The following is a 59,941-nucleotide window of genomic DNA, read 5'->3' as shown; positions in this document are numbered from 1 at the left end:
GGGGGGGGGGGAGGAGCAGTTCCAGCGGCTGTCAAAGAGGCTGGAGGGCCATCTAAGTAAATGGGGATGCTTTGATTAAGAGTTCCTCCTCCTCCTCCCGGCTTGGCAGCGATCGCCGCCGTTCCAACGGCCTCCTCCTCCTCCTCCCGGCTTGAGAGGCAGCCTAGGCTGGCTCCCAAGCTGGGAGGAGGAGGAGGAGGCTGCTGGAACCGCGATTCCAGCGGCCCCCGCGCCTCTTCCCTGCCTGGGATGCAGCCAGGGATGCCTCTCAAGCCGGGAGGAGGAGGAGGAGGCCGCTGGAAACCCCCCCCCCCCGCTTCCCTGGAACCGGCAAGAGGAAAGACCCACCGGAAGTAAAAATTGGAATCTGGGGGTCTTGCGATGGAATTCAGGACTGGGTAGTCACACCAGACCCATTCGCACTGAGATCGAACAGAGCCCCAATCCAGGATATCGCCAATCCCCTTATCAGCGCACTGGCCAACACGCTCCAAAAAGAGGAGCCAGTACGCATTCAGTTCGGCAGCTCGCGCATTCACGTGAGTGCGGATTGGGCCATTCGAATGTTGGTATGATGGTATTGTGCGAAATAACGCGAATTCGAACCACCCAGTGTGCAAAACCCCCAGTTCCACACTCATCTGATAAGGGCCATAGTGGTGTCATGAACCTCCTAAAGAATTTGATGATCACTACAGACATCCTGCCAGAAAAGTACAATTTTTATTCCAAGATAATTGGGGGGGGGGGGGGGGGTTGAAGGAGAAAAATTTAAAAAGCTAGATTGAATTAATATTTCTGTCTTAGGTCCCTTAGGACTGGTTGATTATACACAGGTAACTAGACAGGGGGAGTGTGTCTCTGTTGGTTCTGGACCTCAATGACTTTCTGTAGCATTGACCATGGTATCCTTCTGGGTCTCCTCTCTGGGAAGGGCTCAGGGGCACTGTTTTACAGTGGCCCTGGTCTTTATTAGAAAGACAGACACAAAAGGTGATGCTATGGGATGCCTGTTCGAAACCTTAGCCACTACCCTTTGGTATTCCTCAGGACTCAGTTCTATTCCCCATGCTGTTTAATATCAACATGAAACCACTGGCAGAGATCATCAAGAGTCTTGGAGTTCATTTTAACCAGTACACTGATGTCAACTCTGTCTCTCCATTCCATTCACTTCCAAGGAAACTGTTTCTGCATTCAACCAGTGTCTGCTGTCAGTAATGGACTGGATTAGGGTGAACAAATTGAAACGTTATCCAGACAAGGCAGAGGTGCTCCTGGTCAGTCAGAAGACAGATCTGGGAAGAGAGATTAAGTTTATACTGGATGGGGTTACACTCCCCCCTGAAATCTCAGGTTTGCTTGTGTGTACTCCTTGACTTGGATCTCAGTCTAGATGCCCTAGTTTTGGCTGTGGCCAAGAGTGCATTTGTTACACTATTGGTGTACAGCTGGTGCACAATTAAAACTAGATGAAACTTGGGAAATTAGATCCAGCTATGGTGACACATACCTTGAATATATCCTCTTTGCACTAATGTAACACGCTGTACAGAGAGCCAGAATGGCATAGTGGTTTGAGTGTTGAATTGCAACTCTGGAGACCATGGTGCAGTTCCCACCTCAACCATGAAACCCAGTGGATGACCTTGGGCAAGCCACATGCTTTTAGCCTCAGGGAAGGTCAATGGCAAACCTCCTCTGAACTACTCTTGCCAAGGAAACCCTATGATAGGTTTGCCTTGGGATAGCCATAAGTCCAGAACTACTTGAAGGCTCACAACAACAAACATCAAAACACGAGACTGCATTTAAAACTGTTAGGAAACTTCAGCAGACATTTAATCCAAAATGTTGTCATATACCCTGCAGCTTCTCAGACCTTAATGCATTGTACTTGAAGTTCTGTATCTGGTTTTGTAACCACAATTCACTGAAAGGGATTACAGAATTACTGTGTCTGGAACTCTGATAAGGCTGGACACAGTAACAGCCCCTATAAAGACCTTCATACTCAGTGCACTAAAGCACGAGAAAGCTATCAGACACACACCAATTGTTGATGGCAGGGCTTACATTCTGCTTACATCCCTACCCCCAGTTTAGCCCTATATGCAAGTAGGTAAATGCTTCAGAAAATACAGTTTCTAAAAACCAATTACACCACGTAATAAATGCAGTATGTGATACAAAAAATAATTATCAGTGACCAACACCAAGTCCTAACAAAAAATGGAAAATTTATAAGTAAAATGGCAACAGCGGCTCTCAGGGAGGACAAACTGATTCATGTACTCTGGCTCCCATTAAATTAGACAACAAACCAGTGACAGACTGTAATGTTGGCAGGCAAAAACTAAATTCTGCTTTGAATTTGGCCACAATTTTCATTTTTCTCATGGAGGTGAGGTAGGAGGGGAGACAGAAATGTGTGACAGATCAAAGTGTCTTGTGCATATTCCTTACTTGGAGATTTTATCAGTACTGAATATCCTGAGGGGATTCTCTCAATGCATGGAAAGGTCACACACCACCCAGTCTGAAACAGCTCTCACTTGGCAAACTATTTTTGTGATAACAAACACACCAGGGGTGTGTGTTTGTAAGGACAAGTAGTTCTGAGAAACAGGAAACCTGAGAAGATGATAGAGAGTTGTCCTGTCAGCTGGTGGTCGTGCAAAGGTTTTACAGTAAAAGGGGAAAGTGCATTTAGGAAATATGACATTACAGAAACCTTAACAGATGTCTCCTATACTTAAAATTAATCTAAAAATAAAGAGTGAAGGGCAGTGGTTTTACTTTGGAAAAATACAAGCTCAGACATTTTTCAGTTTTCAAGCTAGGATGCATTAGGTACTGCCGGCAGAGAGAGATTAAACCCCCAGGCTTTATGCCAATAGAAAATTGGAGACAAGGCAGCAGTACAGCCAGAGCCAGACATCAGGATGTCAGCTGCTTCTGCTGCCCAGTGTTGAAGAAGCACTTAGATTACCGCTCAAGGGAATGAGGCTGAATGAAAAACAACTCCACTAAAATGGCCAAGATACCCTAATTATTGCTAAGGTAGATATCTGTACTTTCTGCTCAGAGTAATACTCTCAAAGGGAGTAATCTCAAAGATCAGGTTACCACAAAATATAAAACTGGAGGTGGCAATAGGTTGTGTGCCTTCAAGTCATTTCTGCCTTATGGCGACCCTAAGGCAAGTCCATCATGGGGTTTTCTTGGCAAGTTTCTTCAGAGGGATTTTGCCATTGCCATTCGCTGAGGCTGAGACAGTGTGACTGTATTCTCTATTACAGTGTATGGATGTGAGAGCTGGACAGTCAAAAAAGAAGAGAGGAAGAAAATCAATTCATTATAGATATGGTGCTGGAGAAGAGTGCTGAGGATCCCAAGGATGGCCAAAGGATGGGTCTTAGAGCAGATCAAGCCAGAAATCTCCCTGGAAGCCAGGGTGACAAAACATAGGACCTTATTGCATTACCATTTAACCCAGCAGCAGCCTAATGGGTTGCAGCCGGGACGCTGCATGGAGGCAGGGATTATCGCATTGTAAATCACCGCCAAATCGCCAGGTGCCAGCATCCCATGTCCCAGCCATGCTCAGCTGGCTCCTTTTTGAAAATGAAAGTTCCCCAAGTTTTAAAACGGACCGGCTGAACATGACTGGGACATGGAACGCTGGTGCCCGGCAATTCAGCAGCAATTTACAATACGATAAGTGCCTCCATGCCTCATCCTGGCTGCAGCCTGTTAGACTGCTGCTAGGTTAAAAGGTAATGCAGTAAGGTCCTTAGGCTGATGTACTTTGGACACATCATAGGAAGACATGAATCATTGGAAAAAACAATAATGCTAGGAAAGGTGGAGGGAAGTAGAAAGAGAGGAAGGCTGCATGCTAGATGGATGGACTCTATTAAAGAGAACATGAGTATGAGTTTGCAGGAGTTGGGCAGAGCAGTGGAGAACGGAGGGTCTTGGAGATGTCTCATCAGCAGGATTGCCATGGGTCGAGATGGATGCAAAGGCAGTTAACATCAACAACAACAAGCACTGCAAGTAAAATATACACAGGCTTTTAAAGCTGCAATCCTGTCCATCCTTCTCTGGGAGTAAGTCTTGTTTAATTCAGTAGAATTTATTTCTGAGTAGCTGTGGTATTTGACCATATATCTATTTACCTCTCTGAGACCTAGGGTGCATCTGCACTGAACAAATAATGCAGAGTGACACCACTTTAAGTGCTCAGCTCCATTCTATGGAATGCTGGGAATTGTAGTTTTACAAGGTCTTTAGGCTTCATTGTCAAAGAGTGCTGGTGCTTCACAAAACTACAAATCCCAGGATTCTGTAGGAAGTATCCATGGCAGTTAAAGTGCATTATTTCCACAGTGTAGATGCACCCCTAGTGGAATGTAAGTACATCATGTAACCACATGAGGAAGTCAGAAGACTTGCATTGAAATCTTTAGTTACAGTGCCACCTCTAGGTTGAGGTGAGCTCTTGGTCAAGATGTGTTCAATGTCCACCCTCTTCCCTCAATGATTCTATTCTGTCTCTGTTCACCAACATCTCCCCTTCTTCCTCCTCTTTCTCTTACTTTTATTTTATTTTATTTTGTAATTGCTATGAACAGCTTATTTGCTATGCAGAGTAAACAAGTCAGGCAGTGGCATTTATGGCAGCATTCTCACTGCAGAAATAATCTGGGTTGACACTGCTTTAACTGCCCTGGCACAATGCTATGAAATTCTGGGAACTGTAGTTTGTAGTAGCCCCAGAGTGGAGCACAGAAAGTGTCAGAATTTAAAGTAACAATGTGGAAAAAATCAATCCAAGCACCCTTGGCAAGTCTGTGCTTTATCTGACAATTTTAACTATTTGCCTTGGTCAAGTTGCACTTTCTTCTAATGTACATAAGCAGTATGTTACTCCCTGCTTATCTCACAGGGCGTGAAATTTAGTATTTGCTTAAGCCATTGTTTGAAAACTCCACTCTGAGCCATGACAGGATATGCTGACACTCCCAAGGGCCTGGCCTTTGTGGCGGTAGCATAGGTCTCGGATCTGGTGGGCATGGTTTCCTGTGCTGCGGATCACGGGATCGGGAGTCCACCAGGGACCCGGAGGTGCTGAGGCTGAGCGATGTCGCCAATGCGGGGGCGACATTGATTCAGCGTTCCCCGGTGACAAGGGTGGAAAATGCGCACAAGCACATAGCCGGATGGGTGTGACATCACACACCTGGTCGGTTACCCCTCTGTCATCCTAAAGCCTGGCCATATTCGGTTCATTGACCAACACGGGTTGGTGGATGACAGATGCGGACCTTATGCTTTTCGGGCCAACCCTCCTTTCAGTTATGTTATAGTTAATAAAGTTGTGGCCATTTTCTGCCAATTGGTTGTCTAAGTCTTTGTGGTTATTATTTCCTTCAACCCCTCCCAACTCCACAACAAGAGGTAAATGTGGGACCACTGTACCTTGAGGCAAAATACAAACTGAATCAGGTTATATTTGCTCTGCTCACTATTGCTTACTGAGCTTGCTAAAACTGGCCTGGGGTACTCCACACATTTGACCTTAACAAAAATACAAAGTAAATTCAGAGGTGATCTAGAAGCTTGACAAAGCTTGACAATTTCCAAACAAGCTAGCAATATTTCTGTTAAATGACACCTCATCTTTCTTCTATCCTCCTCTTTTTCTCCTCTTTCTGTTGTCTCCATGTCCAAGTATTGAGATCTTTTCCAGTAGTGTCACAAATTGTCTACCAGTGCTGCTAAAGAACAACAGTGGTAGAGATAATACTGTACAGTTTAGGGCTCCTCAGTGAAATGGGGAAGTGCTCATATATATTACAATAGAGATCAAAATATGTTCTACTGTTATAACCACTGGATAGTCTATCTTTTTATTTTTATTATTTTTTCCTGAAAGGAGATTGCAGTTAAGAAATAAGAATACTAAGAAAGGGAAGGGCAGCTATGGAAGAACTAGACAAGATCCTAAAATGTGAAGTCATACAACTGAGTGCTATCATTGTACCCCAGAGGACAGCATGAAAATTTGAAATGACCTTAATAGATTGGAAAGCTGGGCCAAGGCTAACAAAATGAATTTCAATGTGAAGTTGAAGGCTTTCATGGCTGGCATCCATAGTTTTTTGTGGGTTTTTTGGGCTATGTTGCCATGCTCTAATAGAACATGACCACATAGCCCGAAAAACCCACAAAAAATATAAAAATGAATTTCAACACAGAGAAGTGTAATGCACTTAAGGCAAAAAAATGAAATGCATAGATAAAGGATGGGGGACACCTGGCTTAATGAGACTACGTGTGAAAAAGATCTAGGAGTCCTCATAGAGTACAAGTTGAACATGAGTCAACAGTGTGATGTGGCAGCTAAAAAGGCCAATATGATTTTAGGATGCAACCACAGAAGTATAGTGTCTACATCAAGGGAAGTAATAGTGCCACTTTATTCTGCTTTGGTCAGGCCTCGCCTGGAATACTGCGTCCAGTTCTGGGCACCACAATTCAAAAAGGATGTTGAGAAACTGGAGGTTGACAAAAATGGTGAAAGATCTGGAAAGCATGCCTTATGAGGAAAGACTTGGGGAGCTCGGTATGTTTAGCCTGGAGAAGAGATGGTTAAGAAGTGATATGATAGCCCTGTTTAGGTATTTTAAGGGGTGTTCATATTGAGGATGGAGCAAGCTTGTTTTCTGCTGCTGCTGAAATAGGACACAGAGCAATGGATACAAACTGCAGGAAAAGAGATTCCACCTAAACATTAGGAGAAAGTTCCTGACAGTGAGAGCCGTTTGACAGTGGAACACATTTCCTTGGAGTGTGGTGAAGTCTCCTTCTTTGAGGGTTTTTAGAGTCTGGATGGCCATCTGCCGGGGACACTTTGATTTTGACTTCCTGCATGGCAGGGGTGGACTGGATGGCCATTGTGGTCTCTTCCAACTCTATGGTTCTGTGATTCTATAATTCTAAGAAAGTTAGAATTGTCCAAGCCATACAACTGAATGCTAAAGTTAGAATCGTCCCCATCACGATGTATGGATGTGAAAGCTGGACAGTGATGAAAGCAGGTAAGAAGAAAATAAACTCATCTGGCATGTCGTGCTCGAGACAAGTGCTGAGGATACCATGATCAACCAAAAAGACAAACAAATGGGTCCTTGATCAGATCAAGCCTGGAAGCTAAGATAATCAGACTGAGGCTGTCATACTTTAGCCACATCATGAGAAAGCAGAACTTATTAGAAAAGACAATAATACCAGGAAAGGTAGAGGGAAGTATAAAGAGAAAAAAGACTGCACACTAGATGGATACTCAATCAGGGAGGTCATATGTCTGAATTTACAAGACCTAAGTAAAGCAGTGGAAGACAGGGGGTCTTGGAGGTGTCTCATCCACAGGGCCGCCATGAGTCAGGGACGACTGGAAGGCAGTTAACAAAGATGAATATCTCAGCTGTGTGAGGGATGTATGCACATGCATGCACACCTCTATCTTTAAGGCACTTTTAAATGTAACCCTGCCCTATGAGTACTGTGTCACTTCTGAATAGTACTAATACTGTGAAGATGGTAGATGTGAATCATTTTTATAACAAGGATACAGGCTAGCTGCTTGAATGGGTTCCTTTCTCCACTGAATTTGTGAAGTAATAGCTGCAACACTCAGTTTTAACAGATTTAGCGAATCAAATGCTAGGATGCTACCAAGCAACCACTATCAGGAAACAAAATGTACTAGAAGGATGCAAAAGATGTATTTGTGCACTAGCACCCCCTAGTGATTCGAAGAAAGCAGTAGATGGATAATTACTGTTTTCAATAATATAATAAGACACAAGTTAGATAAGCTGGAAAAAATATAAGTTTGGTTTTTAGGTTGGGAAATCAATGCACTTAGTATTCAAAAGGGCCAGGCCTAGAAATGTGCATCATACCATAACATTTTCATCCAGACTCCTTATAGCTAAAGATAAATACATGCACTTGGAAATGGGTTTCTGCAACTGCAAGCTTTTTGCGCTTCCAAATAAATGCATTCTGAATTATATGTTGAGTGATATATTTATAAAATTCGCAGGGTCAAAGCATTATGCCCTGCAAATAGAAAGCAAATGTATCAGGATTAGGAAGAAAGTCAAGCACATGCCTCAGACTTTCTTCCTTTTTGTTGTAAGAATATTATATCACCTGAATAATTCAAGCACAGTATATTGAGATTTGGAAAATGCTGTGTTTCTTCCACACATGTGGCTGCTGTGTAGAGTGTGACTGAACAAGTGTTACAAATGTGGCACAAATGTTTTTATTCAATACTAATTCTATTTCTATTAGTGACAATTAGTACAATTCCTGAATGGGTGCTTAGATTCTTTTTAAGTCAATAGTCTTGAGAATTCCTCCTATCTTCCACCATAATATAACCTATACCTCAGTTAATGAAGTAGATGTGTTCCTGAGCATTATTTCTGCAACAGAAAATTTGCTATCAGAGTCAGAAGGCATACAGAAAGAATAGGGACACCATCCCAAAAAGAAGAGCAGTTCAACATGTTTCAGCAGACTTTATATCCAAAACTAATACCATACATATGTGAAATTACACAAACAGTTCAGGCAAGCCTTGTATAAATAAACAAAACATTTTGAGCCTTCTAGAGATCACTTGAAAACTTATTTGCAAGGCTATTCTCAATCCATATCCTTACCACTGTTGCAGAGAAGCGTATGTTTATCCAGATAACCTGGCTATCCTATTCTCTGCTTTCATCCACAAATTATTATATAGGAGAAAGCAGTGCATGATTTGCACTTACTGCATTCTTAAATAGTGGGTAAATTAGTGCCTGTGATATACTTTTGGCACTGTGCAAAAAAGCCCAGGACCAGCTTTCCCCAACTTAATTTCTTCCAAACATGATGGACTACAAATCTAATAACCCACTCAGCCTGCGAACAGTAGGAAAACAGGGTCTTTTTCATATTACACAACACTTTGGTATCATCAACTACTAAAAACTCTGCTATAGTTTTCTAGCAGAGAATTCTAAATCCCACACAAAAAAGTGTGAAAGAGCCCCCCAGGTTGGTGAAGGTTGCCCCAAGATAAACCTTCATAATGGCTTCCTGGTTCCTGTGAGCAAACTTGAGTTTCTGGCTATGCCAGCTGCTCTATATTATTTTATTTTTTCTTTTCTATTTCTGGACAAGCCACTTACTTTGTATTCTGAAGAACCGTTGTCTGTTCCATCAAGCTGCTTTTCTGCGGCCATACTTGGAGTACCTCTTGCTTTGTTACATTATACAGTAATTCCAAAGGCTGTAAAAGGCAAGCACAACACATATTTATTCACCATCAATATTAATTATAGATATGGTAGCTTAATGCTCACCTATTCTGTATCTTCCAAATTATATAGCATATAACAAATGAAAGCTGCAAAAAGAAAATCTTGCTGTGCAGTCTTCGTTTAATGTTTCAGTCACATCACATCTTCCTCCAGAGCATTCCATTCAGCACTCCCACATACCCATATACACTTTGTTTTTTCTGTTTCCTCCTCCAAACATTAGTCAGCATGTTGTGGCCGCTGACTATGATCTTGTTTGTCCTTCCTGACCCATTAGGACCTTTTCCACCACATGGAGGAATCTATGAGACTTGGAGCTCTGTTGAGGCTATAGAGCGTGCATTTTCTACACTGTAGAAACAATGCAGTTTGACATTGCTTTAACTGCCATGCATCCATCCTGCACATCCTGGGATCTGTAGTTTTATAAGACACCAGTATTCTTTGGCAGCATAGGTAAAGAACTTTTAAAACTACAAACCCCATCATTCCATAATGGAGCTACAGCACTTAAAGTGGTGTCAAACTGCATTATTTCTACAGTGTAGGTGCACTCTGAGAGACAGATTGCAGCATACATTTTTATAGATTCTGTTGACCTCATCTTTCTCTCAGGAGTTTATCACACAGGACGGGAGGCTCTCAATTTCAAAAGAGAAGATAGCGAGGTCAATTTGAAAATTCACGCAATTACGTGATTACTTATCACACCTTAAATTCGCTGTAATGGCGTCCCTGAACGCAACCCAGATTCTGTGCAAAGTAAGCCATCACATCGGTGAGTTCTTAATTGCGAATTGGCACCCTTGCGCATGCTCAGGGAGACTCCAGATGACTGGAGCATAGCATATTTAGGTGAGTGAGAGAGAGGAACCAAGGAACCCCACAATTTACAGTAGAGGTTGGAGGGGGGTGGGAAGAATGGTTGAAAGAACAAACTCTATTCATGTTAAAACAAGCCTATATTCGCTCTTGTCATGTTAAAATGTGAATATAATGGTTATCCAATCACTCCCAGTTCATGCCTTTTAATTAGCAGGCAGCAGGCCCCCTTCAGCAACGCTGAAGGACAAGCGGAAGCAAAATTGAAGCGGAATTGCAGCGTGGCTTCATGGGAAACCCCCCTTCCAGATTGGGGGAGGGAACCAGGACCAAAGGAGACATGCACATCACACCAAACAACTGCTCACTGAGTGCGAAGTTGCCTAGGAATAGGGTTTGTGACTTCGCTAGTTCACCAAATTTACTTAACTGTGGATTGACGCGTGATTGCATTCAGAGTGTGTTCGGACTGCCAGCGATCGCATGTGGTAACCTTTCACGCAATAACATGAATACGCATGATTGCATTCAGGATGACACTGGATTATACTTCCAATTTCAGTCATCCGATATCCTCCTCAGTCTCAAAGCCTCTACAAGATCCCTTTGTATACTAATACAGATTATGTCTCTAGATAGTTTAGTTTTAGTACCATTTCTACTAGACTTCTGTAGAGTATTAATAGTTCAATTCACTATCTTCTTCATTAAAACTTTCAGTCACAACAACAGAAGCATTGACAACAAAGGTATAAGGATCTTTGTTCCTCAGATGTTTTTTGTGTACAAGTCTTGGAAGTGTCACTTAATGTGGTCAGTAAGGGGGGGAAACTGTGGAACTTTTTGGTCAAAATATCTGAGAAGCCAAAGCAGAAAAAGTGGTTTTGTGGCCATTGGCCCTGTGGCTGGGTGATTAAGGAAGCTGCAGTACAAAATGGGTCATTTCCCTAACTCTTTCCCAAAGTCACTCCTGACTTACATACTACATATAAATAAGTGCACACAAGTGTCACTAATTACATGTGTATTTCACAAAAAAGTTTACAAGAGAATTTTTTTAAAATATTAGCATAATAATATTCATTTGACTTGAATGCCTGCTCATCTGATCTCGATGGCTAGCACAGTGAAGATATTAACTTTCCTACCATCTACCAATTCCTGTTCAAAAAGTAAAATCACTGCTATAAAACAAATTTGTACAACACAAAGATAAGTACCTGCTTTTACTGCATGTCATTGGTTATTCTCCTGAAGGATCCATGGGAAAGGCCCAGTCTCACCAATTTGGGATTTTGGTTTATCTGCAAGGGAAGCAAATCAAGCCAGTGTAGTAAACTGAAAGCAAATTTTCTCAAAGGATGCTGGGCTTAAGTAGTCCTCACTGTGGCCCTGCACTCAAAATGTTGTGGTGTCCAGTTCTTAGTATTTAATATGTAGCCTTGGCTGGGCAAAAAATCCAGCTACAGATTTCTCTAGCTTCTCTGTCCAAGCATGCCCCAGTGAAAATGCTTTGTTGGATAAATTTGTCAGATAAAAAATGTTACTTACTGCACACTCCATCTGCTTCGCTGAATTAAAACCTCTTTGTCTGAAAACAAATTCTTCTTAATCATTCGGGGACCGAAAAAAACCATACATAATAATTGTGAATTATGTTCTACAACAATGTGACATTGCTGTAATGAATGAAGGCTTTGCTATTGCTCTAATCATGATAACATAGCAGCTGCTTTTAGAGTCAATTCCTTTTTTGTACAAAATTTAATGACCGTGCAATTATTTAAATTTCAGACTAACTGCCTGGGCTTTAGAGACACAATGCTGCTCTGAAAATAACACACTTGAAAGCAACAGAAAAGTTCCTGAAATGTCAGTAGTAAATAAACTTGATATAAATATATTGTGTTCCTCCAAACTTGAAATGTTTCATTTGGAAAGTTAAACAGCACTGCCTACAGATGTTAAGTCTTTCCATAAATTGAAGCTTGAAGCAATTTTCATCACAACAGTTCTCATGCAGCAACTTACTGCATGGAAGAAGTTTCATCAAATCATATGTTGGAAAGGCATATCCTAGGAAGCAACATCTTGTCCACTAAGAGAACTCTGGTTTCCAGATATTAAGGCCTGTCTTAATCTGTTGTCACATGCAACTATATGAGTGTTTACTGACTTCTCCTAAGGCATGCTCAACTGTGATGAATAGTACTGGATCTCTTATACCTTAACCTTCTTTCCCTAACCTTTCTCTTCCATCTATGGGCTTTATCATATGGGGGGAAATCAGAAATTTAACAAGGCATTTTGCTGGGACCATCACCCAATCATGGCAAAGATTTCCCCACACATCATACTTAGAGAGGTTTTATCCTGGGAAGAACCAGGAATGCTCCAGCAGCAAATCATTCATAGGATTTCCCCATGAATGATTTGTTGCTGAAGCATTCCTGGTTCTTCCCGGGATAAGTCCTCTCCAATCGTGAAATCATGGGAAAATCTTTGCCACGATTGTGTGTCTGTCCCAGGAAAATGCCTTGTTAAATTTCTAATTTTCCCAAATGATAAAGTCCCTATTCTTTCTCTATTTCCAACATCTTCTTATATGGATAATATATAACCTTTAATCTTAAGCATAAATATTATATATAGATGAAACTGGATTGAAATGCAGACATTGAAATCGTTTGATAAGTTGATGGGTTATTCATAATGATAAATTAATAAAAGTATTATTAACTCTCAATAATCAACAATTGACTCTACTCAGTTGTTGATTACTGAGAGTCAACACTTATGCAAATTCCATTGATTCAGTTAGTTTACTCTAGTTGGGCTTTTCAATGGTGTTCAGGCTATATTGTTTAAAAACAAGACCTGTGCGTTTCCCCTAACTCTTCCTTAACCTATCTGCTTCCTTAACCTGAGGCCTATTGGTAGGCTGACCACAGTAAACCCTGTGAATCAATTGCTGAATGGTAAATCAGCACTTATATAAAACCCATTGATTCAATCATACCCTCCAACTATCCCAATTTGTAAGGGACAGTCCCAATTAATCCTCTGTTATGCTGCTTTTTCAGCTGCTTCCAGTTTCTCTCTCCGTCTCCCACTTTCCCCCCTTTCTCTTCTGCTTGCTTCCATTGCTGCAAACTGGGTTCATAGTGCAAAAATAGTTTGCACATAATTAGCTCAGCAGGGAAAGGAGAGAAAGAAAAGGTGGAATCTTGCCATTCCCTGTAGATTCAGGCAAAAGCAAACTACTGCAGCCTCTACTAGTTTGTGGGTTCCTCCTCATTAATAACACATGCCGATGTTGCTTGGTCCCACATCTCCCATTTCTCATCTGAGAAACATTAATCAGAGGGTTTAATTCAATAGGGGTGCAAGTGGATTTAGTCCTTAATTTCCTACAACAGATATGGGTAGATGGCAAATTGGGATTCATAGATAGATAGATAGATAGATAGATAGATAGATAGATAGATAGATTTCTGGGTGATTGGAAGTAGTTCAGCAAGTATTTCTGATTCCTAATTGTTTAACCAGAGCAAAAATTGTAGTGTTCTTTTTAGCAATGCAAATTATACTGCTAAAAAGAACACTAGAAGGAAAGCCAGGAATTCTGCTTGAAAGTATTTCTGAACCTAAATCTGATATTGGACTGATCACTGGACTGAATCCGTGCTCGGAGACCCTCCTTGATTCTTAATACATGTCCACCCAGTGAGTCACTGTTCTGCCTGTACTGGTGCGACTGGTGCATTTTAGCATTCTAATAAAAAACAATATATTCCAGAATACTGCCCACTCCTCTTTTATAGATCTCATTGTGTCAAGGCTCCCTTACTAGCCCACCTGCCATGGCTATGTAAGTTCTCCCTATCCTGGTTTTACTATGCAGTTTTGCCTCTCCAAACTAACGTTTGCCTTCCTCCATGGCAGGGTGACCAGGACATGTCCTACATTTCAACCTTCTGTCCAGGAGGAATTCCAAGATGCTCTTCATTTTGAGAATGACTAAGAAGCCCATTGAGTAACATCGTGTTTGCTGTTCCCCTTTGAGAAATGCATCTATATAGCAGCCTGTTCTCGCTGCAAATAGGTGGATAGGATGGAGCCTTCTAAAGTTCTTTTTTCTTAGGAGGAGCAGCAGCAGACAAGCCTTGCCCCCAGAACTCAGGCACATTGGTTTTGGCAAAAGTACCAAGCAATGGGCTGCTTGAAGACACAATGCCAATGCTGAAAGGTTTTTTTCCCTTAACTTCAGCATGATGGATAAATGAAAGGGATAATTTGAATGTAGATTCAGTCAAGGGTTTGTTGCTAGTAAAGTGTCATTTTATGCATTTGCCTTGCTCAGAGTTCTGAAAGTATCTTGCAAGCCAAGAAGGCATTTTAACAAAGACAAGTTCATCTGAAAAATATGGCTGAGTACATAATAAAATACAACATATGTAATATAGCTGTAAGTGAACTATATGAAATGAATTTATATTTATAATAGAGTTTTAGCTTCTATTTTCTAATGTGCTACATTTTTCTTGAATGTCCTACATTTTGCAGTGCCTTGTGCTTCTTTGAGGTTATGATATATGGTCACCCTGTTCCATGGCCACCTTTAAATTGAATTATTTTTAATAGCCTGAACGAATGAACATGGCATCACTAAAGCTCAGATAGCAGGCTGTGGAGTACCAGGACTTAGTTTTTCATCTTCAGAGATTTCTTATGTGTAATGAGATTTATACATTGCACAGAATTAGGTGTGCAGAAGGGATTTAAAGGTGATTTCAGCTTCTTGTAAGAAAGCTATTTTTTTACACTGATACCACTTGATCCAGAGCAGTAACAGGGATGATTAAGACTATTTGTCAAAAGGCCCAGGATTTATATTATGCCAGATTTTTCTTCTTTCTTTCTGTTTTTTAAATCTAGAACCCCCTCATAACAAGCAGATATGCAAGCTACTGTATATACTCATGTGTAAGTCTAGAAATTTTAGTAAAAAAATTGACCCCAAAAACCTAGGTCAACTTATCTGCAAGTCAATGTAAATACTATACTTTAAGTCTATTAAGAAGAGAACGATCCCTGGTAAAAGGCAAGAGTGCAATCTGTGTTGGAAGCACTGACCTCTCTCTGCTGTCCCTTCCATCCATCCTTTAGTTTGAGCCACAACCATTATGTCTACCAGAAGTTTATAGGTTCTTTGGCATTGTTTTCTTTTGCCTCATCATTTAGATCCTTTGTGGCATGACCCTGAGTTTACCCTCGACTTATCTAAGGGTTATATCAAAATCCACAATATTGCCCCCAAAATCTGCCCATGTATGAGGTCGATTTATAGTCAAGTATATACGGTACTCTCCCAGTGTTTCCAATCCCATTCCTAAATGGGGCAGATGTCACTTTATAATGGTGTTCAGGAATGGGGCACTCCAAGGCAACAAAGCCCTTAGAAGTGACTAGGGGTGATATAACATCACTTGTGGCTACCCCAAATAGAGATAAATAAAAGTGCAGCCCTCTGCAGTTTCTAAAAAGCCCAAAATTGTGTAGCTGACCTGACTTGTACAAAAATCAAATGTTGGATAGCTGAAACTTTCAGTTTGTACACCTGGTCTCATATCCTGTATCACCTTTTACTTAACATAATTTACGTGTATTTAGCTAAGCAGAGACACTAAGAAAAATTGTGAACTGCAAAGATATGTATCAGGAAAACAGCAAGTGTGCCTGATGCGCATTGGTGCCTGATGCACATCAATCACATTGTGTATCAGTATCACTGTGCAATATTTACTTTGCCAGCTCTGCTCTGTAATGTTAACAGACATCACAAAACTGCCCAATTCTAATTCCTCCATAGCTAAGTCTACTTACAAAGACATAACTTCCATACAGGATTCTCTCCATTGACAATCATGTCCATCATTTGGATGCAACACTCCTATAAAATATGCTGAGTTGTTCAGCATGCAGCAGTAGATGTCAAGCAAGAATTAAATTTCTTGGACTTACCGTTCAACTGTTCCAAACAGGACCCCAATCTCCACCTGGGTGACAGTATGTGTGTTTTAAAAACAAACAAAACACACTTTCCCTTGGGACTGTATGCTGCCTTATCACACCAAAAACTTCACAGCCTGAGAAAATATGTATATTTGCTGGTGCTGTTTATTTGTGAGCACCTTTGTGATCCTAGACATGTGGTGGTGATTTGTGCAACACGTTTTTAAGTGTGGCCCAGACAGCCAGCTGCTACAACATGGCATGATGTGCCAGGCCCACTCATTGTTCTAAGACAGTGCTTTGGCATGCAGTTGCGAGGCTGGTTACCATACAGCAGGAATTGCAAACGTCAGTCTGAAAACACAAGTGAGGAGTCAACTTAAAGGGGAATGGCTGAGTTTAAAATTAGCTTTAATAACTTATACAATGATTGAAAGAAAGTTTGGATAATCTAATTTGCTTTCTTTTAAATGAAGAAATAATGGCTTGTTGTCATTTGATGTTTCCCCAGTTCTGCAATGTGTGGCAGCTTCCTTACTCTGCCTAAGGGGAATTTGCAGGAGAACCCTCGGAGTATATTGTGTCCTGTGCTACTGATCTTCAAACAGTGAACCTCTGAAAGGCTGGTGATCTCTTTTCAACTTCTGAAGTATTGTCAGAAACTGCCACCATAAACTCAAATGTTTAATTGAAAGAAACGTGACTTGAGTTGGTTGCTTGGTTTTGAAATCTCACAACACTGTCTTCTCTGCCAGGTACCATATGCTGTGATTTGGGAGCAATTCCATGTACATGCAGAATTCAAATGGGCCTTGACAACATGATCTGAAGGCCAGTCATTGTTATATACTGGCATAGATACACATTCAAATCTCTTTCCTGGAGAATATAGGAACTCTAGGGCAGATTTGAGGAATATGTAGCCCTTCAGATGTTCTTGAACTTCAAATCACATCAAGTCCGGGATAGCATAAGCCAAATGTAAGGGAAGATGAAATTAAAAACTTGACAACACCTGCAGGCCCACATTTCCCCCTAAACCTTGTATTTGGAATTTGTTTTATAGGTAGATAATGTATAGCTGTCTCAAATGTTTTCAGCTTACACTTTTTAAATGTTACTGTTATAAAAAGAGGATTTCTGTTCTTTCAGCATGTATACATGGTATTGCAACTTTGCAACAGTCTGTTCATGCTTTGCATTGACATAATGTGAAACTATGTACTGCATCATTAGCCAAGGACAGAGAAGGGTAAGCCAGTCCTAAAATTTGATAAGCTTTTTTGCAAAATAGCTGTGCAGTTCATCTACAGGCACAAAGACTAATTCCTTTCCAGTTCAAAATTTGATTCAGCTCTTAAATCATTCCATGATACCTCAGTTCTTTAGCTCAGGGGTGAAAATCATAAGGCCCACCAAATGTTACTGGACTGCACCTCCCAGCATTTATTAATAGTGGCCATGCTAGCTAGGATTGCTGGGGCTTGCAGTCCAACAACATTTGTGAGGTTACTGTATTCCCAATCTTGATTTAGCTGGTCAAAACTGTGGGGCTATTTTAATTCACAGAATTCTTCTCTCCCTCATAGGGACCAAAATTATGATGGCCATAATAGAAAAAGGAGAAGATCCTGTCTCCCATTGCAGCATTATGCTTGTACCATTGTCCGTTGTGCCAGTGATTTCAAAATTTGGTGGACTCATGACTCTCTGCACAACGATTTTGCACAGAGAGATTTATGAGAAGCAAGCAGGCATTTCCAGCAAGCCAGACACTGGGATCCCACCATGTTGCATGAAGAGACCACCTTTTCTCTCTGACTCTATACAGATCGCAGTAAATAGGAAGCATGGACCTCAGAACAGGTGACAGTGGGCTTGAGCCCTCAGGAAAATGAACTCCCCTGAAGTGATCTTGCAAAATTGGAGCTCCAAAACTTCTATGTAAGTGAGTTCTTCTGGAATAATCTATCAGAGGTGTACTAAATGATTAAGTTCTAAGAAATATTAACACAGCTATTGTGGTACCCACAATCTATCTTAGGCACTCTAGAGAGTAAGCTATACTAAACACATAAATATATACTGTGCTTACATCTGTCTTCCTATTTAAGGATGTTTCTATCATAATGGATTATTGGATGTGGAAAGCAATCCCACCCACCCCCCACCCTGCAGATACCTACAAATAGGCAAAATTAATAATCCACCTACCAATGTTGTTCCAGGATCCTTGGGGCGAAGCTGAGATTGTCAAACCATTGCCAGAAAAAAAGGCCATACAATTCTTAATCCTGCCTTAGTGTTACTGATTCTTTTTTCAAGAGACAAAGTGCAGCGACATACTTTAGAAGTATGGATTAATTTTGAACTAGAGAAGTTACTTTTGAGGGACATTTCCTCAACTTCATCACCTAAAATTGCTGATGTCTGGCAGCAGTTCTCCAAGATTTCAGGCAAAATAATTGCTTAGCACTATTTGGGAATATCAGGGATTGAATTTGCAACCTTCAGAGTCAAGGCATATCCTTTACCACTGAGCTACCACCCTTCCCAAACACACAGCATCAAATAAATTTGGGTGGGTGTGTGGAACTAAAGACACTAAAGGCAAAGTTTTGTTGGAAAAAAACATTGATTTATTATATGTTCGGTATCAGCCTTTTGCTTTCTTAAGAAAAACAATTACAATTTTTTTAAAAAGTGCATTGATTCTTTGCACTTTGCTCTTTGCACTCATCTAACCTGTACAGGAGTATTAGACCTACGTCCACCACAATATAGGAATGCCATGTCTACATCCACATTACAATTTATCCAGTCTGAAGGATGTTTTAAATGAATAAGAAAGTATTAAACAGGAGTGCAGCAGGGACAGATTGTATAAATACATTTTTTTAAAAACTGATTTTAAAAACAACAATAGTTAATGCTAAGTGACCTGGCCGTTTCATGTTATGAACAGCATGAGGCACAGTGCAGACATATCAAGTATATAATTTTACATAAGGCAACTTAGGCCAGCCTATGTTCAGAGGAAAAGAAAAATAACCTGCCTCTGTTTTGGCAAGAGCTAGCAAAAACCATCAGACTGTGGAAGTGAGTGCCCTTTCTGAACAGCTATCTCAGACCAGTTTTACAAGACCTTTCACAATACATTGCTATTTCACACACATGCCAACATGTATGTCGGATCAAGTTAGTTTTCAGCACCTGTATGCATTCTTTTCGCAACTGCAGTAATCAAGGCAGCTCCCTTTCCACTCCCATCTTCAGACAGCATGAATGTCACATCACACTGAGGGGCCAGCTCCTTCACTGTTTCTTGCAAGATCCTAGAAAAGCTAAATATGCAGGGAGGAGGGGCAGACATAAAGGATTACAAGAATGTAATATTTTAAATACTGCTTCTATCATTCCCATCCTTATGCTAGGTAAAAGGTATTTCAGGGGTGGGAAACCTGTGGAAGAATTACTGCTCCCATTGTCTCCCCTATTTGTTATTTTAGGTCAGATTGATGATACTTGGAATCCAAGAACAGCATGGACTACAGGAATGAGGGAGATGGATCCTCACTTAGTACTCTCTACACATAAAGACACATTGAATTCGGTAAAAGACAGTCAGACAGGCTGTTCAACAGCTTCCCCCAGCATCACCCACATTTATTGGACTATAACTCCTACTATGCCAGCCACTACGCTGGCAGGGAATGCTAGGGGTTGTAGTCCAGTGCATCTGATAGGTGGATGGGCTGCAACAGGATGTTTTACTGTGCCAGGGATAGGAAGGCAGGTATTGCTCTCACCTCAGTGGGATGTCTAAATGCAGCACCTAACCCTTGTTACCCAAAAAGATAGGTGGGGATACTTGGTGTCCCCACTAACTGTGTCAGTGTCTCCTTAAATGCTGGTGGAATTATTTAGCTCGGAAGCCTGCAAGAGGTTACTAACCAAAGGAATCATTTCACCTGTGTATACCAATACTGTGGGAGGGCTCCAAGTTTGGTGACTAAAGGTTTTATTTAGAAATATTCAAGAGAGCACACAGATACACAGTAATAATTCAGTCTGAGACACCATATATGGCAAACCAAAATGGAAATAGGAAAATGGATAGCAGAGGCTTAGAGCTATAGAGCAATCTTGTAAAGCAATCCACAGAAAATAGGTCATGGCTCAGGTAGTGTCTGAGGGCGATATGCGAAGAGAAGGCTCTGGATGTTGGACAGAGCTCCAGTGGTCACTCACCACTCTCACAAACTAGATATATGCAAGGTGAATGTTTATATCCTTTTCAGTGCCCTCAAGGAGTACTTTTTTCCCGTATGAAATACAAAGAGTATGATCACTTTGTCATGGAACTGACAAAGGGGGCAATTCCAGTTGATTGTCTTAACTCTCTATTGACAAAACAGTGATTGGATCTGAGGGAAACCCAAGACAGCTGGATGGGAAGGGCGTCTGGGAATACGGAATGGGGTAGGTGAGATATATGGTTTCACTTGCCTAAACTGTATTGGGTACGCTAACACCCTTTTCCAAAATCTTAATCTAAATAAGCATAATGGGTTAACTAGGACAGTACGCTCGCAATTTTTTGCTTTCCATACTTTTTATTCCTACCAATGAAGGCAAAAATATTTAATTAACATGCCTGTTTAGTCAGGTCTACTGTGGTGTGTTACAGACCTCCTGAAAGCGGTGGTCTGCCGGCACTGCCGGTTGCCATGTCCGGGAACCGCAGTGGCCAAACCGCATGGTTCCTGGACGTGGCAAAAAGCCCGAAAATGGTGCTTCTTTCTGTGCCCTGGAAGTGGCGCCGCGAGGCACTAGTCGCGCACTCGCGGAGTCACTTCCGGGACGCAACGTGTGGACGCTATGCGTCCGCTACGTCAAGATGGTGGCGTCCGTGTGGAAGGGCGACGCCATTTTGTATGCACCCAATACGTACTAGGGTTAGGGGCATCAGGAAGTGTCACCCCTTCCTAACCCTAGTACGTCCTGGGGACGTACTATAGGCATGTCTGTAACGCGCCTAAGTAAAAAAAAGTGATGACAAGTACTTACTGGGGATGCAGTTTGTATAAGGTGCCATCCACACCAACAGTGGTTTTTAGGTACTCGAGGTTTTTGTTAGTGCGTATCTTCTCCACTATAGCAGCCAATCCAGCTCCACATAGTTGGGCTGCTCTCTTGGAAACAGAGCCACACACTTCCTTCACAATGATACTGTCATCACAAGTGCTGTCAAGCCCAAGCTGTTGCAGGATTCGTCTCACTTGAAGCAGGGCAAGCCGGTCACTGTATTTGACCGAAACACAAAAGAGCAGTCAGAGTGTAGCTCTTGGAGGAAAGAACTGGAAGGCAGCACTAATATAAATATAAATAAAGAACAATATTGTCAGAGATACCCTCTGTGTCAGAGCTTGGGGAACAGTTGTTTCTCATCTGAGTACTCACACCAGCTTTCACAAAACCTTTACTCATCCAACCAAAATGCGCAGAATACATAATGCAAGCTAGCGAAGCTCCACTAGCTTTTTCATCAGGCAAAGGTGTTAAAAAACATACAGGAGGAAAAACAATGAAAATCATGATGTTAGTCACAGGCCTGCATTTTGTCAAGGTGTTGTCAGTGTGTTGCTCTGTGCTGAGATAATACGAAGGCATATCTATGTAGTCCGACTAACCCTGAATACACATCAGCTTTTCTGCTACATATTTCAACTACAAATGGCATGGGACAATGTTTTCCCTGATATAATACCCTGTGTGGGACAAAAAGAAGTACACCAATGACAAAATACAATTTTTATCCTGACTGTTTTTGCAATTTTTTGACAGTACACAGCAGATGGTGGGGTTATTTAAAATCCTTGTGGTGACAATGCTGCAAAGTTAATTAATTAATTAATTAATTTCTATGCTGACTTTCTCCCGGAAAGGGACCCAAGGCAGCTCACAAATGAAATGCTTATCTTCTGGGGTTAGCACTGTTAATTCTCAAACAAAATGTCACTCAGGGGTATTTTAGGGTATATTTAGTAGGGTGAAGATTTTAGAAAGAAGGTTTTGTAATAAAGAAAATAATTCTGGGTATATGAATATTATCTTTCCCTTATCATTGGAAATCCACACTGCCACACACAGAGACATAAGAAACAGGACAAGTGTCTAGGGCAGCCAGAAGGTCTCCCATATTTTTTCCCCCTCATCACATAAAGTGCATTCAATAAACTTCAACTGTTCATCCTCTCAACAGCTTTATGAGAAAGACAAATGGGTAGAAGTAGTTTAGTGCATGATTTTACCTTTCAATTTGAGACAGGAATTTAGTTTCAAATATTCCTCTTCGTCTCAGTGATTCTGAAATCTGGCCTCTGAAGAGAAGTCCTCGCTTAGTCAAGTCTATCAAGATCTGTCTCACTATTTCTCCCAAATACATGCCACTCGTCATTTTTTCATACCTTTTACACAAAAGAAAAACATTTAGTGTATTTTCAAGTATGTATTGCAGTAGCCCTACTGTTATGCTGATGACACACAACTCTACTTCTTTCCATCTAATTCCAAGGAAGCTGTTTCAGCATTAAACCGATATCTGTACTCATTAATATCCTAGATGAGGATAAACAAATAAAAGCTTAATCCCAAGAAGACAGAGGTACTTTTGATCAGCCAAAAGGCAGAAAAGTGTTTTAAGGATGAAGTTACACACCCTTGGAAATCTCAAGTTCATAGTTTGAGTGTACTGGATTTAGCCTTGAGCTTGGTGTCCCAGTTTTGGTGGCCCCAAGTGTGTTTGCACAATAAAAGTGAGTGTGTCTCACTTTTCCATTTCCGGAAATATCAGATCTGGCCAGAGTAACACATGCCTTCATTACATCCCATTTGGATTGTGTGTTGTTGACTTATGGTGACCTTATTAATTGCATAGTGTTTTCTTAGGCAAGGAATACTCAGAGGTGGTTTTTCCAGTTCCTTCCTCTAAAACATAGCCTACAGCACCTGATATTCATTGGCAGTCTCCCACCCAAATACTAGCCAGGGCTGACCTTGCTTAGACAGGATCTGGTGCCTTTAGGCTGTAATGCATTCTACATGGGGCTGCAGAAAAATCAGCAAGCCCAACATACTGCAGTCAGAGTGCTGACCAGGGCTGGTTACAGGGAAAACATAACTCCCTTGAAACAGTTCCACTGACTTCTGGCCCCTTGCTAGTCAGAATTAAAAATGCTAATTATAGCCTGTAAAACCCTAAAAAGACAATTTGAAATACTGTAAAGATTATCTCATGGGAAAACAGGCACCAGTTACATGCAGTTTGTATCTGTCTCTGACAGATCTTACTGCACTGCCCTGTGCCCAGGCAATAGGCAGCCCATATGCAACCCAGCAGCTTTTCAAGAATATGCAGTAAGATCTGTCAGAGACAGGCACAAACTGCATGTAACCCGTGCCTGTCTTCCTGTGCGATAATCTCCATTATCTCCATATATGAGCCTGTTCAAGTATTAAGATCCTCGGTGGATGGCTTTCTCTTGGTCTCTCTACTATGGAGGTCCATCAGGTAAGGACACACGAAAGGACCTTCTTGGTGGCTGCTCCCAAATTGTGGAATTCTTTTCCACAGAAAGCTAAGGCTAGCCCCCTATCTTCTCTTTTCTCACTAGCAGACAAAGAACTTTCATTTAAACAAGATCCTGAGGGATAGCTGATTGTGCAAGAAGGGTCCTTTAACTAGGGAGCTACTGTACTTTTATTCTTATGGTTATTTGTTTTTAAGCACTTTAACACTATTTTAAATTAGTACATTTTAATAATATGGTTTATTTGTTTGTGTAACTTTTTAATCAACAGGTTTTCAGCTGTACTTTATTTCAATCTATGCTGTAAGCTGCCTTGGATATCTTGTCAGGAAAAATATAGGATATAAATAAAACAATTTAATTAAATTATACCCTTAAATAAGCCTAGGGCCTAGTCTGCTGTCCAGCAGCCATTATTCTAGACTGATGAACCCCAAAATGTTAAAACTTGTGCCGAAGTTTTCTTGTGTTTATTTTCTTTCCCCCTCCCTGTCTCATTTTTTCATTGTGTCTTTTATGGGTTGAATGCCTAATGACAAGCAGTATATTGATATCAACATTATCACCAGCCTGGAAGCCATTCTGAGACCCTTTATATAAGTGCCATAAAGAAATAAATAGTCCATAGTACAATATGGCAACAACAGACCTTATTGTCGTAAATACCGGCAAAGTGAGACAGTAGAGGTGACTTCCAGAGAAAAAGATACATCAAAAAGTCATATACTGGTCACAAAACATTACAACAGTAGCAATAAAACACTCATTCTTGCCTCTGTTTCCCAGGATTCAGTGAGCCCTCATCCACTTCTTTATCGTATATTGTTCTGAGTTCATCTATGCAACCATTGTCGCCAAATCCTCCCCATTCTGTATTGATGCACATCCTGCCCTCTTCTCCTTCTACTATTTCTATATTCTTCATCTCTTCCATGTAGCAAACATTACTGCCTGTCCCTGGAACAAAAGAAGAGTTGTGTGCATTTATTCTGATTAAATTGTATTTAAAAAGCAGAGAGGCATAAAACCTAAGAAAGGAAGAGTGCTTCCTTAAAATACATTTACAATTTTCCTGATGAGTGTTAACATCAAGAAGCTGAAAATGTAAGGCTGCAGTCCAGGAAAAAAACCCAAATGCAAGCAAGGCTATTCAAATGTCAGAGTGGAAAGTGACCATTCCTCATAAGTACATTTTCCAGCCAGTGTTATTTTTACCTGCAATGAGGCCAATTTCACAGTTTGGATCTTCATAACCACAGGTCATCATTGTCCCAACAGTATCATTCACCACAGCTACGATATCCAAATCAAATTCCTGTGACAGAAAGCTCCTTCAGTTAAACAGCAAGAAAATGCTGTAATGTATTATGTACTAGAAGTTAGATGTATTTAAGAAGGGAAAGGTTGTTTGTGCAGTAATTCAAATACCGAAATCACATTTCAGACCATTCTACAATATTTTTATTGTGAAAATGGTAGATTTAGCTATGCATACAGCAGACAAATTGCTTAAAAATGCACTAAGCAATTATAAAGTTAACAAAGAATATTGGTGAAGCCATAAAACTGGGTTTCTTTTTAATTTATTTCCTTCCTCTTCCTCCTCTTCTTTCTTCTCTATTTTTACTACTATTACTTCTACTACTGCTATTTTATTTATCTGATGCAATCATCAACATACAAGGCACTTTGAAGAATAACAGGAAAATGACACATCCCAGTCTGAGAGTGCAGAATTAAAGCGGTTTGACACCACTTTAACTGCCATGGCTTTATCCTACAGAACTGTGGGATTTGTAGTTTGATGAGGTATTCAACCTGATCTGTCAGAGAACTCTGGTGCCAGAGTGAGGATGCTCTACAACCAAAAAGGAAACACATTATATGACCAAGTACAAAAGATAAAGAAAGAAAAAAAGAAAAAAAGACAATAAAAATAATACACTGAAGAACTATATGAAAGACATGAAAGGATAGCAGATTCATTCCAGGAAGAAGTGAAGTGAAAGCTGCATTCAGAGCACTTGGGAGAAAGAAAGAAATTACCAAGAACTGATGGCATACCAATGCAGCTAGTGGACGCTACAGAGACAGAATGTACTTAGGTCCAACTAAAATCTGTCAGCAGATGTGGGGGGAAAACAGCAGCTCAGAGATTAGAAATTCTCAATATACATTCCAATCCCTAAGAAAGGGAACATCAGGGATTGCTGTAATCGCAGGACCATTGCATCAATTTCCGGTCCAAGCAAAGTGATGCTCAAACCTCTATAACAAAGATTTTTGCCATGTATGGAGCAAGAAATGCTAGATGCCTAAGGTGGATTCAGGAAAGGAAAAGACACTAGGGATCTTAATGTAAACATATGTTGGCTGATGGAGCACACCAAAAACTTTCAGAAGAAAATCAGCCTGTGCTTCACAGATCACAGCAAGGTCTTTCATTGTGTAGATCATGAAAAACTATGGCTTGCTCTTAAAGAAATGGGTGTGCCACAATAGTTTCCAATTGGCAAGTCCAACAAGGGTGTATTCTATCATCCTATCCGTTTAACTTGTACACTGAACATATCACACATGCAGCACATTGGAGGAAAGAGGCATGGAAATTGGAAGAGGAAACATCAACAATTTAAATTATGTCAATAACACCTTACTACTACCAGAAAATAGCAAAGAATTGAAACAATTACTGAAGAAAGTCAAGGAAGAAAGTGCAAAGGCAGGTGTACAGTTGAACATTAAAAAAACAAAAAGAATGGCCACAGATGATTTAAATAACTTTAAAGGAGACAATGAAGACATTGAAATACTTCAAAACATATATCTGAGGAAGTAGGCTCGAGTCTACAAAAGCTCATGCTAGCAACGTTTTTTCAGTTAGTCTCCAAGGTGCTACTAGATCCCTTTGCATACCTTTGTTCAGTCATTAATCAGAAGGGAGACAGCAGTCAAGAAATAAGAAGAAGACTAGGACTTGGAAGGGCTGCTATGAAGGAACTAGAATAGATCCTGAAGTGTAAAGTTATCTAAATGAGTACTAAAGATAGGACATTCATGCTATCATATTTCCTGTTTTTATGTATGATTGTGAAAGCTAGACAATGAAGAAAGTTGATAGGAAGAATATTAACATAGAGTTTTACAGATACCATGGACCGCTAAAAAGACCAGTAAATAGGCCCTAGAGCAAATCAAGCTTGAATTCTCTCTAGAAGCCAAGATGGCTAAACTGAGGACTTTATCGCACACGCGTTTGTAAACGATCCGAGGTCTGTACGGTAACGGAACGGATTTTATCGTACAGCCTCGTTACCAACACGTTTACAGTGCGTACCCGTTCCGTTCCGTTCGCGTAAAATGTCCCCAACGATTTGTTTCCGTCCTCCCTCTCCAGTAAACGTTATGAGAACGGAAAATCCCCCGTGTGCGATATCCTACGTGTTCCAATTCCATCCCCGTCCAGTCCGTCCAGTCCTTACAGTAACGATGGTCCATCATGACATCTTTCCTATACCTGGTCCCCTTGCAAGATGTTTTAACAACTTTCATCAGTGAAAATTATAGAACATGTAGACATGTTTGTATATGAAAAAAAACAGGAAACTGTGTTTGATACCAGGTAATGATCTCGGGTAGGTATGTTAGGTTTTGAATAATTGTCCCGCTGCAACAAGACAACTGAAGACCTAAAGTAAGCCATGACTTTAGGACCTAAAATGTCCAACATTTTGTGCTTTAGTTTGGTGCTGCATTTGTCCTACTGTTTGTTCTACATTTTGTCCTACATTTATTCCCTGGCAATAGTGGACTATAATGGCAACATAATGGTAGCTTTGCCTGAAATATCCAATTAATTCAGGGACAAATGAAAGAACAAAGCTATGGAGAAAATCTACCTTGTTCTTATAACATTTAAAAAAAATTTTCCTGAACTGCGCATGCGCAAAGGCATGGGGTGTTCGGGGCGTCATCGGGATGCGACCCGGCTGTGCGGTGAAATCCATTCACAGCAAGGTCCACAAACGACAACAGGTCGTTCTATCGAAAAGCGGAGTGCGATAGCGATCGTTCTTGTTGCGATCGCATAACGCTGACAACACTTAATGCGATAGCGTTCGTCGTCAGCCCGTTTCCTGATCTGTCCGGCTTGTAGACATGAACGGAACGGGAAAACTGTAAGTGCGATAAGGTCCTGAGTCTGTTGTACTTTGGACGTATCATGAAAAGACATGACTCACAAGAAAAGACAATAACACTTTTAAGGTAGAAGTTCCCATATTACAGATGGATAGACTCAATCAAGGAGGCCATAGCCCATGCACCAGCTATTGGTACTGGCAATATACTGGCCACTTTTCACACTCAAAAGAAGATGACTCACAGACATAGTTGATTCATCCAAAGTTCTGGAAGCTTTATCTTCAGTTGCAATGTTTACAATATGATACAATATTTATACACACCGATTATCCAACAGCTTCCAATCAACTAACCCAACTAGTCCAAACCAACTCAACTAACCCACAAGTACCACTTATATAGGAGGTTGGCTCACAGTCATTGTTCAGTGCCAGATAGCATAATATAGTAACTTGGAGTTCTCTCATTTATAGAGTCACTGTAAGTTGAAGTCAACTTAATGGCAGTTAACAAGAACAACAAGAAGTATCCAATTCTAGGCCAGACCTTTTTAAAAAAGAAGTAAAGTGAACAATTTAATGTAAGAGTGAAACAAACGGGTGGAATGAAGTGGCTTCCGGCCACTTTGGAAACATGTCTATTAGATGATGCATGCCTCCAAAGTGGCCAGAAGCCATGGTAAAGCCATGCTCCCACTCTTTGGACCAGAGCAAAAAGAAGCTCAGATAATCTGACTCCTGTCAACCCCTTGGGAGAAAGGCATGTGATCAGCTGAGTGTTGTTTAGCTCTGGGACAGGAAATTGTGTGATTACATAATATCCTGAATTATCTGAATATCATGGAACAAAACCAATCCATTTGAAATTACAGTGTACATTAGGCTACGTGGATACAGTCAGACCTACATTTTGATAACTGAGACTCACGCAATGGGATTTCTGCCATACTTACATTTCTTCGTTTAATAGCTTCCCTCAACATATCAACAACATCTTCTCCTTCACAGTCAGTTGCCTTGAAACCTTTGGTCCACCCGACAAGAGTTCCCTAAGTGGGAGAGTGGTTAAAAGGTGATAAATAAAATATATTCACCAAGATGAGATAAATCGGGTGAAACATGTAAAGATGGATTATCCTTTCAAAAGAAGATTGTTTCTGCTTATTATATTTTAGAATAAGTTTATATGATCACTTTTTACCTCTTCACAGGGGATGATGCTTCCTGGGGCTAGCAATAGGCAGACTGAGGTGCCTACCTAAAACTTTTAGAAAAAAAATAGCATGCCAAAATCTCAGCTTCACCCATGCCACTCCTTACCTTATCAATTTTTGCTTGTCTACAGGGGAAGGAAAATGTGAAGCCAAGAGGGAGCCGTGCACCCTTTATGCCCATGTACTCCAGAAAGTCTGCAATGCATTGGACAATGTGATCAAACAGCTAGAAAACAGAGAAAAGGAAGGAATAAATAAATAATAAATAAAAGTTTTATTTTTATACCGCCCTTCCAAAGATCAGGGTGGTTAACAGCATAATAAAAACACAAAATAACATATACATCGAAATTAAAAACAGCATAAAACCCCCGTTAGCCAATCCTCTTTGCCACAGAAGAGGAAGGGAGGCCCACTGGACTTTAGTCGGGGAATGCAACCTGAAATAGAAAGGTTTTTAAGTCCTTTCTAAATTGGGCCAGGGAGGTGACCGAGCGGAGCTCTGTGGGCAGCATGTTCCAAAGGGCCGGGGCGGCGATGGAAAATGTCCTCCTTGTAGTGGAGGACAGTCTAGCCCCTGGCACCCTAAGTAGTTGCTGCCCCGATGTTCTGAGGGTGCGGGATGGAATGTACGGGGAGAGGCGGTCCTTCAGGTATCCTGGGCCCAAGCCATTTAGGGCTTTATAGGTCATCACCAACACCTTATATTGTGCCCGGAAGCGAATAGGCAGCCAATGCAGATCTCTGAGCACCGGTGTAATATGGCTGGCCCTGGAAGTTCCAGTGACCAGCCTGGCTGCCATATTCTGTACCATTTGTAGCTTCCGGGTTTGGTATAAGGGTTGCCCCATGTAGAGTGCGTTGCAGAAATCCAATTTCGAGGTTACCAGAGCGTGTACTACCGTTTCAAGGTCCCTCTGGGCCAGGTATGGGCGCAGCTGGCGAATAAGCCGAAGCTGATAACAGGTGTTCTTGACCGTCGCATTCACCTGAGCAGTCAGGTGAAGCGACGAGTCAAGAAGCACCTCCAGACTGCGCACAGAGTCCTTCACAGGGAGCGTGACCCCGTTCAGGACAGGTGGAACCACCGCCATTCCTGGACCAGGGGAACCTATCACAAGTACCTCCATTTTCTCTGGATTCAGTTTGAGTCGGTTTTCCCTCATCCAGACCATTACTGACTCCAGGCACGCCACGAGAGGAGAGACCCCATCCTCAGTCACTGCATCAGTCGGAGACATAGAGAAAATTATTTGGATGTCATCAGCGTACTGATAACCCCGCGCCCCATGTCTCCGGATGATCTCTCCCAGCGGTTTCATGTAAATGTTAAATAGCATGGGAGACAGAATGGCTCCTTGAGGGACCCCAGTTTTAAGGGCCCTCTCATCGGAGCACACGTCTCCCAGCTGCACCATCTGGGACCTCCCAGAGAGGTAGGAACGGAACCACTGGAGCGCAGTGCCCCCGATTCCCACCTCTGCCAGGCGCCCCAGAAGGATACCATGGTCTATGGTATCGAAAGCCGTTGAGATGTCCAAGAGCACCAACAGGGACATGCTTCCCCTGTCGATGCCCAGATGGAGATCATCGACCAAGGCGACCATGGCCGTCTCAACCCCGTAACCCGCCCGGAAGCCAGTTTGAAATGGGTCCAGATAATCCGTTTCATCCAAGACCGCCTGAAGCTGGATTGCAACCGCCCTCTCGATCACCTTCCCCAAAAATGGCAGCAGCGAAACTGGCCGATAATTATTATGTACCAGGGGGTCGAGGGAGGGCTTTTTTAATAGAGGTTTTACAATGGCCAATTTTAGTTCAGATGGAAATTGCCCTTCCCTCAAGGATGTATTAATAATCCGGCGTAACAATAAAGTTACCGCCGGTCCCCCCTGGGCTGCTAGCCATGAGGGACAGGGATCGAGAGAGCAAGTTGTCTTCCAAACACTTCCGAGGATCTTGTCCACATCATCGGTACTTACCAACTCAAACCGATCCAGTTTAATGGAGTCCACGGAGGCTCTGGACGCCTCTACCCTAGGTTCTGCTTGAATGTCGGCGTTAAGACCTTCGCTTATCCGAGAGGTTTTATCCGCGAAGAAGTTATTAAATTGGTCACAGCAGGCCTTAGAAGGTTCAAGGATCTGGTTCGGGGCGGGAGGGAGCTGGGTCAGCTCCCTGACCACCCTGAACAACTCTGCTGGACGCGACTCCACGGACGTGACACGAGCACCATAGAACGAATTCTTAGCTGCTCGTATCGCCTCTCCGTAGTCCTCTAACAGTTGGTCTAGGAGAGCCTTGTCGTCTAAGCGAAGGTGTTTCCACCAACGGCACTCTAGCCGTCGCAGTTCCCGCTTCCTTGCCCGGAGATCTTCCGTATACCAGGGCTTACGCTTGGAAGCGGGCCTGAGAGGGCGCTTGGGAGCGATACTGTGTATAGCCCTAGAGAGACCGGTATTCCAGATACCAGTCAGGGCATCAACAGAGTCGCCGTCACTTCCAACCATATACCCCTCTAAAGCTTCCTGGAACCTTTTGGGTTCCATCAGCCTTTGAGGGTGGACCATCCTAACGGGTCCACCACCCCCGGGGAGGATCTGGGTAGAGACCTTGATTTTTGCCTCCACCAAGAAATGATCCGTCCATGACAGGGGGGAAATGTTAGTTATTTCCGCCCACGGATTTTCCGCATCCGAACAGAAGACCAAATCAAGAGTATTACCCGCACAATGCGTAGGACCCACAACCAGCTGGGACAAGCCCATGGCCGCCATGGTATCCATGAATTCCCGAGCCGCACCGGATGGAACATAGCTGGCCATGAAGGAGATGTTGAAGTCACCCAGGACAAGCAGCCTGGGTGTCTCCAGCATCAGTTCAGCGACCAGCTGTGTCAGCTCGTTAAGGGAGTCCGTTAGCGCACGGGGTGGCCGATACACCAACAGAATCCCTAGACTGTCCCTCGCCTTTAGGGTCAGGTAAATACACTCGATATAGGACGTCTGTCGGATGTGGTTCCTGGTGAGGGACAAGGTGTTCCTATGTATCAAGGCCACACACACACCCCGCCCACCTAACCTGGGCTGGTCCTTCACCGAGAACCCAGCAGGCAGGGCCTGAGCCCACACAGCATCTCCTTCAGGCCCAAGCCAGGTCTTGGTAATGCAAGCCAGGTCGCAGTTACTGTCCTCCAACAGATCGTGAAGGATGTGGGACTTGTTGTTGATCGACCTGGCATTGCACAGGAGCAGCGACAGGGTTTGTGGCACGGTTGGAGTGACCCTCAGGTCCCGTTGGTTGGGAGGGGGACAGGAAGGGGAGATAGATATGATGCATCAATCTCGCCTTCCCCTGGAACGCAAGTCCCTTCTCCCACCGCCATACCTCCCCCTGCCCCACACTACCTCAATGGGAGCTCCGCTCGTGACGATGTTATCCCCTTCCTCCCCAGCCCATGCATCCCCCACATCCATAACCTCCCCCCACCCCTCTCCAGCAATTAGAAGAGCAGAGGTTAACCACCTCAGGCATCCTCTGCTCTATGGCTAACCCACAACCTCCCTAAGCCTGATAAAAACTGCGCAGTTGCGCAGCTGCGCGGTGGTGGCGCTGCGGAGTCCCGCAGCGGTCCCCTTTGCAGTCCATGGGCGGCACTCCCGGGGCGGTGCACAGATGTGCACCTCTGACACCCCGGGAGGAGGCTGCCCGGCAGAACGCGGCTCTTGCAGCGGTGGTCCGGTGAGGAGGCGGAGGGGGCGTGGCAGGAAGGTCTGGTCGCCCGGCTTTATGCTCACCGCTCTCACCTGGTGAGCCTCCTCCTTGCCTTCCCCCCAGATGTCCCTTAAAGTGCCCTCTCTCTTTTCTATTTTTAATTCATTTAGATCAACAAAAAGAATTCACTCTTGGTTTTTATGTTTATGTTTTTAACTTTACCTCTTCTCCTGTTCCTTGCATAATTTCCAAAGGAATGGCAAAGATTTTGTTGTACATTCGGACTGACCTGCTCCTTCCACTTCTGATTTTTACAAGCAAAACTCTGAAATTTGTTCCCCCAAGATCAAGAGCTAGGAATTTTCCCTTCTCTGAAACAGAAAAAGACAATATACTTTTCCCCAACACTTCTTCTCAACCAAGGCTGGAATTTTCCAAGCAAACACAGGTTGAATCCCTATTCTCTGATCTACCTTCAAGTGACTCAGACCACCACTGTCTTGTCTGGATTAAGTTTCAATTTTAAATAAATAAAAAAAGCAAAATTTTTATTTCTAAAAGTTTTATAAATGTGGTGGGGACCAGGTTGGGGTAGATACTTTGTGGTCTTTGCTCTTCTAGGTCCCTACCTGTTCCATCTGGAGTTCCATAAACAAACGTTGGCAGCATTTTCACAGTGGCTGTTGGGTTTGTTTCCTTTTTTAACCCACGCTCCAGTTCAGCTCTCATTTTGTTCTTCACACCTATGAGGTTCTCTTTGGTTAGCTTGAAATATGCCAAGACCTTATCGATCTGTTTATGTTGAGATAACAGTCTATATGCAACTGCAGTTACCATCGCAGCTCCTTTCCCACTGCCACTCTCAGAGACCAGAAATCGAACATCACAGTTAGGAACCAGCCTTCTAACTACTTTATGGAGACGTTTTGCATACCTAAAAGAAAGAAAGCAGGCAAGCAAGAAAACAAACAAGAACAAATTATTCTGGCAAATACCACATGCATGACCAACATGTTTTAAATACTCTGTTCCATCACTTTGCGATATATCCGATTATCTAGAACTTGCAGAAATTACTTTTTTGTAGTACAATTTCCCAAGCCCCCTGCCTGCTTGGCCATACTGGTTGAGAAATCCTGGAAATCATAGTCCAAAAAAGTATTGTGCACCTTTTGGGCACAGAGTAATCAATTTAACACCTCTCTTTGCCAGCCATGATAAAGTAATCTCTCTTAAGTGAACTATAATCAGCAGATGAATCAATATTCTGAGGCAATGCAAAACAGTGAAATACACAAACTTAAGCAAGCCTGAAAGGTCTCCAGAGATGCAGGGACGTAGCCAGGATTTTGGGAAGGGAGGGGGGGTTCCAGACTAAGTGCCACCATTATAATGGGGCTTGGATGCGGCGGCACAGCAGCGCACGCCATTCATTGTATCTAACAGAAGGAGGGGTCCGGACCCCACGGACCCACCCCCTTGGTTACGTCCCTGAGAAATGCTTTAAAAAGAATTCCAAATTAAAAAGTTGTTGATGTAGGGGGGTATCTTTTACATTCAGCCGGATAATGGACAGTTTTACATAAAAACAAAGGATTAGATTGAAATTTAAATATATGCCACACATTAGAACAGCCTCTCCAACATCTGAGCCTTTCTCAGAACACTTCAGTCTCCCAGAGGGGGGGGAAATCTACATTTTATGGGCAAAAAGAACCAGTTTAAAAATACACTGATGTAAATTAAATGAGAATGAATGTGAGGTAAATTAAATCGGAATGCTTTGCACCCCCCATGCAGATGGGAATGATTGGAAAAATTCGATTCAGAAAGCGAATCATGATTCGCTGTAATTAAAGTCGCTTTAAATCCTAAGTGGGAACACCCCCAAAGACATTTCAAGAGGATACCACTAGGTGTCAGCTGAACTTAAGGGCTATATTGAGATAATACTTTCTCTATATTGAGATAATACTTTCTAAGCACAGGCTTCATAAGCTTACAAAATGTGCCTTTGGCAGATGCAATTAGACATTCAAGTTACAGTGCAACAGAACCAAAAAAATACTTTATCATCTTTTTCCTGCTTCTGAAGTAAAAAGCAAAAAGCACTAAGAAGACTTGAATTGGAAAATACATGATAAATATGTTAAATCCCTTAATTATTGCCAGGATGCTTATGCTAATCATTAACAGCTAGTGTTAATAGTATAATACTCATTCTCTGCGTCCAGTTTCATACTGTACCCATCCTGTACAACACACACATGTATACACAATACCTGAAGATCTAACATTGTACACTATGAATCTAAGAAAGTGGATTGTAATCAATTAAAGCTCAGTTTAAAATATATATGTTAAGTACTAGAAGTGTCTCATGTTTAAGGTGTTTGTTTTATTGCCACAGACTCCCATGGCTACAGCTTTGAGAAAATAACATGAAAGTTAAAAACTGTCATCACAACTAGTACATGTTGGTAGATCATGCATTTTTCTAAACTTATTTCAGAACCATTTCTGCAGGTGGTCATTATTATTTTTGCATATACACAAATGATTATGACATGCAGCTGAGCAATTTCTCCCTCTGTGTGAAAATCTGACCTGCTCCAGTGAATTAGTAAGTTACTTACTGAGGGTGCGTCTTGTACAGTGTTCCATCCATTCCAACAGTGGTTCGGAGCCTTGTCAACTTTTTGTTTTCACGCAAGCGTGTCAGTATTGCTGCCAAGGCTGCAGCACAGAGGTTGGCTGAACGAAATGAAACAATAGTGCAGACATGCTGAACGGCAATGCAATCATCTTCAGATGGGGTCAAACCCAATTCAGTCAGAATCTCTTTAGTATTGTTCAGGCCTTCTTTATATCTAACCAAAACAAACAAATTAGGAACACACCACTAGGTACCAGCTCAGCAGCAGGAGGATGCAACAGTTAGCTGTTTTAGAGGCAGAACTAGTATGCAGACCAAAGTGATTCCTGAAACTTTATTGTACCTTGCCTGAACTATGGGACAGGAGAAAATACCTGTTTCCTTTGACCCACCTAAATGGCACTCCTATTTATCTTCCTGCCACATGTAGGCCTTCTATGTGAACTATGTTGTTACTGTGTGCCTTCAGTTTTCAACTTATGGTGGCCTTAAGGCAACACAATCACAAGCTTTTTTGGCAAGATTTATTCAAAGTGAGTTTGCACTTGTCTTCCTCCGAAGCTGAGAGAATGTGATTCGCCCAAAATCACCCAATGGGTTTCCATAGCTGAGCAAGGATTTGAAGACTCAACTCCAGAGTTGTAGTCCAATTCTATGAGTGCTATAGCAGCAGCTGAAGATGAAGAGCCAAACTGCCCTAGGGGTTCCCAGAACTGTCCCAAGTAAAATAGTGTCCCTTATATAAAATGATGAACAATTCATTTTTTTTCTTTTTGGATTTTTAAAAATATTTTCAAGCTATGGTTGTTTGAATCAACGTATGCAGAATCAATGGATACGGAGGGTCAACTGTGCTTTTCAAGGCAGTGTCTTCACCCTAAGGACCAGAGATGAAGGTCTAGCCAGGAGGATCAGGGCCAGGACTAGAGACATGGTAAACCTAAGAAAACCCCAAAACCAGTCTCAGTCAGAGCAAATCAGAACATTTTGCATTCTGAGGCAGAGTAGAAAATGTCTCCCCAGTCAGAACACACCACTTTGGCATTCAAGGGGAATTATGATAATAGTATCATACCCTCCAACTATACCAATTTGGCATGGACAGTCCTGATTAATCTTCTGCCATGCCACCTTTTCAGCTGCTTTTAAAATGTCCCAGTTTCTTTTGCCTCCTCCCACTTTCCTCCTCTGACCTCATTTTATTTGATCTTCTGCAAACTGAGATCAAGGTGCAAAAGCAAGCTAATTGCAGTTTCAGAAAAGTATATGATGAACAAACCCAAACCTCTTACTTTTCCATTGCAGCTACATGTTTTGTCTCAATCTTGCCCTTGGTACAGAGAGCTGTTGACAATTTCCCATTGAAAAGCAAACCTTCCCTTGCCATTTTCAGAAGAATAAGCCTGATGAGTTCTCCTAAATACAATCCACTAATCATCTTCTCAAACCTGTCAAAAGAAAGCACTTGTTAAAACATGACAAGATCCTTAACAGTTTCTAGTTACGTTAGTATAATATTACTATGTGACTAAATACTGTATGTAAAATATTGTTGTCTGTTGTTAATAGCTCTCGAGTTGACCTCGACTCATGGCAACCCAATGAATGAGATATCTCCAAGACTCCCTGTCCTCAGCCTCTCCCTTAGGAATTAGGATTTGCCTCTGCCAAAAAGTTTTCTCTGTGTTGGACTACAACCTCCAGACACAGCACTCATCCCCTACTGCCTATGATTGCAGATGAACATACCAAAAGCTACTTTTGTTCCAAATTATGTCATAGTTATAGATATGCCTCTAATCGTTTCATTTTTAGAAAGAAACCTTATACCAAACTGGTGACTCAAATTACAATTGTTTCCCAGGGTTGATAGATCCCAAGTCAATCTCCTTGTCAAATTCTGTCCTGATGTCATCCAGTGACGCGTCGTCTCCAAAGGCTCCCCATTCTGTGTTAATGCACATTCTTCCTTCATCACCTTCCACAAGGTCAATATTGCTCATTTCTTCCATATAGCAAGCATTTGTCCCTGTTCCTAAATCCAGCAGATTTATTTTGGAAAGGGAGAAAAATACACAAAGATGTGTGAATTGCATTGTTCCAGAATTGTGTAGACTGTTATCTAACTCTTACTGTTGGTCCCAATTAGAGAAGACACCTTGAACCAATGGGATTTGCTTCCATATTGACTCACCAATCCATTGAACAATTGATTCAACGGGTCTATTGTAATTGGAAAAAACTAGTAGAATTCCATTGATTTGTCATCCAACCATTTGAAACTAGCAACAATATCAAGACAGATTAAACACCCATTTACACTGCCATTGTGAAATCAAGACAGCCTTGAAATAATCTTCACAAAGCTAAAATATAGTGCAGAAATTGCTATTTTAAAAAGATCTTTAAAAGACTGAGAAAATACAATGATACAGTGGTGCCTCGGGATACGAATTTAATTCGTTCCGCGGCCGCTTTCGTAACCCGAAAAGCCTTCGTAAGCCGAAATGCCATAGGCGCTAATGGAAAAAAAGTCGCGGTTCCCTTTAAAATAGTGCCGAGTTTTTTCGTAACCCGAAAAAACATTCGTAACCCGAAACAATAATTCCCTATGGGATTTTTTCGTATCCCGAAAATTTCGTAACCTGGGTAATTCGTATCCCGAGGTACCACTGTATTGGGTTTTTTTTTCAAAATTTAGTACTCTCTCCTTTGTGAAATACAACAGAGCGCTCTTCAGACTACTGCAAAGAAGTGAGAGCTCTCACAACAGAGTGAGTTTCATATTTTCTGTTTGCTGTTGTGTGCCTTCAAGTCATTTCCAACTTATGGTGAACCTAAGGTGAACCTAGTTTTTCTTGTGGGGTTTTCTTCAGAGGGAATTTGCCGTTGCCATCCTCTGAGGGTGAGAGCATGTGCCTTGTCTAAAGTCACCCAGTTGGTTGACATAGCCAAGCTGGGATCCGAACCCTTGTCTCCAGAGTTCTAGTCCAATGCTCAAACTACTACACCTTGCATATTACCTGTTGTATATTCTTGATGCTGCTTTTGCATCCACTTGGAGCTTCTGCTCCCTATAGAAGCCTGGAGAGGAGGGAGGATGAAGGAACCTGTATGATGTAATTGGCTATTTGGCAAATCCTTATTCATATCTCATGTCACTGTAGGCAATTCTAGTCAATCGTCATTAAGACCTTTGCTCACGGTTGGATCTGAATTATGTGAGAACCTGTGGGCATGCATTCTTTTTTAAAGGAACTAAAAATCGTAAGTGCTTCCCCCCTCCCATCCAGTGAGGAGGAGAAGGAATAACCAAGGAATGCAGTATAAATCACTCTGGGTGGAAATAAAATGTTGCTGCTGGTGCTGGGAATTGCCACTGAATGCTCCAGGATAACAAAAATGTCATCTGGTTGTTTTTAAAAAAACTCAACAGCCAATACAACAGCCAGCAGCAACATTTATTCTATATGGATATCACCACAGATTTCACATTCTAAAACACTCACTTTCAGTTAAGCCCATATGACCCTTACACCAACATAATAATTACCAATAATAACACCAACTTCGCACCGTGGGTCATCATATCCACAGGTCATCATTGTTCCCACTGTGTCATTTACCAAAGCCAAGACATCTACATCAATGTCCTAATATGACAAAAACAGCATGTCAGTAAATATAAGATCTGTTCAGATTTCTACAGTCATTAATATTATTGTGCTTTTAAATACAAACAACTTAATCCATGGGACTTTGCATTCAAAAGTTGGAAAAGGGATCGTTATGACCACCCATGATTTTCAATAAATAGAGCTATACATCATGAAGAAATAAATGCTTGAGGGGATCAAATCCCTTCATTTGTTTTAGCATAGGAGAATGCTCTGCAAGAACAATTTTCTAAAGGAATGAATGGAGCAATTCCTCTTTGAGCAGGGCTCTGTGTATCGGGAAATGTGACACTCCAGACGTTGTTGGACTTCAGTTCCCATTATCTATCACCATTTGCTATCCTGGCTATAGCAGATGGAAACTGCAGCCCACAACTAGAGGGCCACACATTCATCCACTTCCCAGATGTGTATCACACCTAATGGAATTTCCACTAGTGTTGTTTTAAGAAAATGCACATGCATCATCAGTCATCATCATCATCATCATCATCATCATCATCATTTCTTGTTATTTTGCAGTAATAGTACTGTAGTAGTGGTAGTAACAGTAGTAGTAGTAATTCTGAACTTGCCTGATGTTTCCTGAGGGCTTTGCGAAGAGATTTCACAACATCTTTTTGCTGCACTCCTCGAACCTTAAAATGTTTTGTCCAAGAAACTAGTGCACCCTAAAAAATACTGCAGTTATTTATTATTTTTACAGCGCTTTATAAATAAAGGTTAATAATAATAATGACAGTAATAAAATAGTGCCACCAATCCACATGAAGATTTCCATAATGACAAAGCAAAAACACAAAAACCTCTCCCATTTATTTTGTTTAAATAATGGCAAACTATCCATTTTAAATTAAAAATTTCTCATAATGTAATTGGGCTGTGGGTATCCTTAGTAGGAAATCCTGTACTAATAGTCAACGTTGGCTAAGACATACTGTTGCTTGAGGCAGAGCACCAAATGTCATCTTTTATGCAATGCATATCCCACACAATTAACTTGATTTCCCTTTCACAGTATGATTTCCTCAGGGATATATGTCTCAGGAAAGAGACATTAACATTAAGTTCCTTCCAAAAACAATTACAATACAAATCGTGCTAGCTGCAAGATATGTAAGTGAAAAAATCCTGTACTGTACTATGACAAACAAGCATCTTTCCCTGCTTAGGAAAGCAACTGTTCTTAAAACCTTATAACCTTATTGTTTCACTTGAGGCTATGTGCCCAGTGCCCAGTTCTTACCAGCAGAACAAAATTTATAATCATGTGTTGTTTCTAATAATAGTTAATAGGCAGAATGAAGATCTGGAATCAAACTTCAAACTCAAATATAATCTTTCCAAGTCAAATCAGTCTGCGTACTAAATAGTCAAACTGAGATTTGAACTAAATTTTGTTACTGGTGCACCCCTCTAATTTATAAAACCCCCAAACAAAAAAGCATTAAGCAAGTACTTGATAGGATAAACATGCCAGTCAAGAATGAAATGGAGGAGGAAGAGAAAAATAAAGGGGAGAAGAAAATCTGACTGAAGAATGAGCTTAGAGGAGTGTACTGCAGAAAGTGGTCCTAGAATGAATCCACAGACTGTATATACAATACATCTTAACATACATTTTTTTTTAAAATAGCCACTCCTATTAATAAGTTTTCCTTAGTATCTATGCACCCTATTATTTTATTTCTGGTCCTTTTATATCCTCAGACCTTGCTTTCTAGACATCATTGCATAATGAATTCTAAACCTTTCTAGCACAAACAGCCATCCAACCATAGCCAGCATTACTGCACCCACTCCATTTTGGAAGTTCACATTAAGAAGTCTGCAGAAGATTTAGCATGATTAAGAAACCACAAATAATGTTTGTTTTACCTCTGCTAATTTAGTCTGTCTACAAGGAAATGAAAAAGTAAAGCCAAGAGGCAATTTCTTATGCTTTATGTCCTTAGTCTCCATGAAGTCTGAAAGGCAGTCAGTTACATATTCAAAGAGCTGCATCAAAAAAGGAGAAACATATACCAATTATTATCATTATCAATGAACACACACACATAAATGTGTATATAATTCCTTCTGCATTCACTCCTTAAATAAAGGTTTCATGTAGCTCAGTCAGAACAAGAGATACAACTGGCTTCTTATTTACAGTATTTATATTTCCTGTGTAATATGGAGCTATCATGCTATTATAGTGATTAGAGTGCTGTACTAGGATTTTGAAAACTTGGGCTTTTGCTCTGACGGACCTACACCACAGGCTTGTTGTACTGAACAGATGAAAATGTGAGAAAGTAGAGAACTGTGAAAACCACATCAAGCTCCTTGGAAGACAGGAAAAATGCAGTACATCTTTAAGTAAAGCACAAAGTCAACATAACTGAGGAGCTTATAGCATAGAACTGTAATTGTTCAGAATAAACTGAGTCTAAGCTGTTGTTTGAAAGATTGCCAAAAGAACTTCATTCCATCAGTTCTGATTTAACCCTTCATTCCATCAGTTCTGACTTAACCATTAATTCACATGGCATCCTGATATTATCACAAGATTTTTGGCTCAAATTTTGGCACATGAATACATCCTGGGTCCATCCCCACTATTTGCAAGGAGCCCTGGTGGTGCAGTGGTTAAATGCTGGTCCTGCAACCACAAGGTGGTAAATTTGATCCTGGAGGGCTCCAAGGTTGACTCGGCCTTCCATCTTTTCATAGGTCACTAAAATGAGTACCCAGCTTGTTGGGGGCAATTGGCTTACACATTGTAAACTGCTTTGGAAGTGCTAGTTCACTTCTAAGCGGTATAGAAATGTACTTGCCATTGATTTTGCTATATTTCTTAACAATAGAATTGTTTGCTTATGGAACCTATAAATAAAGACACAGCCCAAGATAGTTTCTTGGCTGACATTAAGAACAAGATTACACCCCTTCTCATTCCATCTAGAAAAGGTATTAATTGGACCAACACTGGTGATGGCATGGCACCCTCCATCTCCACTGAAGGCGGAGCTGGGAAAAGCTACTTTTGGGGATTACAGCTCCCAGAATCCCCTAGCACATATGGTTACTGGGAAATATAGTCCAAAAAAGTTGTCTTTTCCAAGCTTTGAGAGTTTAGGAAGCTCAGGGCAAGAAGTGTAACACACAGGAGATTATCACATGGAGAACAGGATAGGGACATGACCCAAGTGAAAGTGACAGTGCAAATCACTTTCACACTGCAGCCAGATGAAGTGTGAGTCAAGTGTGAATGTCCTTCCCGTGATCAGGCAGGAAGGACGGGACAGAAATGGGACAATGATGTCCCGTCCCTCATGTGATAATCTCCACAGCTGCTTCCTCCTCCTCCTCCTCCTCCTCCAGCTGACACAAAGCATCTGCTGCCTCACTCTGCCTAATGGTAGGGCCAGCCCTGCATGCATATATTAAAATTAGACTGGGCAAATCAATGACAAGATATTAAGGTATTTTATAACGCATTATACATTCAGCCCAGAAGAAAACACACAGAAGAAAACAAGATACTTACATCATTCCCACTGCCATGTATGATTTCTTTAGGAGTTGGATAGAATTGACTTTCCATTTGAACATTTTGCTTCCCATCTTCAGATACTTTGACCCTTAGAACTCGAAATTTTGATCCTCCAAGGTCTAAAGCAAGAAAGTCACCCTTTTCTGTAACACATAGATAGAAATGGTAGAATCTTCCACACATTACTTAAGTGTACATCACATAGAGAAAGTAGTTTCTCAGTAGGAAGCCAAACATGGATTTTTTTATTGTTGTGTGCCTTCTGACTTTATGGCAACCCTAAGGCAACCCTATCATGCAGTTGGCAAGATTTGCTCGGGGAGGTTTACCACTGTCTTCCCTTGAGGCTGAGAGCATGTGACTCCCCCAAGGTCACCCAGTGGGTTTAATAGCCAAGCTGGGAATCAAACCCTAATCTCCAGCATTGTAATCCAACACTCAAACCACTATGCCATGCTGGCTTCTCCAGATATGCTTACTGGTTCCTATTATTTTCAGCCAAGCAATATTTTATGCACTACAACCCTCATAATATTTTATGCACTACAATCCCTAGGGCTCAGAAATTCTGGGAGTTGTAGTCCCAAAATTTTACTTCTCAGAATAATTTTTACAGCCAGAATTTTGTAGACACTGACAGTGTACCTGAAGGCAAATGAGCTTCTTAAAAGATAATTAACCCAGGTTTCCTCCAAGAGACAGTTCTGCTAAGCATCTGGTATCACTTCAGAACATTATGACAGTGAGAAGTGCTTTCCCCAAAGTCACGCATATTAGTGAATAATTAACTTTTGACATAATCTAACCTAATTCCCAACCTTAAGCACACAGAAAATATTTGTTAAAGAATACACATGGTCAAGAGGTCACAGCCGGAAGCAAAAATACGACTGTCCATTGCCCAGTTCTTCTAGACTAGATCCTCTAATGCAGGATAAGATAATTGCCTCAGTTACTAGAAGCTGAGCATTTCTTGCTCTTGGAAGAACTGGTCTTCTGCTCTCAAATATTAGAGATATTATTCTGTCACCAATACTGAACTAAATATTTAGCTGGAGGATTTATCATCTTCTGCTTGAGGAATGGGGGGAAATGGCACCATCTTGACCTTCGCTTCAGACTGTAAAATGTCATCGGCAGGCCCTGCTCTAAAATTTTCATTCAGTTTGGTTTATTTTGGATTGAGTGGGCAACTTCAGTGGGTAAAACCTCTGTGAGCAATGAGCCAAAAGAATGTGGCAGATTCTAATTTGTAGAAAACAACCCACCAAACTTTAGTAAGTAAAAACCAGACTGATCTGGCAGCTTTATTTTGTTTCGTTTGGTTTTTTGGGGGGGTTTCAGTTTTTGAATTTTGGGTTTTAGTCGTTTGTTTTGTGGTGGGTTTTTTTTTAATTTATTGATTAAACCACATTTCATCATTAAACAATGCCCACCAGAACAGGAATATTCTACTCCATATGTGTATCAAACAACAGTATTGCATTTACTTTTGTTACTGACATTCATAAAGACTTGTATTGACTACTCTCAGGGTGGTGTGGAGTAGAGAGAAGAAAAATGTTATGATTTTCTGAAAACTTAAGTTCAGTTTGGCTTCTTACCTTCTTTCATGGCCACCATAGAACACATAACTGTGACTTTATACCAAAAGGCATTAAGCTTTCTAGCATACTATTGTCTGCACCACCTGTCAACATGTCTGGAACGTCAGGGGCTACTTTCATGTCCACCCTACAAAGAAAATGTCATACCTAACATTTTCCCCCAAAACAGAAGTTACATTCTGGTCCCTCCTGATCAATGCTTTTTGCAGTTTGGGAGATGTTGCAGTGTATGTGGATAGAAACAGCAGCGAAGGTGCAAACTGAATCTTCTACAGGAGTTTTGCCACTGGAGATTGCATTTTTTCAGATGGCCCATAGGCTGCACAATCCCCATTCCTTTTCTGTATTAGCTTGCTCTCCAGTGAGGCTAGTGTGGTGCAATGGTTTGAGCATCGGACTGGGACACTGGGAGACCAGGGTTCGAATTCCAGCTTGGCCATCTAGGGTAACCTTGGGCAAATCACAATCTCTCAGCCTCAAGAGGATGGCAATGGCAAACCCTCTGTGAAGAAACTTGCCAAGAAAACCTTATAATAGATTTGCCTTAGGGTTGCCATAAGTTGCAAAAGACTTGAAGGCATACAAGAACAACAAGCTCTTCAATAGAAGTCTTTCCCGCCAATAACTGAAGATGCCAGGGAATGAACTTAGAACATTTTGACTTAACTCTTATTGATAACCTGATCTAGAGCAGACCAAATGAATCAATTATAAGGACATTGACAGAAGAAACCCCAAATGGCTTGCTTACCTGAGCCATCAGGCAGTGATCGCACGAATGTTGGCAGCATTTTTACGGTAGTTGTTGGATGGGTGTCCCTTCCCAGGCCTTTCACCATCTCTGATTGGAAACGGGTCATCACATCAAGCAGGACCTCATCAGAAAGACGCATGTGGTAGAGATACCGATCAACCTACGGAAGGAGGTCATACAGGATATTTCTACTGGCTAGTAAACATCATCCACTGCCCCAGAAGACTAAACATTTTTACACTGGCTAATAGTGATTTGCATGGGAATGCAAACACTACAACAACCCCACATATACTATATACACAGATAGGTGCTTACTATTTTCTTGGCATCTCCAAACAGCTTTGAGAGTGCTGCATTAATGTTTTTTTAAAAAACCCAAGAAAATCCCTTTATTATTTAGCAAAAAGTTACACAATCGTTAGCAAACTTGTAGAATTGAGTGTTGTTAGCAAAAGTGGGTGTTTTTTTCAGAAATGTAAAATATGCAACAATATATTCCAGATTTAAAACAATTTTTTCCATGGCTCATGAGATTGTACATAGAGGATGAGGGATTGTAGTGTCAGTGTGAAGCAAATCAAGATAGCTGGGAGCAAATACTATAGGAAGAATGTAAGTCAGTGGATGGTATTCAAGGAACAGGGACGAATAGCTTGACCTAGAGATTTGTAATTGCCCATTCTTTATTGATAATATCATATTTTAATGATTTACAAAAACAAAACAAAAAGCACCTGTTGGAAACATTTCTGAACATTAACATTCCAGGGAAGCATGCACATGTGAATTTATTCAGACTTTTGCTTTTCCTGATTTTATTACAGAACTGGAAATCTGTGACAGTGATATACATTCACCATTCTCTCTCTTTCTCTCTCTCTCCCTCCCTCCCTCTTCCTCTCTTTCTTAATCTCTCTCTCAGACTTGTATTTGCTCTCTTCCCCCTCTGTCTTTTTTTCTTTAAAAAATATTCCATTTTAACCTAAAGTATTTTGGTCTTAAATGAGCCATTAAGTTCCATTAGCTTTACAAAAGACCTGTTCTTGGTGGAGCTTTAAGCACATTGTTGACTCCAGTTCAAGAGAGGTTAATAAACATCTTCACTGAATTTAACAGGGCAGAAATGTGCTTCATTTTAGCCAGATCATATCCTTGACTTCCTTGTATGTATCAGTGGCTTTACTACAGTGAGAAACAGGGACCATACTGTGAGTTCCTTTGCCCTAGGAATGTGTAGCACCCCTCCTACCAAACCAGAAGGCCCAACAGCTAGTGTTTATGATCTTTCTAGCCATCTTTTTTAAGCCTAACTCTGTTTGTATGGATTCAAAGTCACATGAGGTAGAACGGATTTAAGGGGCTGTCATCTGGGGTTGGTGGACAGCAGAGGCAAAGTCAGTCATGTAGGTGATCTAATGGGAAGGGAATTTCCATTGACAAGGGTGTTGAACAAATAGGTCTGTTCTGTACTCAGCCAGACATCAACATGTACTCATGGGACACATTTGGGGATATATTGCCTACTCTTGATCCCTTTTGAAACCAAATGAGCAGAAATGATCCACTGCACTTCCATGTAAACATAGATAACAATCGCTGGCAACCATGCAGACATTGCCAGAACCCTGGATAGGATGCCATTATAGACGTACCAGGGAGAAAAGAGACATGTATTTTTCTGGGACATTTCCCTTGCACAAGACTGTGTACCGTAATGAGTCCAAGTAGGGACCAGCTGATGAAGACGCCTAGGAATATGTCCCACAGGTGGAAGATTGGTCTGAAGTGCCTCAGTATAAATAAGTAGTGTATTCAATCCATCTCTGGAAGCAGTTCAGGAAATCCATAGTAAGGATGGGTTTGGATTTTTTACAAATAAAACTGTTCAAAATTCTCAGATTGGCATCAATTGTGTTTTAAAAAATTAAAAATCAATGTGAGAGTAAGCAAAATTGAGAGCATCACTCTTCTAGACAGCATGCTCTGAGCGCTTAGCTTAGTATTTTAAACTCTGCTTGAATCCCTGTGTATTCAACCATATTTGTGGTGCCGAATTAGGCTGCCAATGCCACCTTTTTGTCTGACAGTTAAATGGCAGGGAGCTACAACATGGCTTTTTCCATAGTAGGGAATAGCTGACTCTGTTAAATCGCAGGTGGTTGAGAATTTCATTCAGTTTTGTCAAGAATGTCATGCATTTCACATGTTGCCTGAAATAATGTCAGATTTTAAAAAGAAATGAATATGAGAGAAAACAACAGTGATAGATTTATCCATTCCTAAATCACACATGTTTGCAGAGCATACTGCTTTGAGTACAAGCTTATTTTGACAATGTTGTTTTTGTACACAAAAGAAAAGGTTTAGGCCAAGGGAATGCAAACTCTAAGTGTACAAGTTGTGAATAATTTTCAGCGTCTCTTTCTCTATAATGCTAGACATCTGGGGAATGAAAGAAATTTTCATTTTGGGGAAAATTCTTATTGAAATGGGGCCATATCCTCTTTTCCATCATCACTCACTCTTGCAGCTACACTAATGTCAATGTCCTCCTTTTAAGAAATCCCAATTTCAATCAATTCCCAGCCACTGAGTTTTGCAACAAAATTTCAGCAGTGAACTAATTAATCTTCCCCTTTAAGCAAAGTGATGATCAGAATTTTCCAACAAAGACTTTCACCATATATATGGAGTGAGAAATGCCAGATATCCAAGCTGGGTTCAGAAAAGGAAGAGGCACTAGGGATCATATTGCAAACATACATTGCATAGGTTCATCCCCCCCTTTTTTTAAAAAATACATTAATGTAATTTAAACATATTATTATAATGCTTTGTTTCCTTTTTTATACTGTAATATGCTGGGGGGGGGAATAATGTGATGCTACATCCAAGTCCTATCTTTAACATATTTTTGGGATCACAGCATTCTGAAACTAACAAAGGCCTGTTACAGACTGCCAAAATAAAGCTGCTTCGGGTCTCTTTGGAGATATGCTATTTAAATGATGCATGGGTCCTAAGAGTCTGGAGGTCACGCCAAAGCCACCCTCCATTCCTAAGCACTGGAGTGCAGCTTTGGTGCAGCTTCTGGATTCTTAGGGTGCACGCATCATTTAAACAGCATACCTCCAAAGAGACCCGAAGCAGCTTTATTTTGGCAGTCTGTAACAGGCCAAAGTGTTGGAAAAGAATCAAAGCAAGATAAGTGTGGAGAGCCTACTAGTATATTAGAAAGAAGCACATACCCTTCAGCTGTCCTGTTATGGCAAGGACAGTCCCAATTAATCCTCTGTCATCTCACATTTTCAGCCCACTTTCTCTCTCCTTCCTCTTTCCCTCTTTGTCCTCAGCTTACTTTAATTACTGCAAATTAATTTCAACATACAAAAGTAGTTTGTACTTGGTGAACTCAGCAAGGAGGAGAGAACAGTAGCTCAGGCAAAAAGCAAACTGCCTCTGTTTGAAGACCTCTAAGGAAGGAGACTCCATGGAGTGTAGTGGAGTCTCCTTCCTTAGAGGTCTTCAAACAGAGGCTGGGTGGCCATCTGTCGGGGATGCTTTGCTTGTGATTTTCTGCATGGCAGGGGGTTGAACTGGATGGCCCTTGCAGTCTCTTCCAACTCTACGATTCTATGATGATTCTATGCTGCATCCTCTTGTGGCTTGTATGTTCTTCCTCATAACTTTTGCTATCTTGACCACACTCCAGCGTTACTTGGACACACAGGTCCCGTTTTTCATCTGTGAAATATTGGAGGTTGTGATATGGGGTGGGACACAACATTGATTTCACTCATCTTATTTTGAGAGAGATATAGAATGAATGGAGAAAGCCCTCCAGAGGGGTGCAGGAAACTTTCAGTCTGAATTCAAGGTGTTAGTGACAACATTTAAAGCCCTAAATGGATTGGGATTTTTATACTTGAAGGGATGCTTCTCCCTATACACCCTGACAGAGAATTTACAGTAGTCTATTGAAAGGCCCCTCATCTGTGTCCCAGCAGTAGGGGCAATATACTTCAGGAGAACATGTGAGAGGGACTTCTTTGTTGTGGCATCCCAGTAGTGGAATGCCTGACCCTTAGAGGCCTGACAGGCACCAGTGTTGGCACCATTCTGACATAAGAGCTTTATGCCCTAGGGTAATTTGTTTTATCCAATATACATGCTTGTTATAGCTAACATTATTTTAAATGGTTTAAATTAATTTTTAATAGTCTTATGACATGTTAAATAATTTGAGATGCTTTTAGTCTCTTTTAACCAGCTGATTGTAAAAACAGGCTCAAAGGGAATCCAGGAAAATTAGCCTGAAATTTTCTAGAAATCAGACAACCAGTAATACGGCAAACCAGGACTAGGGGTGGGGGTGTGAAGCGAAAGGCTCACTGCTAGCCCTCAATTTTCTTCTTCCCATACTCTATATTTCTGCTGCCAAGATGTGGGCAATAAAGCAGTTCACATATCATGATGGTACCCGTTGAGTCCCTGCTTTCCTCAAAATCACAAAAGGTCAAGCAATCCCTCCAGCTCTCTTCTCAGCCTTTTCCTTTTGCCCCTGGTGCTTTGGTGTACTGACATATGTGCAAATGCAACACACATATGAACATATTTGTGCTGTGCAAGGGAGCCCTAAAGGCAGCCAATGGCATCACTAGCAGGTGCGGACTACACTAGATGACACTCTAAGAGCGGGCGACACCACTGTTCCTCAAATATCTGCCTTTTGGCAGAAACAGGCAGTAGCATTCACCTGTGTCTCATTAAAATGATGAATAGATGGGGTGAGTGGGGTGAAGCTCAGTGGGAGGAAAAAGAAGAAGCCCAAGAGTTGTTTTTTTAATTAAAATTTCAAATATCAAAAACATTATTTTTAAAATTTTCTTTAAAAACATCACATCTCACCCAATGTTAACTTTAAGCACATGAAACTATGTATATGTCAATAAATTTAGGATGTGTATGATAGTGTAATTTAAAAGTATAATTTTAATTGTACCCTTTTATGTCACAACTATTACCATTACATTCAGTGATGTGTGGGAATTATGATTTATGGGTAACATTAGTATAAAAAAACATTACTAAGGACTCTGTATTATGTGGTATAGGAGGAGATCAATGGGGGTTGATACCATGAGTTACTGCACTGGGTGACACCAACTCTGGAGATAGCTGGGAATGGGTGGCAAGGGGTTCCCAGGCTTCAGAGCCATCTTACAAGCAAAAATCAGACAGTGTCCTCTTCCAGCGCTGCTCACGCTGAGATTTGCCTGAGCCCCAAAAATTCCAGCAATTCCAAGAGGCTTTAGACTAAGGTGGGAATTATGTGGCTTTCAAATCACATGCAGACCTGGTGCAGTTTATTGTGACCCCTCTGGGACCCACGCTGACACCCACTGACCCACCAAATCCCCAGCAAGCCTCCAAAAATTTGGCTAGAAATTAATTGCTTTTTTGGCTGAAAAACACTTAAGCCAGCTTTAAAACAGTGTGCAGTACTTTTCAGAGATTCCTCACTCTGAAATACTGTACTGTAGTAAGAACCACATCTCATCCCATCTCATCACAAAGGGGAACTGGATTACAATGACACTTCCAGTTAACAAAAATGGTGTCCATAACAGCTTGCTATGGCCCTCCACAGTTCTAGGGAAGCTGACATTTGGGAAGTGTGGTCCTCAGAGCTCTGGAGCATATCCATTCCTATCTTTAGGCAGTGGTCTGAGACCTGGCAACCAAGTGATATAAATTAGGTTGGTCAGGTTCCTGTGGTGGATATATTACCCCCTCTTGCCATCTTGCCACTGAATTTGCTGAAGAGGTGGCAAACCCTCTTCTTCCTTATAAAACCAGGTGTGCAAGGAGCACATGTATTGTTTTGAAGCTCAATGGTGCTTCCAGAAAGCTTCTGGGAATGTTCAAAGGGGACTATAGGAAACAGGAAATAGATTTAATAACAGTTGTACTTAAAAATGGTACAATGCTTTCATGTGTTCAAAGAGTTTCACATGTATTAACTGGCAGTAAACAGCTACATCAGTGAAGGCATCATCATTATCTCTTATACTGTAAACTGAGAGAGATTAATTTGAATTAGACCACTTTAATGAGTCATTGGAAGAAGCAAGATTTAAACTGGGGACTTCCTATAAAATAGGAATTTATCACACAAAGGAGCTAGTTTATCCCGCGAATATCCCAGAAAAATCACATAATTATGAGTAACCATTTCACATGATATTGCACAAAACCTGCCATTAAAGTGGTCTCAAAGAAGTATTAATGTGCATCTTTTTACTTTGGGGATTTCAGCAACAATGCATTTCTGATATCACTTTATTTGCGCAATTGCATATGATAAGCATTTGTGCAGTTACTCACCATTTCTGCTTAATTTGCAGGGTGCTTTAAATGCTCTTTAATCTCTCTTTAATTTCAAAATCAGCCCCAGTGTGATAAACTCCATGGATCAGTTTCCCAACTAGTACACTACACACTGGCTTTCCCACTCAAGTATGGGCAAGCATGGCTCTCCAGATGCTGTTGAATTGCAGCTCCCAGCAATTCCCGCCAGTGGCTGATAGAAGCTATAGTTGGGCAATTTCTGAAAGAGCATATTTTGCCCATCCCCACTTTAAGATACCTTCAGAAGATGTTTGAAAGGCTATAGTATCATATTATATATAATAATCACATATGATACAAACTGGTATGAGTAAACCCAGGGAAACAATTATAAGAACAGAGATGGTACTCCTGTTGAGTAGAGTGAGGCAGTTACCTCAGGCAGCAGATGCCAAGGACTCTACCACTCTCATCTATTCTTCTTGTGCTCCTATTCTTTCTTGCAGCTCTTCCACACTACGGAAATAAAGCAGTTTGACACCATTTCATCTGTCAAGGCTCCATCCTGTGGAATCCTGGGATTTGTAGTCTGACGAGGTATTCAGTCTGGCCTGTCAGAGAGCTCTGGTGCCTCACCAAACTACAAAACCAGGATTCCACAGGATAGAGTCGTGGCAATTAAAGCAGTGTCAAATTGCTTTCTTTCTGCAGTATGGACACATCCTTGGGATACAAAGCTGTGTGTATCACCTCAGATTAAACTTTCCTTCAGTCCCCAAATTTCTAGTATTGCAGTGACTTAAAACTTCAGTTGAACTTTTAGAAATAATTTAACCAACCAAAGAAAAGGGAAGAGCAAAATTATAAAGGGAGTTGTGAACACAGCAAATATAAGAGTTCCAGGTGTCAATGTCTCCCTCTCTTGGATGCTTGAAACTTGAGAGATGAAGGAAAATTTAATCGGGGCAGAACTCTGCATTTTGACACAAACACACACACACACACACACCTAGGCTGTATCTGCACTGCACTAATAATCCCATTTGACACCACTTTAACTTCCATGGCTCAAGGCTATGGGATCCTGGGAATTGTTTGTTGTGGCACTAGAGATGTCTGACAGAGAAGGCGAAATGTCTCACAAACTACAGTTCCTAGAATTCCATAGCAGTGAGCCATTATTTCTAAAGTGGGATGCAGCCCTGCTGCCTTTAGGTCTAGTGGAGGACCTCATCCCATCACCTGCAGTGTTGAAGTACACTTCAGCTGCCCTTCTATATGTGGAATAGAGCAGAGGGGGGCACCTCATTCTTGGCCACAGGCAGCACAATGTGGTGGGCCAGCCATGTTACAGAACATTATACCAATGGTACTCAAAACCTGTCAGCTTCAGAACATATATAAAAGGATATTCACTAATTCAGGGGTGTGTAACTGCACTGGTACTGGGAACATTTTACACACACACATACACACATACAGATACACACACACAGAAATCCCAGTGGGCCACAGCAATGTGCTGTGACATGACATCAGCTTCCGGTTTCTCATTTCAACTGTAAACACCACTTATATCGATAGGTTTTCCCCCCAGGCAATTGCACTTTTGCAATGGTTTGGGAGAGTCTGGATATGAGGGGGAGGGATTTTGCCCCCTAAAAACATTTTTAAAAAACAGTGTCTGGGGCTTTAGGTCTGTCAGAGGGGGCCCTCATGTGGCCCATGCGCTACACACTTCCCACTTTTCCACTAATTGGTGCTGGGGTAGTGGTTTCTCCTCAAGAGAATAGACTCACATTTTTTTATTGGCGGTGCCCAAAGTCTACTGGTAGGCAATAATTAAACCTTTTAAAGATACCAGAGATTACAGATTATCTCCCTTCCAGTTTACTATTCTTTTGAGTTTTCCAGAATGGGCCTATGGTCTTTAATGTATCATTTATTACATATACTGCCAAATGTATGTCTGTATGCCTTTAAGCACAGAAACAGCATGGAATCGCAACCTCTTAACCTTCTCTTCCCCAGGCGAAACATATTCAGCTCCCTAAACCACTCATTGTAGGGCATGGTTTCCAGACTTTTCACCATTTTGGTTGCCCTCCTCTGGGCATGCGCCAGCTTGTTAATATCCCTCGTGAACTATGGTGAACAGAACTGGACACAGTACAGTTGACTCATGTTTAGCTTATGATCTACTAACACTCCTAGATCTCTTTTTCATGTATTGTTGTCAAGCCAGGTATCACCTATCCTATATCTGTGTCTTTCATTTTTCAGTTTAACCTTCCATTTCTCCTTGTTGTTCTTTTTTGTTTTGTTTTGTTTTGTTTTGTTAGTTCTCTGATCTGTTAAGGTCATTTTGAATTCTGATCCTGTGCTTTGGGATATTGGTTACTCCTCCTAATTTGGTGTCATTTGCATGGATGAAAGAGAGGAACTAAGCCACACCACACCATGCTCACTGTGACTTTCCCATAGCCTCTTCCTTCCAGAACATTTTTCTACCAGCCAGGTTTACTTCCAGTAATTCAGCTAGCACTAGTGATGTTCTGTCCCACCCCAAATAGGATTTCCTGCCATTTTTAAAGAGTGAACAGCCACAGGGGTTCATGATTTAGACTGGAACATCAAAACTGGAGAAGAAGGAGTCAGTCAGTCAGTCCGTCATTTAAGATATGTAACTAAAGCCATTACAAATCCAATTAAATGTACATATATGCATGTACTTGTACATCCATAGAAAAAAATCAGATTAATGAATCCCCTTGCACAGTCTATAGGAATATCTTTCAAATAGCTCACATGTATACTTTTAGCAGCTTTACCAAATAAGACTGTTTTATGTGTAGCATATGGATTGCACTCTGACAGTAACCAGCATAGTTTCACATAAGAGCTCTCACCCTGTAAGGAAGCCAAAATCTGTCCCAAGAATCTCATCCTGGGGTTATGTTAAAAATGGAAATAGAGCGAACAGAAATTAGTTTGAAATATGCTCTAGCTCTCCCATGCCACAAATGCAGAGACTTATTTCTGTTTTTACCATCCCAAACAGATATTGGTATTGTTTGGAAACTTGGTTCTGTAAATGAAATTCTCAGAGTGGCAAAAGTAAGTGTTGGTAAGTATTGAGCTCTTACATGATTAGATTTCAATAATTGGCGGGGGGGGGGGGGGGGGAAGATTTATGTGAATGGGGAAAAATGAAAATTTAATAGGGAAAAATTGAAGATTTAATTGAAACTAAGTCCTGATCTCTCTACATAAGTCCTGATCATTATCCAATTTATACATCCTCAGATTGTTTTTAATTGCAGGAAAGATAAAAATATCTGGGTTTGGAGTACTTGTCAAGAGTACCTCTGAGAACTTCAGCTGTGTTTCTCAGGACAGAGACAATGTGGTATTTGTAAAAGCTAGGTCTGAGATAGCAGATATTTAGAGGTTAATAAGTCTTGAACTAGCTTAGGGAGGCAGTCCTCTATCATGTCCAAGGCCATCTTCTCTAGGCATTTATAGGTCCTCCAGCTTGATTCTATGATCACCTTCTGGTAGATGTTGACCGTAGAGTTACACTGGAGGACACAGAGATTTCTAGAGAGGTGTTCTCTTAGGTAAAAAAAATGGTGTTTTTTATATTTGCAGTTTTTCCGCATTCATGGGGGTCCTTCACCCCTAACCTCAGTGAATGGCGAAGGACCACTGCATTTGATGTGCTTTAGGATTTAAAATCTTAAATTTTAGGGGATCATGGCAACAAAAGACGTTTCAAAGGAGTCCCTGGTAAAGAAAAAGTTAAGAATCACTGAAATAGAAATTAGTGATCCTGAAGAATTTACAAATGCAATTACAGTACTTGAGATTGGAGGCAAGGGTTCTTTAGACAAGAAATTTAAGAGCACACATCTTTTCTGTTACAGACTCGGTTCTCTTAGCTAATCTGTTGGCCCACTTTTCAAGGCAGTAAAATTGCTTCACCTAATTGCCATCCTCTGTAGAGATTAGGATGCATGCGTGACAGGCCACACATATTTAGGGAATTCCATTCTGACAAATGACAAATTACCAGGGAAGGTGAACAGAGATGAAGAAGGAGGGTCAGGTTCTACAGTAAGAACAGAGTTATAGAATGGAACAACCTGATGCCAAAAACCAGTCCAAGTTTGATTAAATTATAGTGCATTTGATAAAAGGATCTCCAGTTCAATTAGATTAAAGCACATTTGAGCTGCTTTTTTATTTTTATTTTTTTTGCTGTTTGCCCATGGGAAGACATTTATTGGTTGTTATTGTTGTGTGCTTTCAAGTAATTTCTGACTTATGGTGATCCTAAGGCTATTGTTGGGTTTTCTTGGCAGAATTTGTTTGGACAGGACTTGACTGTCCCTTCCTCTGAGGCTGAGAGTGTGTGACTTTCCCAAGGCCACCCAGTGGGTTTGCATTGCTGAGTGGGGGTTTCAACCCCGTTCTTTCAGTGTCCAACACTTAAAGCAATACACAACTCTGGCTCCATGTTTTGGTTAGCTCTTTCAAATATTCATTCTATGTGTGTACGTGCCTTCAAGTCACCTGTTGACTTATGGCAACCTCATGAATTTCACAGAGTTTTCTTAGGCAAGGAACACTCAGAGGTAGGTTTGCCAATTCCTTCCTCTGAAATATAGCCTACAGCACCCAGTATTCACTGGCAATTGCCTGTCCAAGTACTAACCAGCACTGATCTTGCTTAGCTTCCAAGATCAGACAGGATCTCCTGCCGTTATGATATTCTGGCCCTTAAATATTGCTTAGACTCTTTTAAATATAAAGTTGCAAACAAGACATAGAATCATAGAGGTGAAGATGCTGAATATAAAGACTCCCTTCTGTACCTACAAAAATGTTATTTATGTAGCTAAATATTTGGATATGTTCTGTAATTCTTTTGGAGTGCTTGGCATCCAATTCTCATTATTTTAAAAAGCTTTTGATCAGATGGACAAGACCAGCTTTTATGTTGCAAATCAGACCAACTTTAATAGAGATTTGTTGCTGGTGAGCAAATTAGGCCATCCAATTGCATATGCCATTTAGAATCCAAACAGATCATGCCTCACACAATTCCATTAATTTTGAAACTAATTTCATTGTTCCTTGACTATCATAAACTCTGAACCTTACCCTGTGTTTGCACCAAGATTTCTCTCCTTAAATCTCAGAATCCTCTCTATACAATGGTACAATTAGACATAAACATTCACTTATTACTCCTCTACCTTAAAGATATGCTAACACTATTAGAACAAAACCTCTTATTTCTGCCAGAACAAAATGTTCTCTTGAACAGCCCATCTTATAAAAAAATAAAATCCAGCACAATCAAAGCCTACCTTTTTGATCTGATCCTCTTTTAGCTTTGTAAAATAAAAGGCCACTAAGTGTACAGCAAACATTTTCCCTGGTGCCTCGGTGCAGACAGAATGACTGTGTTGTTGAACTAATAACTCTGGGTCGTAGTCACACAATAGGATGACTGACCGAATGCCTTCAGCAACAGTGCCATTTCCCAAGTGAGTTTGGAGAGTCCCTCAGAGCAGCAAGTCCTGAACAAAATCCATTCAGTGCACTTGGTTCAATGATTAAACTTCAGCCTCTTGCTCTCCAACCATGCAGTCCCTCCCTCCACTTGGTACAGTCTAATACTGAGCAGATGGCCAGCTGCCAAATCTGGAGAAAAGAAATGGCCCAACTTTGGGATTTATTATTTTTTTTACCTCTGAACAATCCAGTTGCTATGGTGCCTTCTTTGTTCAACCCGAGCCCAGCATGAATTTCCACAGCATGGCACGCTTCCAGTACGGGAAAAATGTTATAAAAGCAAGCCACTTCAATAGGCATTATATCTCACTTAGAACCTTTACTTTGGGGATTATGGGAATGTAAGACACTTCTGTTGTCCCCCTTTTTTCCGGATTGGCACAGTAATGTTAGACAAGTCCTTCCGTGTGTTTTCCCAGTCAAGCATGTCACACATACACATTATCCATTCATGGCCTATCCAGACGGCTCTTCAAAATGGTCATACTCTCTGTGAAGCAAATGCCTCACTTCAAAACTTTCAGGTCTCTTCACAAAGGGTAAATCCACACCACACACATATAGCAGTTTGATACTGTAACTGTTATTGATCCAGCCTATGGAACCCCCAGCTGACTGAAAAGTCTCAGATATTGTTCCTATTCTTTCTGGTTTTATACTGGGCTAAAATAAACTGACCTGGGGCTCTGGTATAAAAAGTCTCTGATCATATTGGGAGCTGAACAGAAAATATTCTGGAGAAAACAAAATGTCTTTTGTTTATCCAAATTAAAATTAGAAAGAACAAGAACAAAATCTAGAACTTTATAGTCTTGTAAATCTGTCCTGATGCACCCTTGATAGGTTCGTCTAATACACCTCCATGAACTGCAGCCTTTGCACTTTCTGGCAGAGAATTCTAAATCAGTTATGAAACTATAAATCCCTGGATTGTCTGGGATGGAACCACAGCAGCTATTAATTATTTGTGTAGAATGTATGCCATAGGCAGATTTATTTTATCCATTTTAATTGTATGTACAGCATTGTGTAAATTTACAACACTATATAAATAAAGCTTAATAATAAATGGGATCAAAGTGCTATTGTGTAGTAGTGATGCACTCAGAATTAGTGAAATGAAATAATAAAAAGAAAAAGATACTTTACATTCTTTGTTACATGCCCCTAAATTTTACCCTTGATTTATCAACAGGTCATATCAAAATTCTTAATTTTGGCTCTAAAACCTGCCCTCAACTTATATATGAGATCGATTTATGGTCAAGCAGACATGGTAAGACTCTGGAAGGTCAGTGTGGGGGATGACAGCATGAGTTACTGCACTGGGTGACACCAACAGTAATGACGCCACTGAGTCCACCATTTTAAATCCATCTAAGAGCCAGTGTGGCATAGTGGTTTGTCTATTGACCTAGGACCTCACTCAGTTGTGAAAACCCACTTTCTGAATCATGGGCAACTCACTCACTCAGTCTCAGGAGAAGGCAATGGACAAATCTTGCCAAGAAAGTCCCGTGATAAAGTTACCTTAAGGTTGCCATAAGCTGGACATTACTTGAAGGTGCACAAGAACAAGAAGAGTCAGATTAGGCCTGAGGTTTGTTCCATTAGCTTGTCTATTCTCTCTTGGAGCCAGTGTGATGTAGTGGTTTGTGTGTCAGACTAGGACTTTGGAGACCAGGGTTTAAGTCTCAGTTTAGCCATGGAAACCCATTGGGTGACCTTGGCTAAGTCACACACTCAGCCTCAGTGGATAACAATGACAACCCCTCTCTGACGAAACTTGCCAAGAAAACCCCACGATAGGTTCGTCTTAGTAAATCGGAATTCGGAAATGACTTGAAGGCACAACAACAAATTCCCTGCTATGTGAAGTAATTGCAGTGGAGAAGCTTTGAGACTATGGGGCAGCAATAGAGCAGTAGAGGGTAACCACAGTCATCACACTTCCAACCAAAACGTGTCTCTCAAAAGTTGCTATTTGTTTTTCAAGCGTAGGACCCATTGACAGGCACCCATGGGAGCCTGCCTTCAAATGCATACAGCTCGCAAGAGAGAGAAAGACAAACTGCTAAACTGCCTTGCGCCACACAAGGGGCAGCTTAATCCCCCTCCCAATGACTCGTATTCACTAAAGTGGAGCCATGAATGATTACTTGCATTCAAACAATGAATGGCATGTCTAGATTAGCCCTAGTTTGATGGCCAGTAGAATTGTGTAAAGATGTATTTCTTAACGTCAAGTTCTAAACTGCTTACTAAAGTGAGACTTGAGTGCTAATATAATGCGATAAACAGAAGTCTAATAGAAACCAACCAACCCCCACGAAAATCAATGTGGGTGTGTACCATCTGCCTCCAAGTCATTTCCGAATTATGGTGACTAGGTGGAGAATATTTTGCTTCCACATTGTCACAATCAGTTGTGGCTTTTGTCTCAGAGATAACTGCAGGACACATGTCTACTTCTGCTTGTGGATCTCTCTTGATAAAGTGCATTTAAGAGACCCTTTATCCAACCATAGATAATTTTTATAGGGGGTAAACAAGGTTGGCTTAAGTCATGTTGCTGCCTTCTGGCTCACTTACTACTCAGGATGTTCAATTTAGTTTGGTACCTGACGTGGAACATCCCACAAGCATATATTCCCGTCTGCAGTAAAATACAATAATAAACATTTAAATAACTGAAATTTTGCTGTCCTTTCATGATACTTCAAACCTGCTGCCTGAGGGGGTTATCCCACCCCACCTGTCTCAGGCCAGCACTGGGAGACTAAAAATACAGTAGTTAATGTGTGCATAGATGTTTGTTCTGACTGCAGCCACACTGCAGAAATAATCCGGTTTGATGCCACTTTAACTGCCATGGCTCAATGCT

At 41.2% G+C, this 59,941-nt stretch overlaps 1 protein-coding gene across 5 annotated transcripts; it reads right to left on the bottom strand.

The window, feature by feature from the left end:
• Positions 1-18,854: 18,854 nt before the first annotated feature.
• HKDC1 (hexokinase domain containing 1) lies at positions 18,855-57,302 on the bottom strand. 5 transcript variants are annotated; one of them, XM_042457503.1, is made up of 18 exons: positions 57,234-57,302; positions 45,118-45,280; positions 42,754-42,902; positions 41,100-41,219; positions 39,797-39,892; positions 39,098-39,197; positions 37,396-37,579; positions 36,837-36,992; positions 35,525-35,758; positions 33,518-33,822; positions 33,111-33,259; positions 29,281-29,400; positions 28,914-29,009; positions 25,034-25,133; positions 24,592-24,775; positions 22,541-22,696; positions 21,297-21,530; positions 18,855-19,570 (listed from the first exon to the last, which is right to left on the bottom strand). In XM_042457503.1, the coding sequence occupies exons 2-18, from the start codon at positions 45,257-45,259 to the stop codon at positions 19,426-19,428; spliced, it is 2,670 nt and encodes an 889-aa protein (XP_042313437.1). In that variant the 5' UTR covers positions 45,260-45,280; positions 57,234-57,302; the 3' UTR covers positions 18,855-19,425. The 5 variants fall into 5 exon arrangements, with proteins under 5 accessions (XP_042313437.1, XP_042313433.1, XP_042313436.1 ...); XM_042457499.1 differs by lacking the exon at positions 57,234-57,302 and adding an exon at positions 56,850-57,124; XM_042457502.1 differs by lacking the exon at positions 57,234-57,302 and adding an exon at positions 56,998-57,124.
• Positions 57,303-59,941: the final 2,639 nt, after the last annotated feature.

This window comes from Sceloporus undulatus, chromosome 3, assembly GCF_019175285.1.
Source record: "Sceloporus undulatus isolate JIND9_A2432 ecotype Alabama chromosome 3, SceUnd_v1.1, whole genome shotgun sequence".
In the NCBI taxonomy this organism is placed as follows: Eukaryota; Metazoa; Chordata; class Lepidosauria; order Squamata; family Phrynosomatidae; genus Sceloporus; species Sceloporus undulatus.
Note: the sequence above shows the minus strand (reverse complement) of the source record. Positions and strands in the feature narration are given on the sequence as shown.

Bases quoted from the DNA above. Each gene is read 5' to 3' on its own strand.
- HKDC1 (XM_042457499.1), bottom strand. From the start codon at position 56,912: ATGTTTGCTGTACACTTAGTGGCCTTTTATTTTACAAAGCTAAAAGAG. The intron at 36,993-37,395 runs GTAATTTGAGTC...TTCTTTTGACAG, and splicing joins ATCAACCCTGGGAAACAATT to GTTTGAGAAGATGATTAGTG. The intron at 25,134-28,913 runs GTAAGTATGGCA...TTTCTGTCACAG, and splicing joins AAGCTATTAAACGAAGAAAT to GAATTTGATTTGGATATCGT.